Here is a 72,089-nt window from a genome sequence, read left to right as displayed (position 1 = left end):
GACCAAGTGACCTAGTTTTTGACCTCAGATGACCTATATTCAAATTCGACCTAGATTTCATTAAGGCAATCATCCTGACCAAATTTCATAAAAATCAATTGAAAAAAACAGTCTCTATCGCATACACAAAATGTTTCTTTAATTTGACCTAGTGACCTAGTTTTTGACCTCAGATAACCCATATTCAAACTCGACCTAGATTTCATCAAGGCAATCACTCTGACCAAATTTCATGAAGATCAATTAAAAAATACATTCTCTATTGCATACACAATGTTTTTCTTCGATTTGACCTAGTGACCTAGTTTTTGACCCCTGATGACCCATTTTCGAACTCGGCCTAGATTTTATCAAGGTCATCATTCTGGCTAAATTTCATGAAGATCAGTTGAAAAATACAGCCTCTATTGCATACACAAGGTTTTTCTTTGATTTGACCTAGTGACCTAGTTTTTGATCCCAGATGACCCATTTCGATCTTGGTCTAAATTTCACCAAGGTAATCATTCTGACCAAAATTCATGAAGATCAATTGAAAAATACAGCCTCTATCGCATACACAAGGTTTTTTGACCTAGTGACCTAGTTTTTGACCCCAGATGACCCATTTTCGAACTCGGCCTAGATTTTATCAAGGTAATCATTCTGGCTAAATTTCATGAAGATCAGTTGAAAAATACAGCCTCTATCGCATACACAAGGTTTTTCTTTGATTTGACCTAGTAAGCTAGTTTTTGACCCGAGATGACCCATTTTCGAACTCGGCCTAGATTTCATCAAGGCAATCATTCTGACCAATATTCATGAAGATCAATTGAAAAAATACAGCCTCTATCGCATACACAAGGTTTTTCTTTGATTTGACCTAGTGACCTAGTTTTTGACCCGAGATGACCCATTTTCGAACTCAGCCTAGATTTCATCAAGGTTATCATTCTGACCAATATTCATGAAGAATAATTGAAAGATACAGCCTCAATCACATACACAAGGTTTATCTTTGATTTGACCTAGTGACCTAGTTTTTGACCCGAGATGACCCATTTTCGAACTCGGCCTAGATTTCATCAAGGCAATCATTCTGACCAAAATTCATGAAGATCAATTGAAAAATACAGCCTCTATCGCATACACAAGGTTTTTTTTTGATTTGACCTAGTGACCTAGTTTTTGACCCTAGATGACCCATTTTCGAACTCGGCCTAGTTTGCATCAAGTTTATCATTCTGACCAATATTCATGAAGATTAATTGAAAAATACAGCCTCTATCGCATACACAAGGTTTTTCTTTGATTTGACCTAGTGACCTAGTTTTTGACCCGAGATGACCCATTTTCGAACTCGGTCTAGATTTCATCAAGTTTATCATTCTGACCAATATTCATGAAGATTAATTGAAAAATACAGCCTCTATCGCATACACAAGCTAAATGTTGACAGACGACAGACGACAGACGCCGGACATCGAGCGATCAGAAAAACTCACCTGAGCATTGCTCAGGTGAGCTAAACAAGAGGGCCAAGATGGCCCTAGGTCGCTCACCTAAGAAACACACCATAACAGTGTAAAGCATGTCTGACCTAGTGATTTCATGGAAACAAATATTCTGACCAATTTTCAATAAGATTGGACCAAAAAATTGGTCTCTTGCGATAAAACAAGCATTTTCTTAGATATGACCTAGTTTTTGACCCTAGATGACCCATGTTCAAACTCGACCTAGATTTTATCAAGGCAATCATTCTGACCAAAATTCATGAAGATCAATTGAAAAATACAGCCTCTATCACATACACAAGTTTTTTCTTTGATCTGACCAAGTGACCTAGTTTTTGACCTCAGATGACCCATATTCAAATTTGACCTACATTTCATCAAGGCAATCATCCTGACCAAATTTCATAAAAATCAATTGAAAAAAAACAGTCTCTATCGCATACACAAGATTTTTCTTTAATTTGACCTAGTGACCTAGTTTTTGATCTCAGATAACCAATATTCAAACTCGACCTAGATTTCATCAAGGCAATCACTCTGACCAGATTTCATGAAGATCAATTGAAAAATACATCCTCTATTGCATACACAATGTTTTTCTTCAATTTGACCTAGTGACCTAGTTTTTGACCCCAGATGACCCATTTTCGAACTCGGCCTAGATTTTTTCAAGGTAATCATTCTGGCTAAGTTTCATGAATATCAGTTGAAAAATACAGCCTCTATTGCATACACAAGGTTTTTCTTTGATTTGACCTAGTGACCTAGTTTTTGATCCCAGATGACCCATTTGCGAACTTGGTCTAAATTTCATCAAGGTAATCATTCTGACCAAAATTCATGAAGATCAATTGAAAAATACAGCCTCTATCGCATACACAAGGTTTTTCCTTGATCTGACCTAGTGACCTAGTTTTTGACCCAAGATGACCCATTTTCGAAATCTGCCTAGATTTCATCAAGGTTATCATTCTGACCAAAATTCATGAAGACCAATTGAAAAATACCGCCTCTATCACATACACAAGATTTTTCTTTGATTTGGTCTAGTGACCTAGTTTTTGACCCGAGATGACCCATTTTCGAACTCGGCCTAGATTTTATCAAGGCAATCATTCTGACTAATATTCATGAAGATCAATTGAAAAATACAGCCTCTAGCGCATACACAAGGTTTTTCTTTGATTTGACCTAGTGACCTAGTTTTTAACCCGAGATGACCCATTTTCGAAATCGGCCTAGATTTCATCAAGGTTATCATTCTCACCAAAATTCATTAAGAATAACTGAAAAATACAGCCTCTAGCGCATACACAAGGTTTTTCTTTGATTTGACCTAGTGACCTAGTTTTTGACCCGAGATGACCCATTTTCGAACTCGGCTTAGATTTCATCAAGGTTATCATTCTGACCAATATTCATGAAGATTAACTGAAAAATACAGCCTCTATCGCATACACAAGGTTTTTCTTTGATTTGACCTAGTGACCTAGTTTTTGACCCGAGATGACCCATTTTCGAACTCGGCCTAGATTTCATCAAGGCAATCATTCTGACAAATATTCATGAAGATCAATTGAAAAATACAGCCTCTATCGCATACACAAGGTTTTTCTTTGATTTCACCTAGTGACCTAGTTTTTGACCCGAGATGACCCATTTTCGAACTCGGCCTAGATTTCATCAAGGTTATCATTCTGACCAATATTCATGAAGATTAATTGAAAAATACAGCCTCTATCGCATACACAAGCTAAATGTTGACAGACGACAGACGACAGACGACGGACGACAGACGCCGGACATCAAGCGATCAGAAAAACTCACCTGAGCATTGCTCAGGTGAGCTAAAAAAGTGGTTATGCTACACATGAACACTTAAAACTTTACAATAAGGTAGTTCTGCATGTCTGATTAACTGGGAGTAATGGCGTAACGTCATTTATCCAGAAAACTTTAGAATAAAACCTGGACACGACAAATGGAAATGAATGATGAATGACAACCTGTGGGTAAATTTATTGAAACGGCAAAGTAAACTATGTTCTAAAAAAAAATATGATATTGAAACATTTGACAAAATTATGTCTTAATATCAGCTTGAAATGTGCAGATCTCTTTTTATGGGCAAATATCTCGAAAACAAGCACACAGACCTATACATTTTAAATCACCATACTAGAGGTCATATGTTTATTTATGACTGTGAGAAGTTTCATTAAAATCTACTTCTTAGAAATTTTCTTTTCCATAAATTGTTATCAAAATTGTTATTTTCCCATAAATTCTCAATATGAAAACCTGTGCAAGGTCCAAATTTCTCAAATCAGATTAATAGCAAAAAATCAAGCACATGACCCTACCTTTTTTATTTGCCGAACTTTTTAGTACATTATGAAGTTTTAAAAAAATCAGGGTTTAAAGAAATTCTACATTGTAGTAAAAACTTTGATCCAAATGTGCAGAAGTACCTTAATATACAGTTATACTATTATGACATTTTCACTCACCAGCCCCATTTAACATACACTATAAGGTGGGTGGGGGGGGGACTTTGAGGCTAAGTGGTTAAGGTCATGTCATCATTGTAACCTTTAGCCTGCTGGCAGCAAGTGATTCTGCCTTCGCAACCAGTGCAGACCAAGATCAACCTGCACATTTGTGCAGGCTGATCATGGTCAGCACTGTTCACTATTCAGTCAGTAAATTTTCAGTGAACACCCCTTTGAATAATAAGTGGTACTGCCCAAACTGAATGATGGACCAGTCCATTTTAGCAATTAAGCAAGGTAAAGGTTAAAAGCCATCTAGATGATGGCTTGCAGAAGGTTGGTGGTTCTACCAAGGTGGCTGCCTCTGCCTGACCTAGAGTATTTCCTTCACAACTAAAAGCTGAAAAAGTTGCAATATGTCCAGTCAACCCCTGCACTGTGCTGGTATGACTTATGATAAAAAAATTGAGACAACTTTTGGTTTAACATGGTTTGAGCTTACAAGTAATCTTGAAAATAACATAACTTACTTCTGTATTTTCACTGGAATCTGTGTTTCTTGATAACATACACCAGCCCTGAGGATGAACCTGAAATGTCAATAAAATTACAAAAATCAAATAGGAAATTGATCAACCTTGGAGATAAATCAAATATACTACAGGCAAAAGTTAAGAGATTTTTTCAACTTATTAAAATTCTATTTGAACATTACTTCAATTTCACTAACCTGAAGAGATGATATAATGTTAGCGTCATTTCCAGTAGGCCAGTCTGCAATGAACTGAACTCTATTTCTCTCCTGCTCAAACACATGGTTGTACATAAGTCCAATCCTTAATGGAGTCTGGCTGCGCTGCATCAAGCGGTACATATTCGGCTTGAACCCCTTAAGATCCTCACCTTTAATAATGTAAATAACAATTTGTAATTTGACACAATAAATCATAAAGGATCTTAGTCAATGTGATCTATTGAGTAGACTCAATGCAATTACTGAGCAACGCTGATTAAAAACACAAGGCCAACAGAAACACTTAGGAGAATAGAAGTCCAAGCAACATCCAAGCATTCAATAGTAAAACTATATGGGCAAGCAAATTAACCACCCATGTGACCATTTTAAGATAAATACATTAATTTTGTGTTAGCATGCACATGCATCATAATGGTAAACAGTCTTTTACTGCAAATCTTACCCAATGTGGAGAGATCCAGATTATGAACAACAATAATGTAGCCTTCATGTGTTGATATGATAAGCTTCGAGAAGTCTGGTGACAATTTGGACCGCATTAGACCACTAGTGTAGAACACTTTATTCGATGACTCCTCATTGCTGTACCTAGTGATAAAGCACTTTTTAAATACATCAATATACCTGTCATTCTGACAACAAGTTCATCTTTGAAATAAAGCTAACTTATTATATGACTCCTGATATAAATCGCATGTCCATAGTTCATAATATTGAGGTCTGTATTTCAACACTAAATTTTGCTGAGCTAAAGTCAAAACTTGGAGAAAACAATTATCAAAATCTGTTTCTGGTGTCATGTAGTAAATAAGGCTTGCTAGTCAACAGTCAAAACTATTGCCCTCCATCCTTCAGGCAACAGTTTTGACTACTGACTGGCAAGTCACTAGTGTATGATATGGATCATCTGCATAGAATTCTATAATCATGTTCTTCAAGTGAATATAGAATAAGACTTTAAAATAATGTACATTTGTATTTAATGAGATGCATGATACTGCCCAAACTGAATGATGGACTAGTCCATTTTAGAAATTTAGCAGGGCAAAGGTTAAGTTGACCCTTCTAATGAAACAAGAAATATTATAATAAAAAAAGTTTAATATCACAAGCAAGGGAAAATTACTACACACACAAATAATACTCCCACCTGTTGATATTCCATGTGTAGATGCAACCATCAAATCCTGATGTTAGTAAAATACCCTGCTTAGAGTCATACTCTATGTTTTTCACCCAGTTTGAGTGACCCCGAAATGTTTGCACATTGTGTTTCAGATATCGTGTATCCCATAATGCTACAGTTGTGTCATCTGAACATGTCGCAAATAAACGGTCATCTAAAAACCTGCAATGCAATAAGCAATGAAAATTGATTTTTAGGAAAGTTTCTTCTTCAAACATTTTTTATAAAGGTCCTGGGAAGCTCAACAGATTGGGCACAAGACTTTCAGGCAGGAGGCTGTACGTGCGAAACCTGGGTAAGGTGTATATTCTCTTCAATGACAGACTGAAGATAATATAACATCTAGGATCATTCGTTCTTCATCTCTAAATCAAGTGGGGAAGTTGTCAACCACTTGCAGAGAACACCTGGTAAGAAATAAGGAATCCAGAAGCACTAGTTAGTTAACTGTCCACCATATACAGTATATTATATACATTCTAAGCTATTAAAAACGGGCTTAAATCAGCAAAACAAACAACTTGATATATACAGGTCATTAACACTTTTATTTGAACAGCAGTTTACTATGTTCATTATCACCTGTTGTTGTTTGAAAAGGACCTAAGTGCAATGTAGCCATTTTCAAACACTGAAATATTCCCATATCTACTGCGAAACTATAAGATAGCTATCCAATCACAAAGACCAGAAATCGTCATGTGAGTAAATGATGTATTGTGACTGCTCTAAACTCACAATGGTTGAAAAAGACGTATATGCAATGAAAAAGTCAATGTACACAAATAAATGTTACTCAGTATATTAATTTTGTTTATTCTATGTATATTTCTGGGTCATTATACATATAAGTATATATTGTTTGCTTTATTTACCAATCAGAAGCTGGCACTTAAATAAATTGTTCTGTGTGGCTGATTCTCAAGTGTGTTAAAAATCATAATTATGTCAGAATTCCACAATATTTTATGATGCTGCATATTTTTGAAGGTAGTATTCATAAACATCAGAAATTAGATGTTTGTGATACCGGTAGTTTTTTCATGCTTGTATTGCAGATACAGCACTTCCTTGCTCATGTTACTTCTTGCAGTTTTAGATACACTGATTTCTATAAATGAGCCGTGCCATGAGAAAACCAACATAGTGGGTTTGCGACCAGCATGGATCCAGACCAGCCTGCGCAGATGCGCTGTCTGGTCAGGATCCATGCTGTTCGCTAACAGTTTCTCCAATTCCAATAGGCTTTAAAAGCGAACAGCATGGAGCCTGACCAGACTGTGCGGATGCGCAGGCTGGTCTGGATCCATGCTGGTCGCAAACCCTCTATGTTGGTTTTCTCATGGCACGGCTCAAATATTTCTTTTGTTTCCTGAAAAGTTAGTATTTTGAAGCTCTGTCATATTCAAATGACAGAGACAATATAAATTTTATGTTTCTTTCAGAAATGTATTTTTTTGAGTTATATGCAAATATACATCTTTTAAACTAATATTTTCTTTACTCTCTAACATTTTGTTTTTTCCCCTATAATTAGATCTTCCTTGTTAAAGGGCAGACAGGCAGAAAAATGAAAGGCACAAAAAGTTCAAAATTAATATGTTTTACATTTTCAAAGGTCACTTAATGGTTACAAAAAATATTTAAAACATGTTCACTTACTTAACACAGTTCACACAATCAGTGTGGGCATTGGTTTTGCTGGCCACCAATTTACCATTGAATGGATCAAACAATAACACACTCTTTCTCTCACATGCTGCACCAAGCAGAGATCTGCAACCAAAACAGAAATATGGATAATTTAGTTAACTAATACTCTTCAAAGATTTATATAAAGGTGGCATTTATCAAGGCTTTAAAAAAAAGTACATTTTTAAAGAAAAAAAATCAATAAATCCAACTTATAACTTACTTTCTTTTTAACTCTTACCCTGCTAAGTTTCTAAAATGGACTACCCTATCTTTCAATTTGGACATTACCATTTAATGATTTATAGTTCATAGGGGTAGTCACTGAAGGTTTACTGACTGAACAGCAAACAGTGCTGATCATGATCAGACTGGCTGATCTTGATCTGCACTGGTCGCATAAGGCAGATACAATTGCCGCTAGTATGCTAAGAGTTAAATATTGGGCAGCCTTTATCAGGTGGAGGAAGTTAATTACTGAATACACTAAATTAAAAAACATGCATTTTGACACCGAGAAATCAGTTATCAGCTGTTGACTGAGTTACACAGGATTGTATAAGCAATTTTGTCATTATCATACAGTCAAAAAGTCAAATCAAGATATCATATAAATACAATGTAATTGAGTCACTAACCTGACAGAATGTTTACAAATAAAATAAATAAACATCTGCACATATACAAACAAAGATAATGATAACATCACTGAACGACCCCTTTAAATGAGATCACATTTAAAGGTTTAGATTCATCAAAATCTAAAATTATTGACCTCTGACCTGCCAACATTTTGGTTTAACTGTCACACATTAAACCAGAGTCCACCTAAAAACCGGAATACACTTTCCACAAACAGAATACACAATGTTAAGTACAATGTTAATCAATAAATGATATCATGTGCACAAATGCAAACAAAGATACACTGTCTGTGTATTGTAACATGAACTGACCCCTTTTACGGTTTTAACTATTTCAAGGGCCATAACTCTGCAAATACTTATCCAAATGCACCTGACCACCACACTGGTGTTCACATAAAATGTCCTCTTTCACTGAAAAGCATGCAAAATACTTCTGAATCAGAATCTGCTTAGAAATGGACAAGTGGTAATTAAGACATCCAGCAACTATAAAAGGAGAGGTCAACGTTTGCACCCCAGCTCCTGGCCTAATATACTGTTACAGTAATTCAGATGAGAATTTCAAGCATATTATGAACACAATTCTGTCTACTAAAGTAAGAAAAGTTTTCCTCTGGGTTCAGGTGAAAATGCAAATCAGAAGCATAAAGATGGCTTGATTTGTGCAATCGAAGTGTCGTAATTCACATGTTGTGTTTTCTGATGACTGTTTTTTTTTACCTAGCACATGCATATTTAATCTTTAGGAATGAAATGAGCCAACAGTAACTTAATAAGACTGTAATGTCACAGATGGTGACAAAAAACAAGTTGATAGATCTATATACAGTGAGTGTGTAAATTAGTCTGTCTGGATGCTGCAAAGAGCTCATGATCATAATTAAGACATAATGTATACTTATGTGATACAAAATCACAAACAATGAAACTTAAATATACAAATAAAAAATCTTGTCCTTTCCCAATGAAATCATCAAATAAAACTGAATGTTGTTTTTAAAATAATGTGACTTATTAATGCCAAAATTTGTTAAATACACCAGTCTTTAATCAAAGTATTGTAACGAAAGGGAAAGTGGCCTGGACCAGTTATCTGAGGCAAGGTATAGCACATACTTCAACTTGGGCAAAGGGGGATAAATGTTCTGATGTACAGTCAATTCTAAGGCAAAACAGTATGATTTTAAAGAAATTTTCTGAGGGGAAGTAGCCTATCAATAGCCCCTACTGTAGAAAAGCCTTGTTAATTGGAGACTTCAATTCTGTATAGAAAAATAAAGCAAACTAGAAAATGCTTTTGTAAAAAAGCGCATGTCTCCCCCAATGCAAAGTCCTATAGGCAAGAAGTCAATAGGGGTCAGGAACGAAAGTCAAAGAGACACTGATGGTTGGCTGCAATAGGGATCATCTACTTTGCATGTCCAGTCATCCCGCTAAATTTCAACACTCTTGGCCTAGTGGTTCTCAAGTCACTGTTCAGGCTTCTGTGACCTTGACCTTTGATCAAGTGACCTCAAAATAAATAGGGGTCATCTACTCTGCATGTCCAATCATCCTATTAAGTTTCAACATTGTAGGTCAAGTGGTTCTCAAGTTATTTCCAAAAAATGATTTTACATGAACAGGGCACTGTGATTTTGACCTTTAATAGACTGACCCCAAAATCAACAGGGGTCATCTACTCTGCATGTTCAATCATCCTATGAAGTTTCAACATTCTGGGTCAAGTGGTTCTCAAGTTATTGATCGGAACTGGTTATCAATGTTCAGGCCCCTGTGACCTTGACCTTTAACTGAGTGACCCCAAAAACAATAGGGGTCATTTACTCTGCATGAACAATCATCCTATGAAGTTTCAACATTCTGGGTCGAGAGGTTCTCAAGTTATTGACTGGAAATTGTTTTCCATGTTCAGGCCCCTGTGGCCTTGACCTTTAACAGAGTGACCCTAAAATCATTAGGGGTCATCTACTCTGCATGACCAATCATCCTATGAAGTTTCATCATTCTGGGTCAAGTGGTTCTCAAGTTACTGACCGGAAATGGTTTTCAATGTTCAGGCCCCTGTGACCTTGACCTTTCACAGAGTGACCCCAAAATCGTTAGGGGTCATCTACTTTGCATGTACAATCATCAAATGAAGTTTCAACATTCTGGGTCAAGTGGTTCTCTAGTTATTGATCGGAAATGGTTTTCAATGTTCAGGCCCCTGTGACCTTGACCTTTGACAGAGTGACCCCAAAATCAATAGGGGTCATCTACTCTTCATGACCAATCATCCTATGAAGTTTCAACATTCTGGGTCAAGTGGTTCTCAAGTTACTGACCGGAAATGGTTATCAATGTTCAGGCCCCTGTGACCTTGACCTTTAATGGAGTGACCCCAAAATCGATAGGGTCATCTACTTTGCATGTACAATCATCCTATGAAGTTTCAACACTCTGGGTCAAGTGGTTCTCTAGTTATTGATCGGAAATGGGTTTCCATGTTCAGGCCCCTGTGACCTTGACCTTTGACAGAGTGACCCCAAAATCAATAGGGGTCATCTACTCTTCATGACCAATCATCCTATGAAGTTTCAACATTCTGGGTCAAGTGGTTCTCAAGTTACTGACCGGAAATGGTTTTCAATGTTCAGGCCCCTGTGACCTTGACCTTTAATGGAGTGACCCCAAAATCGATAGGGGTCATCTACTTTGCATGTACAATCATTCTATGAAGTTTCAACATTCTGGGTCAAGTGCTTCTCTAGTTATTGATCCGAAATGGTTTTCCATGTTCAGGCCCCTGTGACCTTGACCTTTGATGGAGTGACCCCAAAATCAATAGGGGTCATCTACTCTTTATGACCAATCACCCTACGAAGTTTCAACATTCTGGGTCACGTGGTTCTCTAGTTATTGATCGGAAATGGTTTTCAATGTTCGGGCCCCTGTGACCTTGACCTTTGACGGAGTGACCCCAAAAACAATAGGGGTCGTCTACTCTAGCAGCCCTACAACCCTATGAAGTTTGAAGGTTCTAGGTCAAATGGTTCTCCAGTTATTGCTCGGAAATGAAGTGTGACGTACGGACGGACAGGGCAAAAACAATATGTCTCCTGGGGGAGACATAATAACAATAATGCAAAACATGTCAAAATCAAATAGAAAACAGACATGATCACATCCTAATTAATGGCTTGTAAGATGAAAGACAATTACACAAAACCAAGATCTTTGCAGTTACATTTTCAATAAATGCAGTGCTTGCTCATTTTTTGCGATAAATCATAATCATCAGTCAGGGGTGTAACTGTTTTAAGTTATGTAACCTATGTCAGTTACTTTTTCAACATAATTCAAGCATTTTATAACCTGTATTAGTTATAAAATATAATTAACTCAGGTAAGTTATTAAAAACAAGAGCTGTCTCCATAGGATGACATATGCCCCCGATGGCACTTTGAATGAGTAGTTATGGCCGATGTTAGAGTTTAGGACCTTTGACCTACGGAGCTGGGTCTTGCGCGCGACACGTCGTCTTACTGTGCCACACATTCATGCGTAGTTATTTTAAAATCCATGCATGAATGACAAAGATATGGACCGGACACGCCCATCAATGCACTATCATGAAAAATGACCTTTAACGTCTAAGTGTGACCTTGACCTTTGAGCTACGGACCTGGGTCTTGCGCCCGACACGTCGTCTTACTGTGGTACACATTCATGCCAAGTTATTTGAAAATCCATCCATGGTTGACAAAGATATGGACCGGACACGCCCATCAATGCACTACCCTTTAACGTCTAAGTGTGACCTTGACCTTTGAGCTACGGACCTGGGTCTTGCGCGCGACACGTTGTCTTACTGTGGTACACATTCAGACTGACAGACGGACAGACGGTTCAAAAACTATATGCCTCCCTTCGGGGGCATAAAAAGTCGTTTTGCTGTTCTCACAAAGTGACCTTTAAAGTGAAATTAGTAGCAAACTGTGGTTAAACAAATTCTCTTTTAGTCTGATCATGACCTGATAAGCATAATGGGATGTTAAGTGTTTTATAGCTTTAAAACTTTTGCATAAAACTTTATCAGCCTTGCATAAAAAAAATTTACTGCATAGCTGGAAAAATAAAAGTTCAAGGATTCAGGAAATAATTGCATTTAAGTCTCATTTAAAATGAGGAATTGGCACAGGAGGGCTTTGTAAGATTTTTAATAATGATAACTGACACAAGTTATGAAGCAACAACTCAAATGGGTTAATTATAAACTGTGATAACTTGAAACAGTTACACCTCTGACTGATCATTGGAGAATGTGCCATTTGTGAGAATCACCATTACAAATGACTAATTTAGTAATGATTTAATCATTTATCGCAGAAAGTCGCAACATCATGAACATGTATCGAAAAGTTCTGGGATTGCACAGTACATGTATCTGTTTCTAAAAATAGCTCAAGAACATGATCTTTTTTCTGAAAATGTGTCAGGCAGCTGAGTAAATCAGTCTAGGACACTCGCCCTGTAAGCAAGGGGTCCCGGGTTTGAACGCTAGATTGACTGCACATTTTTCTCATCCAGTGACATTTTGCTTGCTTGGTCAGTGTTAAAACGCTTGCAATCTTATGACTTCAAGAATGAATTTCCAATTTGTAGGGGTGTATGTCATGGTATAGACTTTTACGAGTGAGGATGTGTCAGGCAGCTGGTTAGCTCAGTTGGTAACAAAAAGAGCACTTGCCTAGGCTGTAAGTGATTGAGGCGTCCCGGGTTCGAGCCCCTGACTGACTGCACATTTTTCTCACTTATGTAACACAAGTTTAGCATATTATATTGGATAACAGCTACTTTTAACTAGATAATAAGAACACGTCTCCAAGATACAGGGGCGTAGGGACGATTTGAGCATTGGGGCGGAGGAGGGGGGTCCCCTCCTATGAACGGGACCCGGGGTGGCCCCGGGAAAATTTTGCATATAGCTAGAGTAAATGGTGCAATCTGGCGACTTTTGGATTGCTCAGTATCTGTTGAAAATACTCGTTTTTTCGGAGTTTTCATCCCTATTTATAGTTTACTATGTTTAAACACTGTAATGGCAGTACAATGTTAGATAAGACAATGTCTTGCCAGGATAAAACCAGTAATGTCCTAAGTAGGGGATCGAGCACAAGACCCTGGCATAAAGGGGTAATTCAATCCTTATGGCATTTTAGTCATTAAATGGCATTATAAAGATAAAACGCAATTCACTGTTTTCTTTGAATCATTGAGGGTTGAATGAACGGAGTTCAGGGTTCTTTTTACCAAATGATCTATTTGGAAATGCAAAATTGCGAGGCTGATTGGCCTTTTATATTTTGATGTAGAAGCTGAAATACTTGTTGATTTAACTAGATCTGTAAACAGGGTTCCCACACTTTTACCTCTATGAAATTTAAGGACTTTTCCAGGACCTTGTTGCGATTTTCAAGGACCTCTGTACGACATAAAGGGTTGCACGTTCCCGTCAATTTTTCTAGATTCAATGTGAAAATATAAGAACAAGAGGGCCATGATGGCCCAATATTGCTTAAAAGTTTCTATTTAATAAATACAGGCTCTGCAAATTTTATCTTCTTTTTTTCATTTTGTTTCCTTACTGTTCTCAAGCTTTTGTTTCTCAAGGAAACTATGAATCGTTTAATTGTCTAGCATGTTGTGAAGACTTAATCAACTCCTTCATAATAACTACACCTCTGGTGCCACCTACAGTATTTATATAATCTTTGATACACTTCTAGCAAATAAATTATTTTCAGTCAAGTTGATGTTTGATCACTGAATTCAAGCGTGCCTCTAATCACGATTTTCACAATTAATTCTCGAAACGTATCGGAATTTCATAGGGCATCTTAAAAATCGACACAAAAATGACCGAAAGCCTGTTTAAAAATTCAAGCATAGCTACCTATATAGGCTCATCAACCACAAAAACATCGGTATTTTCGAAAAAGGAAATTGAAATGACATCCATGTCCGCCATTTTGAATCATGAATTACTTCCCTTAGCAAAATGGGATAATTCCCGGTATTTTCCCGTACCTTTACCGTTCTCCCACCAAATTCCCGGTATTTTCATGGCCGTAGGTCAATTTTTGAAATTCACGGACTTTTCCTGTTTTCCCGGATAGCGTGGGAACCCTGTGTAAAGTCTATGAGGACTTTTCTATATTTTTTATGTTGAATTTAATCATTATGATTAAATAAATTAAGGTATTGCCTATAATCCGAGTCTGCGGGGCGTGAAAATACAACGACCTAGGTCGTTGCGGATTATCGATTTTGTACAATACCCTGTCACCAAGGTGATCTAGCAAGGTGTCAGCGATATGACAAGATTCTGTGTACATATCAGTCGCCGATGCACTTCATGATAAATGGAAAACCGCTGTATTTATTTTCAATTATATTTTCTAGCCTTTTCAAAAATTTACGAGTTCGGCATTTCGCCGCTCCTCGAAATATTGGGGCGGCGGATGCCGCCTCTGCCGCCCCAGCTCCTACGCCCTTGAGATATTGTTAATTCATAACTTTATCATGACATTACAGAACATTAGGGGTTCTAATTGACCAATCAGAGAGCTGCATTTTTGAGTACCTGCCAGTTTCCACTTGTGTACTAAGAAGTATATTTACAATGAACATATAGTGACTTTAGAAATGAATATCACACTATTTAAGAAATCAAATAAAGTTTTTTCACTGCACATGCAAATTATGAATGTGTGACTTTTCTGGGACCTGCTCAAAGCATTTGGTGGTAACATATTTACCATTTTTAATGGCTTTAATGTTACAAGTACAGTAAAAACAACTTATTTACCCATCCTTAGAGAAATCAAAGTTGAAAATTCCACCATGATCTGTATCACTAACTGTTTTCCTGGGATCCCAGGTGTGATGTGCTTTGATGCTTGCAGACAAACTGGAATGAGACCTTGCTGTGTCACCTGATCTTCTTTTGCAACCTATTTCTCGGTCTCTCCTGGTAATAAACGTATTTCTTTTACACTCCGGCATAGCTATTGCAAATATGAAGCTATTGTTATGTCAATAAATTCATTTTCATGCAAATTATCCAAAATTTTGTTTTGTTTTGACGGGCAAGTGCTCGATAACCTTCTTTTAGGAGAGTCAATGTTCAAGGGCGGTAAGTACGATTATGACACGGCATCCGACTGATGTAGATCTAGCCAGTTTCAACCAGTAGAAAAGATAAACAATGATTAAATGATAAACATAGATGACATTTAAGGACACTGTCCTCCTGATTATTTCACTCAGTTCAAAAGAATGCGGTCAAATTTAATATGAATTAAGGCACCGCCTAGCATTGGGGATTTATCTTTTATATATCCGCTTAGAAAGAAATATTCAACGCTCAAGAAAGTGAAACTTTGCTCTAAACTGTAGTTTACATTTAGTGTCATCATACCTCTTACAGCGAATATCATACTTTGCAAAATTTACGGAAGCCATGCCGGTGACGTCATTCAGCGTTCTCGCACTAGCTTTTAGAATTTTGTTTTGTTTGTTTGCACTCCACGCAGAAACTTGACGGTCTTTACACTTCCTTACTGTTTTAAAAGTGTTTTTCAGTTGCAGGTACAGTTTTCATTACGAAAAAGAAGTAAAATTATCATGTTAGCGCGGTTTATAGCGCGGTTTACGAGTTTCTATGACTGATTCGGGGTGCTTGGATGTTCATAAAGACAACCAGTCAGCGGATTTTACATAAACCGGAACCGGAAAACATCGAAAAAATTGCCTCAGTATATGCAAACAGCAAAGACGAATATCTATATACGGACGTTACCGTCTCGGGGATTTTCATCCCCGGCGCTTTGCGCCGGTGATAAATCCCCTATTACTAAAAGGCGCAACCGCACTACAGTATCTGTTATTGTCGATACGGTTTTCAACTGGTACGAAATATTGCACTATGACCACAGGTGTTTGAAGCTCAATCAATAAAAAAGTATATGCAGGTTAGATCTCTCGAAGAGATCGTAGATCTGTACTATTTCATATTATATTAGGTGGGTGGGATATGATAATGCATATATTTATTGAAAGAGCTTCAAGCGCTTGTGCTAGATACAAGATACAAGATACAAATCTTATTTAAAGTCGGTGTTAGTATACAAACAACATTAGCTATGTATAGCTATTGACCGACATAAATAACAATAGTATATTTAATAACATAATAAAGGTGTACCCATTAAAAGAGTTGCAACATTAGCAAATCAAAGTTTATAAATAGTACATGAGTTATACACACAAATTGGTTAAACCTGAAATACATTTGTTATAACCCCATCACACCAAGCTCGTTTACAGTACGTTCTAAGAAATGTAGCCGAACGGGCTCAAACTGTGTGGCAACGGAGCAGACGTAGTAGCGACGTTCTACAGTCTGTCTAAGAACTATATGGACTGGCTCCGACGGAGCTGAACGGGAATGGTGCTCCAGAACTTTGAGCCTACTCAAAAATTTCTGCCGATCATTCCGTCCTACAGTTAGACGGACTGACAACGTACTTAAAACGAGATGGACGTACTAAGGACTGAACCGCCGTACTTCGATCGTACTAGAGACGTGGTATGACGTGGTGCGATCGGGGGTCAATTTAAGTACGTGTGCACACCGACCGGATCCGTTTGTAGCTCGTTTAACCCGTTCACAGAAAGACTTAACTCGACCGCATTACATCCTTAGTGAGTCGTTATTCCATCTGAATACGATCAAAATAAGATATTATGTTTGCAATACGTTTCAAAACAGTTCTAAGAGTTTACAATACGTTCTCAGTACGCTCCGCACGTTTTTAGTACGTTTAGTACGTTTATTCACAGTTCCTACAACGTCGATCCCGTCTGTAGTACAATTACACAAGTTAGGGTATAAATACATGCCGTTGTCGTACAGATTCAAGATTTGGGCACACGGTTTAGCCAAGTTTATGCCTTTTGGTTTCTGACTTTGTCCTCCTTCATCCTCAAACTTGGAGACAGAGTCGTCAGAAGGTGCAGGGAATATATATATCGACACTCATCCTCTCGGCTTTCACGTTCAGGGGCTGACTCAGGAGACTGTATCGGCATTGGTCTTTTACTGCTTTAACACTTTACACCCTATCTCTGTTTGGCTTCACTTTTCTTTGGAGTCATATTGATACTTGCCTATTGCTGTAGATTTTTTTGTCTTGAGAGGTTGAAGAGACAAACGAGAATGAGAACTGGGCGAAACGTGATGGCTTTTAATAGTCATCGGGCCAGAACGTGATTGCAATTTATGTTCTGAACGTACTAGGGAGAGATTAGGACGTAACCAGAACGAGTTAAACTGTCTGTGAACGAGTTGGTCGAGTTAACAACTAGTTAGAACGTATTTCGACGTACTCTGAACGAAGTAGGACTAGTTACAAACTTCTTTAATCTGACTACAGACGGACTTGGACTGCCTGTCTTTTTTTCGGACGGATTACACCAAACCGGAAGTGACTACTCAGTGTTACATGTGAAGTAGTCCAAAATGTAGTTCCATGCTATGGATGAAATCTGGTATAATGAGTGACATGAGGAGGTGACAGTTAAATTTTTGGCTTATGTTTATTGCTTATAGTATTGAGAATAGATCTAGACCATTTTCATTGTAAATTTCTTGGAATAAGTTTTATTCTTTGCGAAAAATGTCTACCTACGCGTAACTGCTAAACGGCTGTTTTCATGGGGGCATTTTTAGAGGGTGATGTTTCTCAGAACAAATTATTTTTCTTATATTCAACATAACATGTCAATATTTTTCTATTTTTGATAAGAAGACATGTTATACTAAATGACCATATATGGTTTTCATATCATTGAAATGCTCTAAAGTGCTGAAAATGAGGTCTGAATGTTTTGTTATTAATATGAAATAAATAAGGACTTGAATTGGTAGAGTGTAACCTTTATCTCATGCCGAGATGACGAACGGCAGGTATTTTCAGCAACAGCTGTTGAGATTTCCCCGAGCTGCAGTTTTACAGAGATGTTAGGGCTGCTGCGCTATACAACAAGATGAATCTTTCCGCAGATACAGTCGTGTAAAACCCGCCGGGGTTATGTGTGTTTCTCAAACGCAGGGTTTTGTTTTTGTTGATTGTTCTACAATTCTTTATTTGGTTTGAGTGATATTAAAGATGGGACAATACATCAGGAATTCTAGACATTTGCTTATATGTCACTCAAAAGTGTCAACATTTGTTTTTGTTTACTTTGTATAGTCAAACTCTCAAAGTGCTGGATTTTCATTTGATTTCTGACAGTAAAACCCAGCCTGCAGACTTAGCACCGAATATGATCACCTGAGATTAACAGGTTCAATAGAGTGCTGTGTGATCTGCATTTGTAATAGATACATGTTGTCCAGCACTTCAAGGGTTAAAAGGTCTAATGTCACGAGCAGAGAAAATTGTTAAGTGATATGGGATAAATAAGAGATTTCAGAATAATAAAAGCGCTGATAAATTTCTTACTTTTTATTGTATGCATCACACATTAAACATTCAATACTCCAAAGACAATGCTCGCTCGCTTCAATAAATGATTATTTGAATTTTTTTTTTTCGCTCGCTCGCCCAAAATATTTTTGAAAAAAAATCCCAAGAACAAGACATCAATTTGGTGCGGCCTAATTGACATACTTAATTTGCTTTAAAGGTACCCTTATACATTGTATACTTAGTACAAAATTCTAAATGTACGCAATCGTCTGAGATTTTTGTTTTTAGAAAAGGCTGTCTCAGTAAGTAATTTCAAAGAGCTATAAAAATAAAAATGTATTTTATACCCCTTTGGTAATTTTTTAAGTATGTGGACTGGGGGTTGTGAAGATGAAGATTTTTCCTTGTTGTGTGTTCCGCCATTTTATCCAAACCACCCATATGAAAATACTTTTTAAATAAATACCCATCGTTTACACACGAATCCAAAGAAGTATAAAATACATCATTTATTTTTTATAGCTCTTTGACGAATCTTATAACAGTGAACTATTAAAATGTTAAACTTGTACAGAACTTCATGCTGTACTGAATAAGATACTTTCTTGCCAAGGAGAAACAGTATTGAAGTGGAATGTCCTTATAATTCAAATGTTAGAAATGATTTACTTATATAAAGTTTTGTTGTAATTGAATTATACGGAGAGGTCATATTGGTACTGCATTGAAAATAGTTCCATACAAGAAGTGCAAAATTGGTACTTCATTATTACATCACTGGAAAATATGTTATAGCAGCACATTCACACTTATATCCAAATATTTCTGCTTTGTTTATTAATGACATGAATTATCAATGTTCTTCTGTAACTAAGGGATTGTCAGGGTTTCACGAGATTTGAATCACTCTCACATCGTTATATAAGGATAACGATGTAATACAAATAAACCGCGAATGGATTTTCGTCACTGATATACATCGGGTAAATTTGATTTTTAAATGTTCTAATTAAAACAAACATTTTGAATCTAGCGGTTTAGTACACTGGCTTATTCTTGTGGATTCAGTGTACGATCTGTTTCAAAATGCAGTTTTACTTATATGTTAACTACAACAATAATAACAACAACAAACCAAAAACAATACTACTTTCTTTTATTCAAGTGTTTGAATTTGTTTAGAATACTTTGGACGTTACGAAAAAGTTTAAATTAGTTCAAAATTTATTGTAATTCTTCTCAGGAAACGCAAAATATCTGAACCTGTGTAAAGTTTTGTTTTTCCCCCTAGGACTGATACACCAGTACCAACATAATACCTGTACCGACTTAGTTTTGGATTCTACCAATCGCGATAATCTGGTGTTTTCGCAAATGTATGAAGTTGTTTTTTTTTTGCTAAATACTAAGCTAGAATTATTGATAAATTATATTCTGATACAAAATAAGTATTTTGTTGAGAAACACAGTATTAGTATTTTATTTCCAGAAGTACGGCATTAGTATATATTTAGACCCATTTGATATGCAAATGAAATATAAATAAAGTTGAGTTGATATGTTCTGTTGTGTTTTATTGATATTTTATTAGTATTGTATCATCTCAATTGTATGATGTTTTTTGGCACTATTGCTATACCAACAGAAGGTTGTACAGAATTAATATTTAAGTTTTATTCGCCCCTTTTTATTCGACAGCACTTGCAAAATTTGTGGAATAAAACATGCCCCTAATAAAACAAGTGAAGCAAAATATGATTAGCTTACTACTGCTACATTCATTCAATTAGAAATTAGACATATTCAATGTGAATAGTTTTACAGCAATAAACGTACAGCTACAGTCTTGTGAAATTACATTTCGCTTATATTCCACTACCGTTCATAAACAGACTTAATCAAACCAAACCTGCAATATTTTCATTCTGTCGTCTTGGACAACCTGTTGAGTTTCCACTTATTTCTATTTTACGGCATTCAAATTTAAAATTCCATCCTTGTAAAAAGTAGCAACATGACTTAATTGACATTTCCAAAGAAATTCATATTAGTACTGGCAATACGAACTACGAACTACTTACTGGGTAAATATACATTTTATGGGGGCACATTCCAGGCACAATTTACATTTATAAACTGACGACAGGGAATACTCTGTAAAAACGCAAACTTACACTTAGTAACATTTTCATGATCACTGATTGTATAAACAATACAGAATTTCTTTAAAAGATCATTTTGACCATATTGAATTATTTGGTAATGAATGATAAAACTATTTACGCGGAACAAAATTTCTAAACCCACTTCTAACTCCAAAAATGATTCATTAATGGCGATGCATGCTTCCTTTGTTTAATGCTTCAGTGATTTATACTTCTGCTGACACTGCAAATGCGTCAATTTACTTGTAAGAGTTACCGCTCATTGTTGCAAATACGTCAATTTACTTGTAAGAGTTACCGCTCATTGATGATTGAGCCAATTAACTGGAACATCTTGAAATTACCCCCCCCCCCTTTCATATACAGGTATATAACTATTAAATATAATTTCAATTTAATCCCTTCCATATAAAGTACGTTTAAATTTTTAGTTGACGTATGTGGTAAAAACTGCTTGTGTAAATATATGTTGTTTTTTTATCAATACAATATCAGGACTGCAAGTACTTTAAAAATTAGTTAATATCAAATAATTACGTTAGAGTACTAGCATTTTCAAATTAGAAAAGTCGGAAGTTTCGGTGGATTTGTAATGTGTTAGTTAATTTACAGTCTGTAAACTGCTGAAAATGTGTTTTGTTGTATTTATTGTTTTGGGGTTGGATCGATTCTATAGCCTGTAATTCTGTTAATTTTCCAAATTATGCAATCCACTTCCTAACATATGTTATCGTCACTGTTATGTTACAAACTCTTAATACTTGGTTAGATATTTTGCCCACATTTTCTAAATTCAGACTAATATAGTGTTTCAATCACCGCTGAAATGAGTGCCGTATTTCAAATTAAACTGAAACTGATTAATTTGATTAATACAATGATATATTCAATGGCGTTGTACATTTAAATGTAACAAGCCTTAAGATATGAATGATGAAATGTAAAAACTCACACAAATTTAAAAACTAACACCTGCTGTTATCGCATTTAAAACAGTTATCAAAACATTCAAAATAATGCCATAAAGTCTCTGAAATAAAGTGTTTTTAGATTTTGTTTAAATGTATCAAGTGATTCACTTTTGCGTAATGCTAACGGCAGTTCATTCCACAGTGTTTTGGACCAATAGTGCAGAAACTTCTATTGAATGTTTTGCACATGTTGTGTTATAGACACACTGAACAATGAAACTTGAACGCGATCCTACAAAGTCTAGCCTCTTAATATGACCTTGACAATGAACTACGGCATGTGCAACTAAAATCGTCGTTGCGAATATATGTGACATGTACTATATTAAAATTCTTAAATATATATGACTGTTGATGACCTTGACTTTGATTAAACTTATCTGACATTTTTAAAGGGTTTGAAAATATAGAGCGGATACAAAAGTCGAGTGCTGCCAGACTGCCCTTTGGTCTCAACGTGCGAATAAGAAGTGGAACAGGTATGGCTGATATATGTCTATACTCGCTACCACCTTGCTCATTTATGTAAATATGCGTTCAAGTTATTTGAATGTCCTACTGTAATTTCCCAATAGTTTCACTATGATGGAGATCGACCTAACGTACAGCAGATGCGCAACACTTTTCTATATTGCTAGGATATTTCACAGCAGTTGTACACAAAACTTGGTATAAACAAGAAATAAATCTACCAACAGCTGCAAATGTTTGGATTTGGGAACCCTTTTTTTACAAATGACCTGTCTGCGTCTTGTTGTAGATCAGAATAAAACAATTGCCGTTTTTGTGTTTGTTTTGGTTTGGTCAATAAAAGGATTTATCAACCTGTAAAAAATGATACTAACACCAGGCTATAAGTTCTCAGTCAATATTCGCTTTTCACACTGTAAAAAATCCTCATATCGTTACCTAAAGGGTTGGAATTGTATATTATCTTTTAAGATAAATGAAAGGGTTACCAGCTCATAAAGTGCTGTTTTATTGTATTTAACGCCACACAGATACGTTTACAGGTCATATTATGGCGATTTTCCTGCTTTTAGTAGTGGGTGAAGACGCTCAGTGTGCCCCTTCATGCATTGCAGGCACCTGGGTAAAACCATGGCGTCATCAAATGTAAGAATTTTACATCCCAAGCGAGGTTTCGAATCCATAGAGGTGAGAGCAAATTATTAGAAGTTAGGAACCTTAGTCATTGAAGCTCGTTGAAGTAAAATACACTATACCTTTCTAAATGACAAATGTGTATTTCGACCGTCAGACCGTTGTTGTTAAAATCAGTTCTTCCTTGTTCTCCTTTCTTTGCTATTTGGTATACCGATCTGGTTGCCTTTCCCACTTCTGTATATTTGCTGTGACAATTTTTGAATCTTTGATGTGAATGAATATTAAAAATAAATATGATCAATTTGTCATACAGAAAATCAGTCAGTTTAGATTGCACAAAGAAATGTTTACTTGTGTGTTGAATGTTCATAACCTTTTAAAAAATATACTGACTAAATCCTATTTAGTGGACAACTGTTTGTTCTGAACTGTAATACTTTTGTAATATAGTAATTACAGTGTGAACTATTTCTGTTATACAATCATTAAAGAGTGTAATGCTTTTATAATGTTCTAGTAGTCATTACAATGTGTAATATTTTTGTTAAATATAGCCATTAAAGTATGTGATACTTTTGTTATGTAATAATAACATTGTGTAATACTTCTGTTATATACCATTACAGTGTGTAATACTTTTGTAATGTTGTCATTAGAGTGTGTAATATTTCTGTAACGAAGTCATTACGTGTAATCAAACATATATTTTGATAATGTGTATAGGAGACTTTGTTAAAATATCTGATTAATTACACGTAATGTTGTTATATACATATATGGATTTTTTTCCTGTTTCAGTCAAGTAAAAATAGATTAAAAAATATATATAACTATTAACAATGAAAATTAGCAGAATTAGATAACAAACAGATTCGTCATAAAAGTGAAAAACAGTCATTAAGAAATTAAACCCAGTAAGCGTCCTTGTATTTCTCATAAAAAACTGCACTTTTACTATAAAGTGTTTGATTTATCTCCTCTTCCTCATACGAAGGTAACGTTATAAATATATTGTGTTATATAATGTCAAACTCATTACATATAACGCAAGAAGTGATTGGTCGCTGTGGAAAACATATTTCTTTATTTACCATGCAAGTTTTCATTTTGTTATTTGGAAATGTTATTTATTTATTTGGGTTTTACGGCGCACCAACACAGTATAGGCTATATGGCACCAAACAGGACTACAAATTTTGGTTTCACATCTCATTTACATCGAAATAAAAAGATGAGGTATGGAATCAAAATTTGCATACCTGCTGGAATCACAGAGTTACAGCAAAACCAAGTGTTAAGACCCTATTAGTCGCCTCTTACGATCATGCAAGGGTAATGCAGTGGTTCCAATTCTTTTCATACACAGATCGTCCCAGAACCACATGGGGCTTGGAAATGTTAAGTTTAATTTATCGGATATACTTATTTCTTCAGTACTGAGGAAGGTATATTATGTGTGTTACAAAATGTCTGTCACCATAAAAATACTAAACAAAATTGCAGGAAAAAATAATTACATGTTCCTAGCATCGTATTAACATATTACTTACACACTCTCATTAAAAGTCAGTGCATATATTATTTGATCCTACTGTTTATTACCAAGGGGAACTTTAGTATGTAAACTATACGAAAATGTGCATTAATTAAACCTGTCAGGTGAAAACTTAACAGTGACCTGGTTGTACTTTCAACTTCCTCATCACTTTACTGAGATCTATCAACTTTTTAATCTAGCAAATAAACATAGGTAAACTGATAACACTAATCAATCTATCCAGATATTACCATTAGAGGTGTAATATACTACATTATTGATAGCCGATGAGTCTTTTAAAAGTTACATATATATTGGAAGGTTTTCAAACGTGCAATTGAGAACTTTTAATATATAAATTAAGAATAAAAAAGAACCTGGTTGTACCTTCAACTTCCCCATCACTTTACCGAGATCTATTAACTTTTTAATCTAGCAAATAAACATAGGTAAACTGATAACTCTTAATCAATCTATCTAGATATTACAATTAGAGGTGTATATACTACATTATTGATAGCCGATGAATCTTTTAAAAGTTACATATATATTGGAAGGTTTTCAAACGTGCAATTGAGAACTTTTAATATATATATATTAAGAATAAAAAAGAACCCATAACGGAAACAAAATATCGTAAAATTATATGACTTCAGACGTCCGCTTAGATTTTCTTAAATTCTAATAGAAAAGTCACAAACTAGTTTCACCGTGAATGGCTCATCAGTGTGTCTAAATATATAGTAATAAATGGAAGTCAGTATATAAGTCAGTAGAATCATTGCACAGGAATAAAATATAAAACAGTTCATTTGCCAGGAAATAACAGCAGTTGACTTCTGAGTTTATCACTAGATTTGCAAAAAAAAAAAAAAAAAAAAAAAAAAATTAAAAAAAGCGCTCGAATTTTACAAAGACGAATATTGCTCTTTTTTTTATTTACCATTTACCTTATATATAAGGTGACGTTTATCTATATGGTGCGTTATTAATCAAACATCTTTTATTAATTCTTTTCATGAGAAAGCAGGAAGTTTAAATGTTCATTATGGAAAACAGATCTTTAAATGGTTCACCTGGTCCGTTACATGTGTTTTTGGTTTTAATGTGGAAGTATTACATTACAATATTTAATTTTGTAAGTGAAATTAAGACGTTTGAACTATCGGACATAATTATTTCTACGTTACTAAGGTACGTACAGTTTATGCGTTACAATACAATTTTGTTATCACAAAAATAGTAAACTAAATTATACCTAGTATGATATTAACTGATAATCTACAAAGACATTTCAGTTTAATTTGTAATGCAGTCCTTCTGTTTATTTACCAAGGGAGCTAGAGAATGTAAACTATCTGATACGTGCATTACACCTATATCAGGTGATAGATTAATTGATATAAAATCTACAAATAAGTAGACATGCTTGCATTTTCAATTTCTTCTATATTTTATTGATACGTAATTCGTTTGAGTATCAATATGATTATTCTCTTACGCGAGACTATCTCTTAGGCGAGTCTAAATAGATATCTGAGCAAAGAGGTGAAAACAATTTATCTATCAATCTAGATTGCACGGTCAGAAGTAAATAAACTTGTATCTGCCATAAAATCCTCTTTAATAGCACATTCTGAAAAAAATCAAAATATCTGTTGAGATGAGCCTAGAGAGAAAAGACGTTTCTGGGAAAATATCAGCCTTATTATGAAGAAAGAAAAAAACATTATTACAGATTACTTGATCTCAACAGACTTTGTAAGTCTATTTCACACCTGAAATTAATTGATTACTTGAGGATTCGTTTACATTTGTACAAACTCAACTCAAATTAAAATTTTATCAATATCTCATGTTTGCACACAATGATAAAGTCATAAGATGACAATATCAAAATAAATACAAATTAAGCCACTCTAAAATAAGAAATACACGAGACTGAAATTACATTAAAATGAAATCATACAGGTAAGAAAAATATTTCTATTTATCAAAATACTAGTATATTCTTCACTATTACCAAAAAATGAATGATATTCCTAAACTAGCCACAATGTGTTAAAGTATAAAATTTCTATACTTAAACAAGTTATAGTTAGCCGAAAATACTATTCTTTGATATCATATTTAAAAGGGACAACCGGCAATAGTTATAGAAAAATGTGCTTAAATTACAAAAAAAGAAACGCACGCACACACGCACACCAGGTTTTCCAACAATCAAAAGTTTTCATTACTCATTATATTGTTACATAGTAAGAAAATTTGAAAGCAATTTAACTATATCCTTAATACTAATACAAAGTCCTTAATACCCTTTACATTTCTAGATGAAAAAATGAAGTGCATTATACCTGTCAGATGACTGATTAATTGTTATAAAAACAGTTCGTATTTCTCAAGTTTAGTTTTTAATCCTATTGATAAAATATCATGGTCCCCGTTTTACTTCCTCGTCGCTACTACTACTGTAACAATGTGACATTAATTTATCATCAAGACAGTCATCATACAGATAAAAAGAAAACAACTTACCAATCAATGCATATCGCATTTTTAAAATTGTGTAACACTTGTTGAATTTTTTAACAATCTAATATTTCAAAATTTTCAAAATTGAAGTCGAATAAAATGTTAAAATATATAAACAAATAAAAGAGTGTTGGCTCCGAATTCAAACTGAAATGCGTATAATGTGCTATGAAAGTTTATTCCCTAAACTCTTTTGAGGTTTGTACCTTCGGAAATGCCTATTAAAACCAATAACAGAAGAAACAAAGCATTGTGATGGTGAGTACAAAAAGATATAGGTCACTAATTGGAATAAAATATAGACTTACTGAGTTTAACCCCTGTACCCACAGTATTCCCTGTTTTAAGAACGTGTCAGAACATTTTAATATCTGTTTTCAAATTACTGTTATGCCCTGATATACGCAGCAATAGTGGTAACACCACATTGACCATTCAAAAAGGTGTTAAAACTGATGAAATAAATCAGTATTTTAGAAATCTGTGACACAGGTCCTTAATCCTTATCATGCTGGAAACGAGTGATACTGCCTTTGCGATCAGTATAGATCATGACCAGCCTGCACATCCGTGCAGTCTGATCACGATCTGCACTGTTCGCCATTCAGTCAGTATCTTTTTGAAAACCGCCCATTTTAACAGTTAATAGCACTGTCCAAATTAAAAGACGGAAATTTCATTATAGAAATTTAGCAGGGTAAGCGTTTAAACAGCAGTGACAATTTAAAATGCAGTGAAACATTTGGGTAAAGGTGCTATCCCTGTTCAAAATCTGTAATTGATAAGACATTTTTCTCCCCATAGTGACCTTTATCTTTTTATGGTTATAAGCCGTATAATCAATTTTGTTTTAATATTGCATATTCTTCAGGGAATTAGCGAAATGTTAGAGTGAAATATATCAGGTATTTTCACAGTTAAAATATCAAATATATTTTTTTTACTGGAAAGAAATTAAAGAAATGCGTAAATTTAGTCAAAACATGAAATAAAAAGAAAATTTGTTTGTTTTACATGTAAGATCGAAATATATTTCACTTGTAAACACCATGATTTACATTTTCACTCGTGGCTGAGCCACTCGTAAAAATTGTGCATGTGGTGTTCACTCGGTAAAATATATTTTGATAAACAGATGTCCTTTATTTATCTGTTTAAATACAGTTATATACATATATGATAGAGAGAATTTATACGAACTAAATCACAACCACAATATACCAGACCAATTACGGCAAATCGCCTAGAAGCACAAACGAGCGCGCACATGCCACAGCACGTTCACTAAACCAAATAAGATTAGTTTCGATGCCTTATTTACACAGCCGAGTTTCACTACACATTCGCACTGGTTCAACATTTGCATAAAACCCCAAATATCTGTTTTCATGTCTCACAATCAGCAGTGACATTTTAGTCTTTTTAACTGATTGTGGCCAGAGAAACTATATTTTCCCTCTCTGAAAGCTAGCTTGATCTCGAGGATAAACTGAACATATAGAGATAGTTTGCGTTAAGGCATTTAATTAAATTTAGAACAGTTGACTTTCCCATACGTGAGGTCCGCTAGGATACAAGTTAATATTATGAATTATTATAATTATGATAGAGAGAATTTATACGAACTAAATCACCACCACAAGCGCCTGGCAGTACAATCGAGCGCGCACATGCCACAGCAAGTTCAATAAGTTAAACCCAAAATAAGATTAGTTTCGACGCTGCTTTATATACACAGCCGAACTGTACTACACATTCGTACTGGTTCAACATTTGCATAAAAAACCAAATATCTGTTTTCATGTCTCACAAATCAGCAGTGACATTTTAGTCTTTTTAACTGATTGGGACCAGAGAAGCTATATTTTCTCTCTCTGAAAGTTAACTGGATCGCGAGGATACACTGAATATATAGAGATAGTTTACATTAAGGGATATAATTACATCCAGAACAGCTGGCTTTCCCATACGTGATCTTATTTAGAGTGATAAGTTCACATGCACCATATGAATAGAGATGCCTTGTTATAAGGAAGGAAATATAAAAAATTGAAAACCTGATTTCGTCTTCATGAAATTAAAGCTGTTGTTGGGTATATAAACATATATAACAAAAAGATACAGATTCATGAGCCGTTATACTTCACCTTGATAAATATATAACACAATCATAGATTTAATCCATATTATATAGACATAATTATATGGCTGACTTTTTTATCTGTTCCTGTGTAATGCAGTCATTAAGCAAACATTTGTGATAATAATGCATTGGCCGAAATTCACTTAATCCCATTCCCTATATATCATAAAATAAAATTACAATTTTCAAAGTGCTGTCACATATAGCTAGCCTCATTTTAAATTACAAAGCCTTACCCCACTTTAAAATATAATACAAAAATTAATAATATGACTAGAATAATAGAGATTATGTACCGCCTAAACAATTTTTTTAATTTCGAAGTTACATCAGAATTAACATTCTGCGACATAGCATTACTACCTTTTCTGAACTAAAGTTTCACTTCTCCAAATACAACATTTCCTCTCATTATTCCTATCAAAATGTCAAAACGATTTGTGAAAAGATTGGAATCATCTAAAGCAACCAGGCAACGTATTTAAGTCTTTTCATGAGAGGTAAACACCCTAGAACCGGCTTAAACGGAATTCTATAATTGTAGAAATGAATAACCTCTATGATCCTAAAGGACCAGAAAATATAACAACACTGTGTCCAATGACGGGGAGACTTTTTATAGAACTTAAAAGACCCCTGTTGTGATAGCTGATACAATTTGTAAAAAAAAAAAAACACTTTTGAGTGAGTTTGTTCATAAAAGGTAATAGTTGCGACATCCATCACGCCCCTTAGCACCGGCTTTAGCGCAATAGTAAAAATGAATGTTCTCCATGATCCATAAGGACCAGAAAATATTACAATATTGAGTCCGAGTACGGGCAAACATTCATACATCATTAAATGAAAAATGAAAAAAAAGGCTCTTACACAAACTCCAGTGTTTATTTCAGTGCCAACACTTCAGTTCCTTTAATGTAGTTAGACCTTTAACGGATTCGTTTTAATCATTCTGCTGATAAAAATCGGCTTTGTAAGTTGTACAAAAATAAGAAAAATAAGGCAAGAAATTAATAAAAGTAAAAACTTACAATTAAATGCAGTTAGGTAAGAAAAACATTTGTGAAATGTTAAAAAACGTCATTAAGATATTAAACACTGTGAGAAACATTAAACCCGACAACATCTTTAATTTCATAAAGAAGAATTCAGGTGTTCAGGTTTTCTTAATTGACATATATTTTCTTCCGCATACAATTATCTCTATTCATATGGTGCATGCTATACTTACCACTCTGAAAAAAAATCATGAAAAGAAGGAAGTTGCTCATTTTGGAAAACCGATCTTTTTAAATACTAAATTCGTTCACATCTATATGTTTTCCATTTTTTTATGTGACGCTATTTTACCATAACTGTTTGAAATGAAATCAGATGTCAGGACTGAAATATTTTGATTTGTCGGATTTACTTATCTCTTTAGGTAAGTAGTGCAGTATATGCGTTACAGTAACGTTTAGTTACCATAGTATTACGAATATTAAACTTAATTGTAGAATATTTTAAATAAATGTACATAGTTAAATGCATATTAGCAATAAACAATACTTAAATTATTTCTAAGCTATTGTTTGGACCGTTACTATTCATTTCGTATAAGACAGGCATGCCAAATTATTAGGCTAGAAGTTATTGCGCAGCTCGATTACAAAAATACGGATTGTTTAATCAGTATCATATTGACATTTGAATTTTTATTTAATATTATAGACATGTTTTGGATTCCCAATATTAAGATACTATCAATTGAAAGAATGTAATGCAAGTATATAAAAGCGCTTATCTAGTAGTGTTTGTCATAAAATAAGTCAGCCATATCATAAAGGTTGAAATGTTTACAATACATCCCTAAATGCATTAATTTCTTTTTAACAATTACTTTCGCTTTTAAATTGCATGCCTCCTAATTTATGCCATTTGTAAATATTCATAAGAAGGCTTTTGTAGTTAGTAATTGCAATATAAATAAGACATAAGCAATTCTGTGCATTTAAGGAACTTTTTATATGTAATAAGCTTTTTTTGGTACAGGAAGACACCAGTTGCCTTTCAGTTATTGTCTCAGGCATGAAAAAGCTACTAGGTAGAACAACCGACCTTAAGTTACAACCAAACATTGCATTTTCTGCTTTGCAAGCAGAAAGGTTAAGAACAAGAACTTAAATAATCAAATGTATACTTTTTCTGTATGAATCTTATCACCATTTCAAACAGAATGAAAATCATATGACTTGAGAATACTTCAAGCGATTAAATTGTCAATCAAAGATAACAAATATGAGCTCAATCTAATTCAAAATTCCCCATATCGTTGTAATGACGAATACTCTTTAAATAAAGCGAGGTGGTTTTCAATGTAAAGTGAATCGTCATATAAACGTATGTTTGAGTAACTAGGTTTCTCGTTCAAAACTTCCGTTTTTGATTTAATACGTATGTCTTAAAACCTGACAAGTTTATTAACCATCTTTTCCAGATATACCTTTTTATATTCTATAAGTAATGTATCCAATCAGAAAGATACTTTTAAAACCATTTGCCTAATACGTACCCATGATATTATGACAAAACAGACCAGGTTTATTTGAACATGGTGCCGCATTTTGAGGTATTATAACCTAAAACTTGCCCCTGTCGATGCGAGTTCGAGCCATGCTCGGGGCGTCGACTCCTTATGTCAGGAAGCCATCCAGCTGGCGTGTGGGAAGTCGATGATTCTACCCATGTGCCTGCACGTGATGAAATAATTCACGGTGGAGCACTTTGGTTCTTATTCCACAGAAAAGCTGGAAAGTCACCATATGACCTATAATTGTGTCGGTGTGACGTTAAACTCAACAAAAACTATAAATATTATAACCCAAAATACATTTTTATTAGACTTGTAAAGGATTTTCTTATAGAACTTATTGAAAGTCCGTCCGCAATTTCGTGTCCGGTCCATAACTCTGTCAACCATGAAGGGATTTTAATACAAGACCTTTATCACGCACACGGACATGGGAATGTAAATGTAAACGTACTCTGTACTTCGATCAAATTTGGTGGGGGGGGGGGGTTCTCAAACATGTTTTTGGAACTTGTGAGAATATGTTTGGTTATAACTTAAAGCGCATTTAAAAAAAAATAAATAAAAAATATGTAGAGATTAAGGTTTAATCCAGTAAAGTTGCATGTTGTGTAAGCTTACAGAAAACTGTCAATGAAAAGTAGCACAAGGAACTGAGGGTCGGTGTAGAATTGTATCGTGTGTGTGTGTGTGGGTGGAGGGGGGGGGGGGGGGGGGGGGGGGGCTTGAGGGGGGGGAGAGGGGTTAAAGGTGTGGATGTTTTGGAGAATGAAATTCTATTTATTTTGCTGTCATGTTTTGGTGGTCTAGGTGTAAGTGTCACTGGGTTGGAGGAAAATGGATACTTAGAAACAAAATGAACTGTAACACGCGTACGGCCTGTAAACACTGGCTCCATCTGCGTTTGGTAGCAAATAAGGTGAGTGGAAGAAAAAGCTAATGATACTTCCGAGGTGGCACTAAGTTGTAAAGAAATGCTACTTTTTGTAACAATTTGTAAACGTATTTCTATTAAACGGGCAATACAAAGTTATAGTCATAAATGACTGTAACTTACATATATGTAGAGCGATTTGCATAGATTTACTGTCTTAAGTAGCACTTTTGACTTAACAAGTTTTGAGAGTAGCGAAAAAGAGCCGGTTCAAAAACGAAAGTTGAAAAAGTTTGGGAAGCATAATTTACTACAAAATAAATTAGGTAGTTTACTAATTGTTTTGACTTGTCTTTATGCATTTTTGAGATACAAGATGAAGCCAGTGCCGCTTGTGTAGGCGTTAAAGAGTTGTAGCCTAGGACCGTAGTTAAGCAGGTATTGAGAAGCTTGACATAAATATTTAGCCAACATTATTACAAAATATGAGGTTTGATAACTATAGGGGCTGTTGATAGTGAAGTTTAGAATGTAGCCAACTTTAACAAAATCGAATCCAACGTTGGTGATAACTATACAACCCTCTCTATTCGCTTGAATTGTTTGAACCACTTTACTCTAAATAAGAATGAGATATAACGATAACACTTTGTTTATAGGTAGTATATAAGATGGAAAGCCCTGGATATATTGGCAGCTGCAGCTAATTTTAACTTGTTTGTTACTGAAAATAGGGACAAAGGTTTCCGGGTTTTTTGGGTTTTTTTTTATTTGGAATGACATATTTTCACATTTTCACAGAACGTGCTTACAAAAACTCTAGCTTAAGATTGCATTTCAGCCTGCTTGAATTGGGGTCAATATAATTGTACCTAAACAAAGAAACAGCTACCGACAAATGAATTTAGTTCTGATTGAGAAACATTGTAACCAAACTTGGTTATTGCTAACGTGTATCAAGACTTACTTTAAGAATGTATTTTCGGTCGCTAGGATGAAAAAAATCAATTGTTTAAAATTTGTTTATACTGAACATGGTATTTTTTCGTAAGATGTAAATATATGTGTTCGTCTGTGTTATGTATTCCAGAGAATAACGCTTCCAAGAATTATAAAGATATGCTGTGTCTTGATAAGATGAAACTTTTAAATTTGATGTCTTAAAAAATAAAACGAATCCCTGCGGTTATGTGTTTCAATTTTTATGTTTTGAGAAATCCCCCAGATTTTGACCATAGTACATAGTACCTCTACATTGTCCGTGTCCGTTGTAAAGGTCTACTACTTGGCATAAATGTTCCCCACGATGAGACAAACCCGGACCCCTAGCTTAAAGATCAAGGTCACAATTGGAGGTCAAATCTCAACAGGGCTTTTTTCCTGTCCGGTCCATATCTCTGCCATCCATGAAGGGGTTTTAATATTACTTGGCACAAATGTACCTCATAATATTTTAATTAAGATGATGTGTCATGCAGACCTTTCAGACCCCTAGCTCAAAGGTCAAGGTCACACTTGACAGTCAAATATTAACATGGCATGAACAGGGTCTGTTTCGTGCCCGGTCCATAACTCTGTCATTCATTAAGGGATTTTAACATCACTTGGCACAAATGTTCTCCATGCGCAACTCCCGAACTCCTTGCTCAGTGGTCAAGGTCACAATCGGAGGTCAAATGTCAACAGGATTTTTTTTCCTTTCCGGTCCATAACTCTGCCATCCATGAAGGGATTTTAATATTACCTGGACCCCTAGCTCAAAGGTCAATGTCACAATTGAAGGTCAAAGGTCAATGGGTTTTTTCCTGTCCGGTTCAGAACTCTGTCATCCATCAAGGGATTACAATATTACTTCGCACTGGAGGTCAAAGGTCAATGGGACTTTTTTCCACTCCGGTCTAAAACTTTGTCATGCAAAACAGGATTTAAATATTAGTTTGCACAAATATTCCCCTGGATGAGACAACGTATCATGCGCAGAACCCGGGCCCTTAGCTGCAAGGTCAATGTCACACTTGGAAGTCATAGGCCAAAATGGCCTTTTTCCAGTCCAGTCTGTAACTCAACAATCCTTAAAGGGATTTTAATATTACTTAGCACAAATGTTCACCACCATAAGATGGAGTGTCATGCCTAAGAACCAGTCCCTAAGTCTAAGGTCAAGGTCACACTTAGAAGCCAATGGTCAGATACAAGAATGACTTTGTCCGGAGCATTTCTTCTTCATGCATGGAGTTGATGTAACTTGGCATAAATTTTCACCACCATGAGACGGATTGTAATGCGCAAGAACCAGGTCCCTAGGTCTAAGGTCAAGGTCATACTTAGAGGTTAAATTTCAAATTCAAAAATGACTTTGTCCGGAGCATTTCTTCTTCATGCTTGGAGGGATTTTGATGTAACTTGGTACAAATGTTCACCACCATGAGACACCCTTGTTTTTAGAATTATGTCCCTTTGTTTTACTATAAATAGATTATATTGTATCTTTTTTATTACTGGCCGTAGGGAAATATCGAGACCACTTTTCTATGGTACAACATGCATGTTAAATCCAATTTTAGGTATATTTTAACGTATCTCTACCTGGTAAAGAGTTTCCTGTGGACTTACTTTATATAGAATTATTTTTTAGGATTAATTTCCCTTTGTTGTTACTTATATGATAACTTTTTTTACAACTGGCCAAAAACGCCATATGAAAACAAATGTAGGTTTTTAAATATACAAATTTCAATCCAAGTATTTTGTCATAACATATTGTATATATAGTAAATGAGCCGCGCCATGAGAAAACCAACATTGTGCGTTTGCGACCAGCATGGATCCAGACCAACCTGCGCATCCGCGCAGTCTGGTCAGAATCCATGCTGTTCGCTTTCAAAACCTATTGCAATTAGAGAAACCATTAGCGAACAGCATGGATCCTGACCAGACTGCGCGGATGCGCAGGTGGTCTATCCGCGCAGTCTGGTCTGGCTCCGTGCTGGTCGCAAACGCACTATGTTGGTTTTCTCATGGTGCGGCTCAAATATTGTTTATACAACATTGACAGATATCAGTTCATTATGGTATACTGCAGTAGAGAAAATTAGGTGCCTTCCAGTAGGGGACTTTGTATTGCATGGCAATTGTCTTAGTTGTTAAGATACGAAAAGGGGAGGTTATAATATTTTTACAAACTTGCATTTATAACAACGAATTTGGGCTAAATATGTAAATGGAAATCGTGGTTAAAGATCATTTTTTATATTCTTAATATTCCTTAGGCAAAATGTGCTTTCATAAAATTAACATTTGTCCTAAAATAACATCTTGGTTGGGCAGCCTGGGTAGGAAATTTAAACAAGAGGGTCATGATGACTCTGGACCGCTCACCTGAGTAATATGAGCTACATGTTTCAAATGTAAACTGATGCTAAAATATTAAGAAAGTAGGTCAGTAGGTCGCATTCATGGTCACTGAAAGTCAGTGTTAAGATCGGTGTGCAAAACTGTATATGTCATCCAAATGTCAAGGCTGTATATCAAAAAACAAGAAAGTAGGTCAGTAGGTCAAGGTCACAGTCAAGTTACCCTTAATTACTGGGGGTCATCAGGTAATTATAAGAAATAATAATGATCAGATAATTTTTGAAGTATTTTTTTCCTATATAACTCATATAGGCGAGGCCTTTTTTTTCTCCCCAGGGGCATAATTTGAATAATTTTGGTAGAGGACCACTAGGCAATGCAACATACCAAATATCAAAAAGCCTAGGCCTTGCAGCTTCAGACAAGAAGATTTTTAAAGTTTTTTCCTATATAAGTCTATGTAAAACTTGGGACCCCCGGGGCGGGGCCTCTTTTCACCTCAGGGTAATAATTTGAACAATATTGATAGATGACCATAAGGCAATGCTATATATCAAATATCAAAGGCCTAGGTCTTGTGGATTAAGACAAGAATTCTTTTAAAGTGTTTTCCTATATAGGTTTATGTAAAACTTGGGACCCCTGGGGTGGGGCCTCTTTTCACCCCAGGGGCATAATTTGACAAGTCTTTATAGAGGACCATTAGATTATGTCACATGCCGAATATCGAGGCTCAACACCTTGCGGTTTTGGACAAGAATATTATTAAGATTTTCCTTTCGGTTGCCATGGCAACCAGAGTTCTGTGTAGAATTCAATTCTTTGAATAATTTTGAAAGGGGGCCACCCAAGAATCATTCCTGTGAAGTTTAGTGTAAATCTGCCCAGTGGTTTTGAAGAAGAAGATTTTTTTAGAAATTGTTGACGGACGGACGACGGACGACTGACGATGGACATTGAGCGGTCATAAAAGCTCACCATGAGCCTTTGACTCAGGTGAGCTATTAAGAAATGCATAAAAAGTAAAAATGTAACAGTTAAGATTAACCATTCAGTGAAAATAAATAAGTGTAAATGTTTCGAACATTTTATACTTTACAGAAATACTGATCAGTCACTTTTGAGAGTATCATCCAGACAGTGAGTTATTACCTTAATACATGCTTCATTGTTAACTACTGCGCAAATTTTCGGCAAAAGTTATTTAGTACAGAATGTTTCGACCCCACATCACACCATCTCTTTCTAAAATAGAAAAAATGGAAAACCAACACGTCATAAACGAAAATGTTGCAGGCTCGGTTTGACTGAGCCTGTTCATGGCTCAATGTTTGGCAATCACATCCCACCATTTTCTTTTAGAGAATGTTTGGCTACCACTTTAAACATAATTCTTTCTATAGAATGCTTGGCAATTTGGCAGGCAGATCAATCGATTCCCTTTGAATGTAAGAGGTAATGGTTATCACATGTATCAAACCTTTACTTAAATAAAAATTAAAATTTCCAACCAATATTTTACTTTATTAGACTTCTGAGGTGTTACTACGGATCAATGATTTCACCATTGTTAAATTTGTAAAATCCAAATGATATTTCTTTACAAAATCGTCTGATAAATTTAACCATTTGCATACATAAATTCACTAATATGTGTGCCACAGGTTTTGATAAATTCATACCAATGCTAAATGTCTAGATTGAAAGTTCATAAGTGTAAAAGAATCCTACTAAGACTTGTTTGAATGAACCACCTTTGTAAAACAAGTAGATTTTTAAACAAACATTCAAACTTTAATATATTAAGCAATACTTCATTTTGAATTACTGTAGAAATGTTACTTTATAAAAACTGCAGTCAAAAGTAAATATTTGATGTAAACGTTTTCATTTTTTTGTATGAACTGATAAATGTTTTTATAAATAAATAGAACATAGCAAACAAAATATCTCTATTACCTTCCGCTTTTGAACGTTTATAATCGGTCGATATCTTGTTACACATGCACTGTAAATGCGTATTACATAAAATGTCTAGACTATATTAAGAAATATAATTATGTCAGAATAAAAAACTCGTGAAGATAGAAAACCTTCCAGCGTTTTAGTCTTTAAAAGATTATGGGTATCAATGGACGATTTTTTAGAAACACAGAACACAACCAAGCAAGTTAACAGCAGGCTGGGTTTGAGTGCGTCTGTTCATGAGGGGTAATGATATGTGCAACACCCTTCACGCCCTATGACGAATTCTTTTAAGATGATAAATGGACTCCATGATGATAAAGGACCTGTAACATAATTGGCTTTATTACAAAGGACAGGCGTGGTAATTCCAATTAACAGGCTTCTATCTTTTATTTCATGTGCAGGAATATATTTAAGTGTTTTCATCAGCATACACGTGGTGTCAATATGTCCCAACGAAAGAGGAGTCATTTGCATTACTTCAAAAATACAATTGAATAGGAAGTTTCATAAAAAAATTAAGGTATTTCATTATCAAGGCAAATGCTGTGTACAAAGTTCATTGCGCGTACGAAGAATGAGTTTGTGGACGGACTGGACTCGGTGGCATATTGCCTGACTTTTGATCCAATGCTCCAAACATGATAAATCACATAAAATGCACCTCACATAAAATTGTTTAAAATTACTTGGTACCTACTTAACAATACATATCAACCATTAAAGGACGAACTACCTTGTTTCATGTCCATATGTCTCATTCCGTGAATCAAATATTATTTTCCTTATCAAGGCTGCCTAGCTACTAGTATACCCTGACGTCGACATTTTAGCAAACCAGCCCTCATAATGAATAGGAACTTGTTACTAACCAGCTATAATTTCAACCTCAAGTTCGTTAGTATTTAAAGCAAAATGAACAGTAACTACACACAATATCTACTTAAACACGAAATAAGCATGTGTGTGACTGACTTTTGCTACATAGACTACGCAAACTGTTCTTTTTTGTATTTCAGGAAACCATAAATATGTGATGTAGACGGCATTCACTCTAAAGCATGGTACAATCATGGCTTACACAATTTCAACGAATATAGGTAAACAAATCAAATTTATTTTTTATCAGTTTACGATGTTGATAATTATATGAATAGATAACACTTTAATTTACAGGCAAATTGTCAGTTTTTACAATATATTTTTCCCTTATAAAATCTTGGTAATGCCAGTAATATTGCTTATCGTTTTAAAAGAGCCCGGAAGGTTGTTATCAAATAAAACACAAACAAACTCATATAAAGATTCACGGATATCAATATTGTTGTCAGTTACATTGTTGTGTGTATTCCTTAGGTACGAGAGATCTGCAAAATCTAACGATATATTTACATAATGGAACATTGGAACTTTTCGTTGAGAAAAACCGTTTTTTCCTACCTAAAACTAAATGTGAGTTTATCTTTCATCATTATATCAATAATGAACTGCCACAAACAAAACGACTGCAAAGAATTGCTGTTATTTTGTGATTCAAACTAATCGTACTCTTTATGATGACTGTAAGGTTATAATGAACTGCCACAAACAAAACGACTGCAAAGAATTGCTGTTATTTTGTGATTCAAACGAATCGTACTCTTTATTATGACTGTAAAGTTATAATGAACTGCCACAAACAAAACGACTGCAAAGAATTGCTGTTATTTTGTGATTCAAACTAATCGTTCTCTTTATGATGACTGTAACGTTATAATGAACTGCCACAAATAAAACGACTGCAAAGAATATAAGAGATATTAAACGAAATATTTAGATACTAAAGAAGTATGGAAATTATTACAAAATTTTGAGAAAGTTATATGCCAGACGATAAACATATACTAAAAGGCCTATTGTCTTTATTACATAACACAATCGATAAAAGTTCCAAGAATTGCGTGATCATTTTCCTGCTTTTATAACAGGGGATCCGAAATATGTAGTCATTTGCAAACCAAATGTCGGTAAACGTACATGGAACATGTGTTGCTACAAAGGCGCGCATGCAGATAAAGCGGATATAAACTACTCGATGTTAGACTTTGAAAGGTAAATATTGTCACCATCAGATGCAATAGCATATATTTTAAAGAATAAGTTTAGATTGCATAGTATTTGATGGTACTTACTCGTTATTATAAAACAATTCCAAAACCGAATGCCGCCTTTGCTTTAGCATAGAAAATTCTTTAGTTGTGGCAATATGATTGGTATATTTCGTTTTAATAAATTTAAATGTATTTCATTAAAAATAAATGATATCTGATTAGTCATTTCTTTTGTTTGAAACTGCAGTGTAAAAGAGTATGATAATGTAGATGAGCATATATTTGGTTTTACTTTGAAATTCGAGGAGCCAACGAAGACACCACTACAGTTCAGATGCGATACCAAGGAATCCCGAAATGTATGAAACTCAATGTATTTTGTAAAAATACTTAAGTAGTTACATGTTGTACATTTTAATCAAATTTTGTTGTAGAACACACTGTAAGCGTGTTCTTTTTCCGAGTCAAAGATCAGCATTAAATAAGTTCCGTTGTGGCGTAGATAAATAGAGACTGTGAAGTGTTGAACAGCGTAAATGTCCATTTTGTAATAGCATAGTAACAGAAAATCATGTACTGATAAAATGTAGTTTGTATGATGATATACGTTTACAGCTAACATAAAAAGCAATAGATGTCGAACCAGATTTTCTTAAACCATTTTCAGATACGGATAAATTGAAAATATTTCTCAGTGATTCCATATTACAATGTAGTTAGGTTAAGTGTTACAACATTTTTTACAGAAGAACATTTTATTTATGTAAATAATGTCCATATGATTTATCATTTTAACATGTATGACATTTTGTATATTACGAGAGCTCACCAATGTGACATCTGGTTGTCTTGGATTTCTTTTTAATGGATTAACATACCGTAACGCTCCTTACCATCATTACATTTCAAAATATGTATCATCATCTCTGTTTTGAATGAGCTTTAATGTCCATTTTTGGTTGTAAGTGATACTTAGCTGAACCGTAAGCAACAACGTTTTAACTTTGTAATTACATGTAAGTGGTAGATATAGTGTGACAAAGTATAAATCTCTTATACCTTTATGTATTTAATAACTGTTGTTTTTGTTAGAGTACTTAGAGCTGGCTGCAAAATTGGCTGAATCGTTTAGATAATTCTACAATCAAACTGCTTTGGTACCTAACCTTTAATTCTTGATCGAGACACAAACCCCAACTTCAATATGGCGACCAGCATTCAAGATGGCCGCCACAAGGCTACCAAGCTTTATAATGATTACATCATTTTTATATTGAGTATGTTAGAATATGGAATGTTAGGTAATTTCTTGTTTTAAAATTCATTAATATTGCAAACATGTTCGACTGCATACCTTTTAAGGTCTGTGCAGGAATTAATTACATGTACACATGTATCAACTCTCGATAAAATATGGCCTTTTGATCGGGATCATTGAATTCAACTCATTTAGATATGAAGACTGAATACTGCTTAAGCCGGTGCTAGGGGGAGTGGGCAGTGTTGCATTTTCCATTACTGCTCATGAACGGACTCAATCAAACCGAGTCTGCAATTTTTACCGTTGCCTTGTTCTCGGTGTTTCCGAGGGATCTACTTTTCAGATTTTATTTTATAAATTGCCATTTTTTCTCTTATCGACATATTGAATTGACTTTTTCCAAAAGATTTAACTACCAAGAATGACCAAAACTGTAATTTAATATCAATTAATTACTATTGATTTTAACTGTAATGTAGCTATCATTTGAGAAATATTATAGAATAATATTAAGGCCAGCCGAGTGGGGTTGAATCGACCTCCTGTCAGACTCGGAACGCGCTTTATTATTTCACATTACATATAGAAATATTTTAGATACAAAATCTATGAATATATCTACAAAAACATTATCAAATGTACAAATGTATAAATAGCATAATTATATTTGTTTACTATTGGTTTAGTTTGAGGAAAGGTTCTGTACGCAACTCATTAACATATGTTACGTTACCATTTCGCTACACTATTCTATTGGAGTGTTTCTGTTTTTAACAGCACTTTTAAATACGTTTCCTTTAAATTTGGAAAATATTTAACTACTGAATATATACATGTATTTGTGATTAAATTAACAGTAAGGCTTAAAAGTTGCCAGCGAACACAAGCAGTTTTAATTGCTACAAAACTATGGACAAGAGTTGATCCAGAATTAATAGACTTTTCTTCATTGAATTTTATTTTAGTAATATACCATTCTGAAAATTGTACAGTATATACTTCAACATATTATGTATTCCCTGCTTGTAAAATGAATTTAACAGTTCCATCAAATTACTTTTTCTTGATGTCATAGTAACAAGTAAATGCTGAGGTAGGGCAACCCGGAATATTTGTAGTTCCTTTCGAATTATAATACACATTTATTAAATATCTGCTAGGGTACGTTCGCGTTCGGTAAGTTAGTGCTCTGAATATGTAACTCATATTGAATTTCAACATTATACGCTTGTCTTCATAGAAATTATAAAACAATACTTAATTATGTACCTTGCTTATCAAGAATTTAGAAAATAAGACGTCCAAAATATTAAAATACTTTATTTTGAATTCGAGACAGAAATTATAACGTCACTTGCCCCGTGTTTTTAACCCTAACTCATTTCTAATTTTAGCATGTCTGAATATTTTAGAAGTGAGGTTTTATTTATTTTTTCTTGTTTTTGAGTTATAATAGAATACTGTGTAATTCTGGATCACCCCTCGCTTTGTCAAAATATCAGTCAAACACATATTAGTTAAGTCTTTTTATCGTAATTGTATTTATGCAGTCATTCATATATTTACTTGATGAAATTTAATACAGAAGATAATATATCAATTATATTGAAACATAAAAAGTCTATAAAGATCCTTTGCAAGTATAGAACGCAACAAATAAAGATATCTATATATCTATCTTTATTATATACCTATTTAAATTCTGTCGAGAATGCTGCTTGTATTTCACTGCTTGAAAAAATTCCGTATTGTACCTTTTGTATTGTATGTTGTCAGACTATTTTCATTTAATATTCATGACATGACACAGTTCTGTAAATAGCGAACACAAAAGCTTCAAATTTTTTAACATCGACAAACAATAAAGATTTCGATTTCGAAGATAACAAAACAAGAAACAAAAAGACGGAGGTATATAATAAAAGGGTCATTACAACAGTAGCTGGATCTGGGATTTCGTATTCGGCCGTCGAGGATTTTGTAAGGACGGATCACACTCTGCGCTTGCAGATCCGATCTGGCAAAAAAACCACTCGAGCCTTATATCGGCTTGTATTTCACAAGTAAATATGAACAGGCAGAAAAAACATTCCGTATTGTATCTTTTAAATTCCGTACTGTACCTTTTGTATTGTATGCTGCCAGACTACTTTCATTAATGATTAATTATATACATGACCTGACACAGTTCTTTACATAGCGCACATAAAAACTTAACTTAATTCCTTTTTAATATTGATAAACATCGAAGATTTCGTTCAATAACAAAACAACAAACAAAAAGATAGAAGTATATAATAAAAGGGTCATTATAACAGTAGCTCGATCTGGGATATTGTATTCGGCTCTCGGCTCAAGTTCGGATCAAACTCGGCGCTTGCGCGCCTCGTGAGATCCGATCTGGCAGAAATCCACTCGAGCCGAATACAATATCCCAGATCAAGTTACTGTTATAATAACACTATTATATATATGTTGCTATATAAACAACTTTTTATATAAAATTCAAAATAAATTACAAAGAGAGGTCTCATAGGCTTTTTGAAAAGTATGTCCTTTCTTTGTCGAAAGTCAAAACTGTAGCAAAAAGCTTGGAATATTTACTTGGAGATGATAAATATATGTATAACGTAATATAAAACGCCACACAACGACGTTGTAAAATTTATAATAACCATGCAATTGTTACAAAGTATGAGGAATTAACATTTTCATTATGATTCATATGCGTGTTTAATAAAATCACCATTATCTTAAAACATTCATTTTGAGTTGGAGAACACAAAAAATTATTAATATGTTAAATTATAGTAAGTGGTCAAAATCTTAAAATGTTGCTGTAAAATGATACATATTTTTAGTCCGATAATTTAAACAGGCAATGAATAAAAACAGTACGAAAGGCCTTTAGAGCATATGATGCAACCAAGCAGACTGTTAGCAGTCCCGGTTTAATCAAGTCTGTTCATGAGATGGACTGATGCGTGTAGTACCCTTACGTCCACAATCATTTGCTTAAGCGGAACTCTAGTAAACTTTATGTGTTACTGCCTAATATCAGAATTACAGAAATATTGCTGTTGATAAAAAGTGTAAATTTACATCGAGTTACACATTTCGAATTTCAGGAATATATATCACATCATTTTAAGAGCAAAGTTATCTATTTTTAAAAAGCCAGAATGCAGCTCGCTTGGTTCTTTATGTGCGATGAGAGATAAAAAAAGGAAGCCACATTTTCCTTTCCATCACATGGAACATTTTTTCTTCATTTGATTCTTTCTGTGCCATCGAACACTTTTTTTCATAATGATTGCAGTGGGTTATGGAAGCAAATTTCTGTTTTGAAGAGTCAGTTTTCAATGTCAGCTAATTGCCTTTTATGTTTCATTGTGTTTCGTTGCTTGAACTTTGTTATAAAATGAGAAGTTAGAAGCCATGCACTTTCTGTTTTGAAATATTGTTTTAAGTTTTACCTAGATTTCATAGTAAGATTCAATCGTTATACCGTCTCACACAGGCAAGCTGGCATAAAATATCAATAAAACACATCGATGTTCAATAAATGTAAAACCTGAGAGGAAAAGTTTGGCAACAATCTTGAACTTGGAATTTGTCATTTGACATTTTACATTGTATTAATGTTTTCTAAGCTGACATAATGGGGAAATTTAATTAAAAAAGCGTTCAGCAAAGGATGAAGAATGAACAAAATACCATAGACTTTTTAAAAATCTAAATTTTTCGCAAAATAGTGCCATCTTGAGTTATGTCGGCCATCTTGAATACAGGCTTTCAAAAACTAGAAATAGATATTTTGATATCAAAATCCATTTTGCTCTATTTCCAATATAAAATTTTACTTGGATAATCGTTTTTATAAAGTCTTAGAAAATTGGCAGACACCTTGGCGGACATTTCAAATTTCAGCCGCCATGTTGATCTCGATCAAATATTAAGGGTTAAGTTTTAAACAGTCAAGATGCAAAGAGATTTGCTTTTATATTTATTTGATTGGCTTTATTTGATATCACTTTACTTTGGCTATGCTAAATTATAATGTAGATCTACTTGACATGTATTAAATGTACAAATATGAGACTATAATAAAGACTAATATGAATATATAAAGATATATGATATCCAATACGTAATGTGTTGATATGCTGCAATTTAAGTTCTTGATAATGTTATTTTGAAATATTGCTGTGACATTTAAATTTGTTTTTGTCTTCCTCGCATTAATACAAATCAAAAAGTATTTTTTTTGATAAAAAACTAAAACAATACTGATAATTTATCACAGCATGTAGCTTCAGTCTTTTATTTTGCAGAAATGGATTGAACACATACGTACAGCGATCCAAGATGCACACAAAGATAGCGGATATTCAAGCGGTTTGTTTGTTTGCCTTTTTAGACACCTTCACGTTTTGTAAAGGTGATTGACATTGATTGGAAATGTAAAAAATTCGAAAAATGAAAACTTTCATGGTAAGCTTAGAAGACTTTTTAAGTATGAAGTGAAAAGTTTCATTTATTTGAACTATCCTGCTTCTGAAGGAAATCTTATGCATAATATCTATAAAGAATTAGCTAAGAGCCTTTAGTTGATAAGATATGAGTGTTTCGTTAACGATCATCTAAAGAAAATACCGTTTGTTAATTATGATAAGTACTTTACTAGAATCTGTCAACAAATAGATATATTTTCAAACAAGTGAAAACTCACGAGGTTTAACAGACTAAGAGGGGCATAGCTTCAACATATGCAAATGTTTGTCTCCAAATAAACATCAGAATTTTAGAAACATGTGAACGTCATAGCGAATCCAGTTAAGCCATGGCTTTTAAAACATTGTTGTTTGTTTGTTTGCAATCAGTCTGGAACGTTCGGGAATTCGTAATTTGCTGAACCTAATAACCTATGATAACAGTTATCATATTAACAAAATCTAGAATCTTAAAAGTAAAACAACAACTGTTACAAAACAATGGCAAATCTTAATGTTTTCAATTTACTTTTATTTACACCAATGAAATGTACAGACACAGACAGACAAAGCAAGAAGTATGAAACCATAGATGATGTCGACAATGATATTTCCGACAAACTACATATTACTGGTAGGATTTTAGTCAAGTCATCTACTCTCCAGATGCCAACACTCGAGTAGAATAATGAATCATATGGTGGTGGGGTTGTCTATTGGTAACACGCTTGACTGTCAAACCGAGATACGGGATTCGAAATTCCAGTTCAGGCACTGGACATTTCTGAAATGCTCTTAAGTGTGTCCGAACCAACTAAGAGGCCAGAACCAATTCCTTCCAAGAAAAACGGCTTTGCGTGTCGGTGCTCTACACAGAACTTGTTAAAAACAAAATGTCTATTCACGAAGAGCTAGAATAGCCTTTTCCTAACAGTTCTCTGTTCTGGGGATATTGACTCGCTCTGTTCCTCTAGTCAGACCGTTCTGTATCAGAACTAGCAGGATAAACTAGCGTCATTGCGTGGCTGCCTTTGTATGCGTTTAATGTAAATGTGAATATAAACCACATTAAATTTTTACGTGTTTATAATAGGGATGGGAACGAATATTCGAATATTCGAAAACTGGTCGAATATTCGAATATGAAAATCAAATTCGAATATTCGTAAATTATTGTATTTTTTGTTTTCAAAATAAGTATTATTGATTTTGGGCAATATAAGCATGCTAATTCTACAAAATAAAACTGTTTGTTCTGTCGTGTTTGTAATCGCGTATCAAAAGATGTCCGATTAACAAGAAAATAGCAATGCATAATTGGCAGGGGCCACCGCTACAGATTAACAGTTTGCAACAGCTGTAAATGTGTCAGATGCATGTCAAAAGATGTCCAATTAACAAGAAAAATGCCATGCATAATTAGCTGGGGTCATCGTTACGGATTAACAGTTTGCAAAAGGCGTACATGTGATACCTTTTTATATTTTGTTCATTTTTATTGGCGCCTGTTTTATGTAACAAGTTTTAGATTTTTTTTTTTCGAAAACAATACCAAACTTGTAGATATTGTCGATCTTTTTACAATATTTTGTAGGACATTTCAGACCGTCCGCAGAATCGGTTTTCATTCGCAGTCGGCCGTATTCGAAATAAATTTTGAAAAAGTTTATAATAAAATCAAGAAATAACATATGATAGATGTATTAGATCATGTTGAAGGAGGTTAAAGTCTGCCTTACTTGCTTTTTACACGCCGATTGAAAATTTTCAAAATGGCGGCGGAAATACAACAGCGCGACTAGTGCTTAAATGGGACGACCTGCTATTTTTAAATGAATTAGTTAAATATGTTCATGATTATCCTGACAGAATCATGAAATAAAACGCTAGCGTCGGCGGGTTTAACCGAAACAAAGATTTTTTAAGCCTTATTACGTACGATGATTCACGCTTTAAACAAAGGAATACATTGTGTATTGCCAATCACTAAATAAGAATTTAAAGCTTTCATTTAAACAAACCGAATATCCGGATATATTCGAATATGGCAAACCGAATATTCGAATATTGATTTCAGTATTCGTTCTCATCCCTAGTTTATAATGAACAAGGTACTATAATAAGGCATCATATGTTAAATAATCTCTTGCAATGCAAAGAAGAAAAACTAAACCGGCTTTTAAAAGGTTGTGTCATAGTGCTTATTAAATCTATACATCTGAACCCCTTATGAGCCATCCTTGAGCAAGGGACGATGTTGAAACAGTAATTTGCAAATATTGTAGAATATCAAATTGAGTGCTTGTTAAATTTGTATGAATAAGTAGAAGAACATGTGGAGGCGGTAAAACGTAACTTACTGTTTCTCTACATTAGCATTTTGTGTTTAAGTAATGTTTGTTTAGTAAACTTAGTGTACACATAATAACAACACATTTTTTACTTAAAATGTCTCCAACATGTGTATTTAAATTGTCGACCACGGTGACACCTGATAATTCCTCTTGATAGTTAAAATCTGTAGCTCTAGATCATTGGGCTATATGACTATTTCATCCTCAAATTTAACACTGTTGTGGTTTCACTGAGTTACGATGTTTGACAAATTTACTGCAGCAATAAATTGAACAGTGTGCTATTTTGAAAGTTTGATTACTGTCCTCTTCTCTATTGTCAAGAAATAGGAACGGGCGGGCTGAACAAAACGGGAGAGCTGGACAAAACGGGCGAGCTAAACAAAACGGAAGAGTTGAACAAAACGGACGTGCAGGAAAATACTTCTCAAATAACGGCTGCTACTGACAGTAAAGGCGGCACCGATGACTGTAATAAACACAGCTATGAAACCGTGCAGGCAGAAAACAAAACTTTTAAGAGTAAGTTGTTTATTAAATGTTTTCTTTTCAAGTGGATATACTTTCTAGTATACAATATTGAAAAACCAATGTTTCAGCTAGAGCCACATGACTAAGATAGACAAGAAGAGTTTGTGTGAGGTAAATGAAAACCTCAAATATCTTAAAATCAAGTGCAAAAGCAACGTCAATAATAATGAAGCAATACAATTAAACACCAGTGTCTCGCACAACATAGGAACAAGCATGTAAGAATATTCTATTTGAAATAAATTACGATTAACAGGTTTTAAAACTCTATGTCTTTTTCCACGACATACAGTTTTAGCTCCAAATTAATTTGGGATTTTTATGTAACTGTAAATTGCGTTTCATAACAGAAAGTTAATGTTTATTTTTCCTAAAAACCAAAATTCTGACAATGTCATAGCTATATAATTAAATATTACCGATGCAATAGTGATGTCTTTATGTGTGTCATGACTAAGTGTATTTCATAGTAAAAATATCTCATATTTATTACTAAACAATTTATATGAACTAGGAAAAACGACTCTACACTAGACCTAGATTATTTTCGTGTGACTAATTATCGAGGACGAAACGGGTTTGAAAGGAATATTCGCGTGTTTGAACAATAAAATTATAAAACATGCTTAGTTTATGTTGCTGTCTCGTTTTCGATCTGTGTATCTTAACAATGTCAGATTTTAGAAGCAATGCAAGTTGCGAAGAAAAACATGGAGCAGTTATGGATGATAAACAAAGGAACTTTGATGCACATGTAGAGGAAGCGTGTTTACATCCGGTCCAGGAAACAGACAGTACGTATGACAATTTCATGTTCTTTTTCTCTGTTGAGTTCAAGTTCACATCGACATAATATGTAAGGTCACATGGATTAATTAAAGCATTAATGGTATAGGAAACCCAATGTGCATCTCAAGGCACAATAAGGAAACGATATATTCCAAAATAAATGTTGGTTTCTTATACCGCTGCTAGAAAAGTATTGCAAAGATCCATTAAATATTTCATTATCGTCTGCATTAGAATCCAGAAAGGGCTCCAGGAAAGGGTAACACTTCCGGATATTAGAAAATTTTGAATACGACATTACATTCTTAGAAATGTAAAGCATGTTCCCTACCATGGTCATTTTTTTGCTGATTTAATTTAATCTTTGTTTCTATTTGTCCGCCAAATACAGTTTTTGACAGATTGCCATCAAAACAAAGATATTCAACAGTTCTTGGAAAATGGTGTATAAAGGTTGTCCGGAAGTGTGACCCCTTCACGTAGTCCTTTTCCTGAATTCAAGGTATACATAAGTAAATTGACAATCGTTTTGTGGAAAAATATACATGTTTTACATGCTGTTCAATTTTCGGTTGTTTCATTTCAAATGTCTTGTAAAATATGTATTCTAACGGATAATTGTTGTTTCAGGAGAGACAAGGAAAGACGGACTTTCAACAAAATCTTACCAGACACGTAAGCCAAAGACACAGTGTCATGCAAAAAAATATTCTCCCTACCAAGGAGCAAAATCTTCAGATCCCGTCATTGAAACTGGCCATATTTATGAAAATATAGTTAACGGTAAGTCTAAACTTTGCGATATATATGTATTGTTTCGAATATATTTAATATGATTATTATAAAATACATCAAAATAAGTAGTGCCAGCAGGCGTGAGGCGTGTTGCATCAAAGCGAGCCTGTTCTCATTTTGCTTTGTTGCATTTTGTGCTTCCTAAAGATCTTCTAACATACTTTATGATTTAAAATGTAATTGATAATATAACAACTGCAAAGAATTATTCGTGCTTACACATTTTTGTTTAAAACTTAAACGAACAAAAATTATTTTAACAAACAAACATTGTTATAATCTCACGTCAGTAAACATGTTTTTGAGGAGGCACATAAGGCAGATAAAGTTGTGTTACTAGACCATTATGAATGCTTGCTGATAATAACATTACATGACTATTTCAAAATATAGTTACTTTGTATTTACCAAATCTACCATTCTCTTGTTTTCATATTTAGTATTCTGTCCTAACTGGTCGTTTTGATATTTAAGTCCATTTATTAAATAGCATGTCAAGAATGGTTGCACTGAACAAGGAATTACAAGAAAAAATCGTATTGCCCAGGTCAGTTAAGACAAATGTGCACGCTTTGGTACAAAATCTTTTGGCTGAACCGACCAAATCAGGAACCTTTTTAGCAAACCTAAATGTTTCAAGGAAACTTTTGTCATTACTCAACATCTATTGTCCGTCCGCCGCCCGTCACCTTTCTTTAAGCGACATCTTCGATGGAATTGATATTACTTGTCCTGAGTGTTCCATAAAGCTGCACATAGAGGCCACCATAATTTCACAGAAATATTCTTTAATTGACCTTGTACATAAACTATAGTGTTCAAATTATTCCACTTCTCTTGTATATTGTGGGAACTTTACAAAATGTTCTTTGTCAGAACTGGCTGGCCAATTTTCGAAATAATTTCGCACACATATGGAAGAAGTATTCCGAGGTCAGTAATTTTAGAAACTGTCTTCATTAATATTAGACTGAAGTGCCTGTCAGTTAAAAGCAATTCATTTAATAGAAAAATGATATCTTACGCAACATTCATGTTCGACAAACTTGCAGTGATTCTTGGCTCCGGATTTCAATTTATTCGACTTTTCATGGTTTTCCGATTCATATAGTATGTTCTTCACTAAATACCGTCTAAAAAGAAATGTATTTACATATGCGGGTGCATTTCTTTGATTTCGTGCATATACATTTATTGCAAAAGTCCTTGCCATTCTCGTGGCGTATTTAGATGGATGTTTCTATCAACATTTTGCACGAAACAAACTAAAATATATGAAAAGAGTGTTTAGGGCATAAAACGAAATGAGCAATATAAGAATTATTTATTTGTCTTGTATAACATTTAAAATGGATCATTTCTCGCAACCTTCTAAATTTCAAAATATATGAAATACATATCAGAACACTGCCTCCGATCGCAACATTATTTTTTCAAAGCTTGCAACTAGACTCCTTCATAATTTATTTTCGAAAAAAATATATAATTGGCTAGGTCATTTTAGTCACAGGTGCTCTTCCCAATTTGACTAAATGTTTAAAATTCTAAAAGATATAGTAGTAATAGAGAGAATTTCTGATAATGCAGTTTCAAAGGATATGTTCGATGAAAGATGACTTGATATTTTAAAGTTTTATTTTTAAAGCTTTGAAATCGGCATATTTTGTGTAATTTAAACATGTCCAACAAATCTGACAGCTTTCTTTCTTGATAAATATTTCATAGGACTCTTCTTTAAATTATCGTTGGTATTTTACAATCAGTGTATCAGAATCCTTTCATCAAATGCATGTTTTTAGTAAACACCGGTAATTTGTTAAACTAATGAACAAATGATATCTTTGAAATAATATATTCTCCGACGGTCCCTATATATTTCATTTTAAGAAGGTCTATATAAATCTTAATTTCTCATTTCTGGCAATCGAACATAGCTTTTAATTAACATCATATCATACATTTTCTTTTCTCGCTGCTTCCTCAGGAAAAATACTGGGTAACCAGTTAAACGCGCTATACTTTTCTTTTTATACAACTGCTATTTTCCACTTTCAAAAGATACCCCATGTTGCTCTTCTGGTAGAATATGCGATAACAAATCAGAAGTGTGCTATTTTTATAGTATATATATATATATATATATATATATATATATATATATATATATATATATATATATATAAAAACCTATATATCGAACTATACAGGCGGACTTTACGCCATTATTGTATTGATTTATGCTACCATTGAAAAAGTCTTTTAAGAACGCTTGGGTTTATAATTAAAGTTTTGAAGGTGTTTTAACATATACTCTTTCTCTCTCTCCCCCCCCCTCTCTCTCTGTATATATATATATCAGGTATAACATGTACAGTGGCATTTTCTTTCTGCTCTGTCGCCAGTAATTTACTCAAAGTTTATCAGGTATCATTTAGTCTTTGAATTAAGAAAATTTAAACGGTCCAATGTTTTTTGTTTATATTGTTCGTTTTTTTCGTTATGTAAACTAGTATCAACTTCTTATCCTAGATTTATATGAAAGAGACGCGTATTTCAGATTTTAAACTTAATTTTCACGTGGAAATTACATTCCGCGACATTTTCTTTGTTTAATCACCGTTTTATGGAAAAATAGTATTAACGTAAGAAATAAAATTCATCTCAAAATCAGTAATGATCTGTATAGGAAATATGGAACGAATAACAAGTTTATTTCAAGTTTTTTGACAATGATGGAGAACTCAAAAGTGTACTGTTTTGTATCTATTTACCAGCGTCATGTGAGATAAAATATGACAAAATGATATCTAAGTTAACTTTTCTAACATATATTGTATGTATTTTAAGAAATAATACCGCGAATGCGGCTATTGCGCAATTTGTATAATAATAATAATATCTTTAATGTTAAAGTCATCACTTTAAAATAACCGATTTATTCCCTTCTTTCAACGCTCAGGGGAAAAGGGAAGACCGGGACGAATAGGAATTGGTGTAACTAATGACAAACTTATTTGTGAACTTAAATTGAAGATTAGAGACAGAACCAAGGACGCCTCAACTCCCAAAGGTGAGCTAAAGTTTACCGTAGTCTTCAATCGATAGATTTCGTAAATATAGAGAAGTATATATCTTATAACGGTGATTTAATGTTTTTACGGAAGCGCATTATTGCCAGGTGTGTGTATTTTATCAATTCGACATTTTTAGATACTTGTAACTTTCAAGATGCGTAACTCGAAAATTCGACTTTATAACTTATGTAACACGAAATTCTGACTTTGTATCTAGACATTGAGACTGATATTTACGAAATATCGACTAAGGTTTTTCGAATTTTGACTTACTATCTTGAAACTTTGACACTAAATCGAGACGGTAATCTACGAAACTCAATCCTTTAGCTTATAAACGCGAAATTTTGACTTACTTACACACGAAATTTGGACTTATAGTATTTTGCCTTCTTATCCGCAAAATGTATATGTCTGTTCGCCGATCAGAAGATCAATAATGTAAATATAATATAAATGAATTTGCCATGGCTACGTACTTCTCCTTCTAACCGGGTTTTGGAAGTCATTTTATAGAATTGGAGAATGCAGATATGGATACATCTACCTATGCTTTTGGTAGAGCTTTTAAAAACTTCAGCAGGGATAAAAACGTTTCAGTATTTGCATATATTTAATATTGCCATATATGGCATACTCTGAAGGTACTCAAGATCTCAAACTAAAGCCAGAGTATATACTTATATATCTATGTATTTGTATCGGTATATGTCTGTAGGGCCTCGGTTCAAACCAGGTCGAAAGTCTTCCAGATATGACCAACATATTGAAGTTGGACCTTCTATGACCTCACCTCACCTCCAGACTATATACATTCGCATGGGGAATGAATATATTTCTTTGCGAAAGTGGCAAGGAAAGGGTCTATCAAAATGGTTAAAACAATGATATTTTCTAAGTGCGGATATTCCCCGGTCAACTTTATGAATTTGTATGGCTACCCAAGGGTCAACACTTAATTTTGGCCAGAACCTATACATCAACATCCATGTGATAGTGCCGAGTTTAATAAATAGAAACCCCGGGTTAATGAGCCGAAATTTCGAGTTCTGACGTCAAACTTTCGGGAAATATTTAAGACAAAATGTCGAGTTACTGTAGTCGCAATTTCGAGATACTTAGTCGAAATTTCGAATACGAGGTAGTAAGTCGAAATTTGAGTTAGTAAGCAGAAATTTCTCTCGAAATAATTTCAAGTTAAGAAAAGTCTTAGTTGCGTTCTATGCGTCCGAGGAATCTTCTTACAGATTTATTCAACTATCACAAAGACAGTCTGTTGGGTCCGCCCGCTTAGCTCAATAGGGAGAGCGGTTTGTTCTCCGTGACGATTTGATAAAAGAAATTGTGTCTGATATCATTCGTCCTCCACCTCTGATTCAAGTGGGTAAATTGGCAGTTACTTGCGGAGAACAGGTTTGTACTGGTACAGAATCCAGGAACACTGGTTAGGTTAAGTGCCTGCCATTACACAACTGATATACTGTTAAAAAACGGCGTTAAACCCAAAACAAACAAACATACAAACAAACCAACAGTCTGTTAGTCTTGTTTGGCGGCTGGCGGCTGTAAAATCGCTCCATACTTAGACACATACTTGTACAAACTGTTGTTATAATTTCATTTGCTTTGGAATCACTTGTCAGGTAAACAGGCAATTATGATAGAGTGCCGCTTAGGTGGGTATACGAGGTGGTGAACTTACCTCTCATTAACACGCTACATCACACATAGTTTTCTGTTGCTCTTTTGCGTTCAGTGCGTAAAAAGAATATTATGATAGATTCATTGATAAACATTTGAAAGCCAAAATTGAATCATTTTATGTACATTTTATGTTTGTTTTAGGATTTGCTTTGATAAAATCTGAGATATCTGTGGAAAGAGGATCTACGTCATCATCGGAATCCGAATCTCTGCCGGACTCTCCGATTCAAGATCAAGCTTCTCATTATTCACTATCAGCTACAAAAGGCGATAATACGGTTTTAAAGTTACCCGTCGCTTCTCCAACTGATTTATCTATAAGAGAGGACGAAGTTTCATCTTCATTTATAAGTGTAAAGAGTTGTTCAGAATCATTTACATCTGTGAGAGGAGGGACAACTGATTCAGAAACGGTACGATCGCCCGAAAGAGAAGGAAATGTCCGTTCAAAGACCGCTCATTCAGACTCATTTGCATGTGTGAGGGAAGGTCATGAATGTTCTTCCTTAACAAGAGCGAAAACATTTGCATCTCCGCATTCACATTCAACATCAGAGCGCTCAACAAATAATAAATGTTTGCATGAAAAGCAAATGCATTCAATATCTGGAGATACTACATCTTTTGCATCTGTAAGAGGAGATGTTACATGCTGCTCTTGTTCTTCTACATTAGTAAGGTCTAAATCAACAGCAGTTAAATCCGTCAACAATGGGTGCACGAGAGGAAAACAGAAGCGTTCGAAATCAACTGATTCGGCTTCATTAACATCAGTTAGAAATTGTCCTGTGTCTTCTACATGTGATATACCAGGGAGAACAGAAGAGGATTTGAACATCTCACTTCTTAAATCCGAGGCATATGAAGCTTCGAACGGAGAAAATGAAGAGGTTATATATGAAAATACTAAAACTTACATGACCGCTACAAATCGCAATTACTGTCGACAAGAAAGTGAAATTAGCAGAAGTAGTAACAGCAGCAACTTACATAGTACAAGCAGTTCAAGTAGTTTTAGTAGTAGAGATAGTAATGCATCATTGAAGACTTACGAGAGTCCCGATGAGGGTGCTCATTACGAAAATATAAAGGTTAGTTATAATAATTGTCTCTACGATACTTTACATCCAAAAGCAGAAAAGTTAAAATGAAATAATGATACCAAACATATTACACATTCTGATTATAGCTTGATATACAGCTGCTTACTGGTAATACTGGAACGCAGTAATATAAATTAGCTAAAGCTAAACATAGTTTCTCTTTTGCGTTAGAATAGATTTATTGTCATTTTAAAATGGTTTTGATTATATGCATGTGGTATTAATTGCCTGAAATATGTTACTTTCCAATTTCTATACAGTTACCAAAGTTTTGTGTCATTTTGTCTTACAGTCTTTTCAGAAAAAGGAATATTATTGTTCAAAGAAGCCGAATGTAAAACGGTAAGAACTCTTTCGAGGTATTGCTAACATATTTTGTTTCAAAACTGAAAGATCATTTTAGAAAATCATTCAAATATTATTATGTCAATACATTCACACATTAATAGATATTTGCAACAAATATTGTATAACTGTAGCTTGCAAATGGTAATCAGTGAAATTTGTTCTATTTATGTGTTAAAAGGGACAATTATTTAACCATTTTCTTAGACAATTCTCACTAATATCATATTTTCTAACATCTTTTACGTACAATAGATTCTAAGATAAACCGATAAAACCTATATTTTCCAGAATGCTGAAGAACAAATCGGCTGGAACATTTCTTGTCTGCCCTGGAGAAAACGGCCTGGTAGGTTTAAGTTGCAACATCAAACACATACTTATAAACGTACAAACGGGCAGTCGTTTTGACTCCGTTAACCAAACTGTTGGATAAAATTATCATTTATTTAGAGATCATAAGTATGTTACAAATGATAGAATGTAGGATCTTCCGAACTTTTTTTTTTTATCCCGCTCATCTCGACGAAACTATGAATATTGGTTGAAAAAAAGGAAAAAGACCAAAGCGTCCAAATACAGTGGGGGCTTATTTTTAAAAACTTGATTCGTGTGCAATAAGCAAACAAGGAAACCTATTGCATGTAGTTCAAAGAGATTCTTTGTATATGGAAGTTGTTTGCTTTTGAAGGTATGCCGTAGCACATACATGTACTGTACCATTTGTTTCGACAGGAATTAGAATTACAGCATTGAAAGTTAAATTTAAATCAATATCAGGCTAGATCTATGACAAATGTAGAAAACGATCTAAATCAAAACCAGTAGTCCAACAAAAAATGGGTATAGTCGTTTTTAATGATAGGGACCAGGAGTTTCTTACTGTATGTGTCAATTTCCCTGGCTTTGAAGTGCATCAAATTAAGTCATAGTCACATATCTTCAACTTTTATGTCGGACAATAGCAAAATAAAAGCGCCGCTTACCAGCTTTTAAAAGCTATCCTTGTAAACAAACTAAATACATATTTTTAAGATTAAAAAAATACTTTTTAAGATTAAAAACACGAAGTAGGACATTTAAAGCTACATTTCAGTTTTAGATTGAAGATAATTTATTTAATTTATCACGCTGGAGTCTCGTTTATGGCATAATGGTTCAACGAAACAGTAATATAGACACTATATATCACGTTTCCTTCAACTTAAAAAACAAAATGAACTTTTAATGGTTATAAATTCTATCGACACATTTTAGGACACATATAGATATTTAATGTTAACATCTTTTTTAAGATATCGGATAACTAATTAATACAAATTTTTGAAATTGCTTTGTAACATGTTATATCTATAAAATAAAATGTTATTTTCAAAAGTCAAATACTAAACACTTCTTTTGTTGAGCTCAGACAATATTCACTCGCTTTATATCAATTTAGTTTATCTGTGCAACTAAATTTTATTTTGTGTTCCTTTACTAGGAAATGTGTGTGATGACACCGGACGATGTAAAATATTTTCGCATTCATGAGCAGGTAGGTATGGGTGGTCGTCAAACAAAAACAGTTTAATGACAAGTGTAATATAATGTTAGCTGCTATAGATTTTACGGAATCCTGTTAGTGCCATGTGAAATGTCGTCCGTCGCCCCTCAAAGGCGGCGCACGACATTGCGATACCACATCGCGACAATGCGATACGATGCGCGACAATGCGATAGGACACACGATAATGCGATAAGACGCGCGACAATGCGATATGACATTCATCAAAATGACGCAATGACGCTTCGCAAAGTCGTGCGTGGAGTTGGCAATTTGGCACGATATATCGCGATGTCGCGTCGCATTGTCGTCCGTCGTATCGCATTGTCGCGCGTCGTATCGCATTGTCGTGATATCGTATCGCAATGTCGCGATGTCGTATCGCATTTTTGCGCGTCATATCCTGTATTTTAGCGATGCGCGATGCGCGACAATGCGATACGACGCGCGACAATGCGATACGACAACGACATTCTAAAAGACATTGTCGCGATGTCGTGTCGCATTGTCGTGTGTCGCCTATGCGCTAATAGCACGACGCGCGACATCGCGATACGAAACACGACAATGCGATACGACATCGCGACATATCGTGCCAAAATTGCCAACCCGACGCACGACATTGCGAAGCGACATCGCGACATTTTGACGAATTCATATCGCATTGTCGCGCGTCGTATCGCATTGTCGCCTTTGAGGGGCGACGGGCGACCTTTCACATGACACTAACAGGATTCCGTAAGATTTAGATACATTTTCACACTGTCTTCCCTTTATGCCCTTACATGTATTGACAGGAGTTATACCCACTGCACCATTAAGAAAGGCCATAAAACTGAAACATTCTGTGACAATTGGAGATTAGTGCATTAGATGCTTTAAAACTTGTGAGTATAACTTCACCACTAGCTGACTGTAAAAATGTTAAAGAGCTGATGATGAGTAAGACATTTATTCTCTTAGTGACCTTTAGAAGTTACAAAAAAGTGTATGATCAGTTTTGTTTCATGTGTTTAGAATGTGCAAGGACTTTCTAAAAGAAAAAAACAGGTTTATATGCTTCCTGAATATATTGAAAAGCGACACACCTTTGACGATATTAGCAAGTCAGATTTGTAAATAGTTATACGCCACATTAAATCAATGCAAACGTCACACGTGTTTATAATTTATTTTCATTATATATTTATAATAAACCGTTCAATACATTCAGTTTTCTGATACAATATTTTGTACATATCAACCTGCGTATTAGTAAACATGAAGAGTATCATAGACAAGCTATGTACAATTAAAATGCAAAAGATAGATTTGTACCCGGCTATTTAGAAACAACAACGTATAATGAACAATATTGTAGCATGGTTTTACTTTTCAGATTATATTTAGATTGTACTTAACAAAATAGTCCTTATCAAACTCTACTTTTGTTTTCCTACATATTTCAGGAGGAAAAAATGTCACTGTTTAAATCTTTTTCAAATCCGGACTTTGTACTACCGAACTTGGATACTTTACTCCGCTACTACCATATCAACTGTTTACCTTTAAACGAATATAAAGTAACACTTGAGAGAGGATATAAAGCTAAAGAGAAGGATAGTGGGTAGCTAGTGATGTACTAGAAGAATTCAAAGAAACTTATGTCCAGTTCAATGCAGTTGTTGTAACACACATGCAGAACGTGTACACTATTTACATTAAATTAAATGTACATCTGTCTTATGTTATAAAATCTCATATAGAGCTTGATGTTTATGTATCATTTTGCGCAATGAAAGCGGTCATTGCAAACATTTGTATCACAGAGTCTTTCAAAAAATGTTTATTCAGTTTAAAGGCACTATTCATGTCAGTGATGTTCAGTGAACCATTTTGTGAACATTTGAGCAATAAATAGTGGTTATAGATAAACAGAAGCAAAATACCAGTTAATAATGTGCTAAACACAAAGCTTGAAGCGGAAGCGCCAAACACAAAACTAAAAGCAGATTATCATTGAATGATGTGTCAAACACAAAGCTTGAAGTTAAATATCAGAAATGATGTGTCAAACACAAAGCATGAAGTAAAGAGAATAATGTGTCAAACGCAAAGTTTGAAGTAAAATATCAGAGAATTATGTGTCAAACACAAAGCTTGAAGCAAAATATCAGAGAATGATGTGTCAAACACAAAGCTTGAAGCTAAATATAAAAGAATGATGTGTTAAACACTAATCTTGAAGCTAAATATCAGAGAATAATGTGTCAAACACTTAAGCTGGAGGTACCTATGCACAGGGTGTTAGGCACAAAGCTTGACACAGAAAATGTCAAACGGAACGCTTGAAGGCGACAAACCACAGCCTAATCATATAATTTTGCCAAAAAGCGTTTTAGAAAGTTGTAAAATATGTTAGGTCAATGCTTTCTTTTAAACATTTGAATATGCACAAAACTGAAATATGGTTGGTTGCAAATTCTGGTTGCTAGATTCATTTCATAAGATAAATTGTTATGTTTGCACTCAATTTATCTATTATTTGTATGGCATTTAAATGCAGTCATTAAAAATCAACTAGTCGTACGCCTTATGATTTTATAAATGAATAAAATATAGACTGGAGTAAATTGTGCTTTTATGAGGCAAGATATTGTTTTGAACTTATACCAGCCTGACAGCCATCGTATCATAAATATGCGTCAACTATATATCAAAACAACGGAACGAAATGTCTTCTTCCTTTTAGAAGAAATGGGAATAGCAGACCTCAAGCGATAGATATTTTCCACAAATACCTAGGAATGAAAGCACTTTAGACTGTCAACAAGAAATATGCGACGAATCTTAACGCACATTTTATACTTCGAGGTTAACGTTTCTTTTAAACTAAAATAGCAATGGCAGATCTATTCTAAAATATGTATAGGTAATGAAGCAGATACATATTTGATATTGCAAGATATTTTTTAAACGCCACCTGCTTTTATTGATTACATACACAGTCTATAGTTCACAAAAATACCTTGATAGTCTTATTAAATCTGATTTGCCTATAGTTTTGCTTTCTTTGATGCTAAATGAGGTTTGTATAGAAACGCAATTATATCAAAATAGAAAGAGTAGAAAACCTCAGGTCGCCCAACACGACATAAATGAAAAGTTTGCAGACTTGGTTTGAAAGTCGCAGTTTAGTGTCGCAGTCTATATAGGCCAAACGGTCTGCACACTTAATGTCAACCAGAAAGTAAATCTAGCTTTGCCGTTCTTGTCCCCACATTAATTATATGTCAGTGGTATGACATAATCATATGTAAATCTAAGGAAATTAACACATGATTATCTATAGCTTTCCTTTTGTTCTGCGGTGTTCTCTATTTGTTATACGGCATATAAATAAACAGTATCTCATTGGTCAAGTACATGATAGGCGAAGCAAGATGTTAGACTAAGTTTGGGTTTCTAACATATTTCATGGTCAAGAAATAGGCTCATTGATATTATATCATTCGTGAATATTTTGTACTGGCTTTGCCAACACTAATGTACGCGTACTGGTATCAGTAGCGAACAAATATTATCATCATCTTCATCATCATCATCATCATCATCAACATAATCGTTCACTATCAGCAACAGCATCACCACAAACATCATTTTATTTTTCCATCTTTGATCATTTTTTATCATGGTCGTTTATTATCATTTGTCGTTCTGTCAAAATGTACCGTCACAATCCATTCATTATCACTGTTTATCATCTTCGTCAATCATGATCACCGTTTGCCATCAACATTAATCATCATCTTTCATCATCATCATTATTTACTGCCATGCATCATCATTCATAATCATCATTCTTCATTTTCATTGACAACTATTATCTATCATCATTATTTTCATAATCACTCATAATCTTCGTTTATCATTCATTATCATTAAAATCATCGTCAGTATCGTTCCTTATTTTTTCATCATTCTTCGTCATCATAATTCAAAATCTTGCATCACCATAATTCATCATTATTACTTATCATCATCAATACTCATCATCATTATTGTTAGGATGGACCGAGGGCCAAATGCTAAATAAGAAAAACAATAAAAGTTTACTATATTTATTTTTACACTCAACCTGGTGTAAAAATATGTCAATAATTATTTATACAACAACAATACATGTATTTAACTGTAACCATTCATTGAATTATACCTGTATCTTATGAGTATTCATGCTAAATATATCTTCTTGTTCCAACTTTATTTTATTCTATCTTCTACCATTCAGATCAATCTTCAGTCATCAACTGATGGTCATTTAAAATTCGGGCTATTTATATGAATGTTTTTGTTTACACAGTGATGTCATCTAAAATCAGGTTTTCCCGTAAAAACTGGATCGCCCTTTAGAATTCTGGGAAACAAAATGGCGGACATCCATAACGTTGTTGCAGGAGCAACTCACAGGTGCCCGTCCAGTCTCGGTGCCCATATGGGTGCCGCCCCCTCCAAAAAAAAACAAAAAAAAAACAGTAAACAATCCTATTCTACCTAGTATACAACCTTAAATAACTTACATTTAAATTCTAAGACGCCAACAACGGAATAGGTTTTCTACTTTCGTTTTGAAACAAAATGGCCGATCATCACTGTTATTTTGCAAGTGTCTAGACAATTTGGCTTGTTTGAATTTAAATGTAAGTTATTTAAAGATGTTTACTAGGCAGAACAAGATTGTTTACTATTTTATAAATACATGATGTGTAAATTGAAGCAAGGTAGCTTCAGCTGTTACTGAACTGGACATTTTGGTTGTTTCACAGCGTGTCCTAGTAAACCTCCATAGCGTTACGGCAACACAAGCACCTTTTCCATATAAGAGTATATATAGGGAACAAAAAAAAAAAAAAAAAATAAAAAAAAATTTGTTTTTCGTTTTAGGCTTAAAACAGTGTTTTTAAAATATATATTTATATATATTTTTGGAGGGGGCGGCACCCATACTGTATGGGCACCAAGACTGGACGGGCACCTGTGGAGCAACTTTATATAATTAATACAAGATTATACATAAATGCTTCAAATAGTTATTAAGGGTATTACTTAATAAGGTACATTTCTTAATGTTATTATCAATAATGGTTACTAAATATTTTCCGAGAAGTATTATTATTGATTCTAACACGATCCGATTCATTTTCCTATTAAAAAAGAAGGCAAAAAACAGTGAATTATCATACAACAAATCACTGTTCTGACGTCACAATTATTACGTCATGGCGTCAAACGACATAGCGGCGCGCTGGAAAAGAAACCGATTGAAAACGGGCAAATATTTAATGAATGTCGTCAAGGATGTACTTAAAAATCCTTGGTAACGTGTTAGAATCGAAATAATATATCTCATTTAGTGATTTGTTCTTGAATAAATCATTGTTTGCCATTCAGATGCGCCCTCGTGATATAATTCCTTCGCATCTGAAATCCAAACAATGATTTATTCAACGACAAATCACTGGATGAGATATATTATTTCTTAATTAAAAGGACATTGCATAAAGTACGTGGGGAACAGCACATCATTATCATTCATAATAATTATCTTTTTTCATCATAATTCACCACTGTATTCATTTCCGTCAAAATCTAAATTCATCATTGTCATTCATCTCCATCATTAATACGCGTCATTCATCAGCACTCATGGACATAATTATCATTTACTATCGTCACCATCATCATTTGTGTCATCACCATCAATGTCGTTATCATTATTATAATAATTACTGATTATAAATTGAAAATGCAATTGGGGTAATAAAGAGATTAGCAATTTTATATGTTTATATGAAATATATGCAATAAAAACAGTACTTTTAGAAGATCATTTGGAAATGTAGAAAGCAGCCAAGACTCTGTTCGTGAGACAAAAACTCTTACTTTCCTAGCACCTTACTTTTATAAGAAATTGGACTCTATTACACAAGTATTGAATGGATTCCGTGATCCGAAAGGCATATAAAATTTGCCCTGCTCCATTTTAAGGTAAAGAACAATTTATTATCAGTGACAAATGAAAATGGCGCTTGTTAACAAAATACTGACACTGATGGCAAGTGAACTTTTTATAAGTAGGGAAATTAAACAGTCGACTTTAAGTGCTGGCAAAGCTAGGAACTTATTTAGGAACTTATAGCTCTTACATGTATAATCAGCCTTTTTTCCATTTAGAACCTATATCAAAATAATCTGCAGCAGAAGCGTGTTCTGTTTAGAGATGTTTTTTTCCCACAATTATTTCTAGCGAACAGATATTTCTATAATTTTGCGTATAAATAGATTAATTTACCACAAGTTAAGAGAGAAAAGTACGGTGCTCCTAAAGTGACATGTTACACATTTTTTTCCACTTAGGTAATGTGAGACTTTTTTTTATTTCGTTTAAACGAAATCATTTAAACGAAATAACTCGTTTAAACGAAATCATTTCGTTTTAACGAAATAACTATTTCGTTTAAACGAAATCATTTCGTTTAAACGAAATAAGTTTACGAAATAACTTTCCAGAATTATCGAAATAACTATTTCGTTTAAACGAAATCATTTCGTTTGAACGAAATAACTATTTCGTTTAAACGAAATAACATTTCGTTTAAACGAAATCATTTCGTTTTAACGAAATAACTAATTCGTTTAAACGAAATCATTTCGTTTTTACGAAATGTTATTTCGATAAAACGAAATCATTTCGTTTAAACGAAATAACATTTCGTAAAAACGAAATTATTTCGTTTAAACGAAATAGTTATTTCGTTAAAACGAAATCATTTCGTTTAAACGAAATAAAAAAAGTCTCACATTACCTAAGTGGAAAAAAGTGTGTAACATGTCACTTTAGGGGCACCGTAGAAACGAAATACAATAGGTACCCGTGTTTTTCAATAATCAAAGTTTATTAGGATCACCAAACTAGTATTTTTGTCTGTAGAAACAATACATACATGTCATAATAAAACAAGTGCAAGCAGTTATTTACTTCAAAATTTAGTTTGATGTTACCTTTTTTACATCACAATTAATAAAACCACTATAAGTACGCATAAAAGTCAATATATTGATAAATCTATATCATCACAGAAAAAGTCGTCTTGAGAGATGTCGAAAATTTCTGAAACCGAGAAAAGTCCCAAGTATTTCCTAAAGATATGAAAAATCTAATGGACAGAATTTTACCAAATTTTGGATTATGTAAGCTAGAACAAAGACAAAATATATTAAACCAAAAACTAATATAAACCTTGCTTGCTTTCAAGGAAAAAACAAACAAAAAAATGTACGGCCCACCCACAAAAGTAATTTTTCATAGCCCTACTAATCTCAAAATTATGAATATTTTTTTTCTACATTAAACAACAAATTACACAATGTTATAGAGGGATTTGCACTTGTGCAATACTTAGCAACCGTTAATAAAATTTTGCACATGCGCACTCTACGTAGGGCAAAAAGACATGGCCGCACAATATAAACTATGTTAAAGTTTTATTGCATCTTTATCTATTCGATCAATATGAGTCTATTATAATAAAGTTCCACTGCAGGACAAAGGAAAATATAGGTAAATCCTTGCACATCCACAACAGCGTTGCTTAAAATGTGATACTTTAACTAAGGCGCATTATAACTAATAGCTGGAACGACTGATAGTTAGGGATTCGTAATGAACAGGCAAAAAACTATTTTTCAGAAATATTGATCTTTCATCTCGACCAATTTAAGTTAAAGAAATATGTGAAATTGATATTTTCCATCAATTCGAAAAGCTTATGTTTGTATGGACATTTCTTAACATGATCTGACAGAACTTACAACCTGTCACAATTAAATTACATGATGATTTCATTAAAAGTCTTAAAAATTAATCAAAAGTTTTATCAAAAGAAGTTGAAGTTTGGATTTCAGAAAGTCACAAAATCGTTCTCAGTCATATTATCAGCTGGTCTGGATCCATGCTGGTCGCAAAGCTACTATGTTGGTTTTCCCATGGCACGGCTCAATTATACTATAAAACTTGACATTTTCACACTTTTTGTCATATTTGTAAGTCTGTTTTTCGTTCTTTTGCAAGACTTTCAAAAATAGGAATCACAATAATATTGTACAAGACAAATCCTTTACTTTGACACTTTGAACTTTCGTCCTTTTTTCTGACTAGAAGTGTCCTTAGAAAAAGGATTTGTGTTATTTCAATTAAGAAGGCAAAGCAAAATTATTCATATAACTGGTAAAGCCTGCATTGAATTCCAACCAGTAAAAGCCTGTATTGAAATCAGCTATGTTTATAAACATGACAATGGAATGTTAATCCCTTCTCCCCATCTATCAAATTTTAAAGGTATTTAACCTACGTTTTGTCTATCCACTTTTCAATATTATTCCTTTTCTAATCTTTGAAACACATAACAAAATTTAACCCTAAGACTGGAGGTTTCAACTTTACCTATTAGCATTCACAAGTTCTTGAACAAATTCTTGAAAATCAAATGAAAATATGTTTTGTAGTTCTTATGCTGTCTGAAAAAATCAACTTTTATAAAGACTCTGTATTGTATATATGCATAACCTATTCAACATAAATCACTGAATAAGTATTTTTATATGGATAATACTGTTATCCTTACATTGTTTTTATAAGGCAAATTAATAAGAGCAGACAAACTATGGTCAAACACCTTTAATCAGTAACCTTGAAGGTTACACAGGTAATTTAGAAAGGTGAGAAATGCAAGGTTATTTATAACTTTGGAAATACCACTATGAAACTGACATGAAAGTGTTTATTTATAACTGGGCTTTACTGTATTTGTGTGGACCATGGATTGTCTGCCCCTTGTCAAGCTTTGATAGCTTAGTTATGCAAATAATGTGTTTCTTACTCTTGAATTAGTGTATCATGACACTAAATAGATACAAACTGAATGATTGCGTAAAGGCATGTTATGCACATGTATAAAGTTATTTAATCTTACAATGAAAGATATGAAATATTATTACTCCCTTGCATTACATGAAAATTAAATGCAAAATATGCACATGTACAATAAAATGTATATATCTGGGTAGGATGTTCAAATGTGCTTTGACGATATAGAACAATATATGACTTTCATAAGTAATGTTTACTATCATAAATTCTACACTGTGCAAGAATGTTTTAATGAAAAAATAATTGTATAAAATGTATCTTGCTTTGAAAAGTCTCCTTGCACTTTTACACATATATTGTCATGAAGATAAACTTTTTCTTTCTTCAGTCTAATGCATTTATCAATGAATTATTCTCCTTTTGTTGTTTTCTTTTTCGCTTTTAAGATTTTTATACTACATGTATCTCAACATTAAATTTTTTCATGCAAGTTTTCATGCTAGAAATGGATAATAAAATCCTTTCTCAATATTACGTTGAGCACTGAAATCTCTCTTTTCACATTGAATTTAAAAAGTTAAGACACAATGCAATGATGTATATGTATCATTTTTCTATCATAATGTACAAACATATATGTTTTCTATAAACAAAACATAAAAAACAATTTGTCATTTTCTGCAACAATATCTCTTTTTGAGGTACATTTTTCAATACTTCCTAAGTTAGAACTTTTTGGAAAGAAAAATTATGATGTATATGTATCATTTTTCTATCATAATGTACAAGCATATATGTTTTCTATAAACAAAACATAAAAAAACAATTTGTCATTTTCTGTAACAATATCTCTTTTTGAGGTACATTTTTCAATACTTCCTAAGTTAGAACTTTTTGGAAAGAAAAATTACTGCAACCCATAAAACCTTTTCAATAACTCTACTATCATATCAAGTCTATAATGACAATTCTCTGTCTTTATAACTATTGTGGATCGTTTCCAAACTCCCCAAACACCCCCTTACAATGGAATCAGTAGTATGCTCTCTAAATGTTAGAGGTCTAATGAATAATCAAAAACGGAACCAAGTTTTTCAATGGTTAAGAGATAAAAAATATAGAATATGTCTTTTACAAGAGACTCACCTTATCAAAACTGATAGTGAAAAATGGTCAAAGGAATGGAACAACAAAGCAATATTTAGTGGGAATTCAACAAATAAAGAAGGTGTAGCTATTCTTTTTAATATAAAGGACAGTTATAATATATCTAATGTCACAGAAATTATCCAAGGAAGAATCATTGCTGTTGATATTGAAATTAACAATAATGAATTCACAATAATTAATGTATATGGTCCGAATAATGATGATTCCACAGTTTTTACCAAACTTGAGCAATTCATCATGGAAAACAATGATAAAAAATTTCATAATTGCCGGTGACTTTAACACTGTTTTAGATACGAAAAAAGATAAACAAAATGGTCGACAAGATACCCACAAAAAATGTAGACAAAAGTTGAATGAAATGATAAGTCAAGCTAATTTAATCGACACTTGGCGCCAATATAATAAAAACAAATTTGAATTTACATGGCGTTCCAACAATAATCCTCCAATCATGAGTAGGTTAGACTATTTTTTAATATCTGAAAATCTTCAAAATCTAGTTTCCAATAGTGATATCAAGCCTGGCTTTAAAACAGATCATTCAATTATAAGTATTAAAATAAATCTTTCAAAATTGAACAGAGGACCTGGGTACTTTAAATTGAATAACAGTTTACTTCTAGAAAACGAATATCAGATGATTATTAAGAACTCAATAATAGAAACAGCAGAAAACAATAATGGAGCCAACCCAAATATCTTATGGGAATTAATCAAAGGAAACATAAGAAATGAAACTATTAAATATTCATCATATAAGAAAAAAGAAAATAAAAAAATAGAAGAGAAACTTATAAAAGATATCGAGAAATTAAGAAATAGTATGAAAGATACGAATAATATAACTGAAATACACCGACAAGAATTATTATCAAAAGAAAAAGAACTTAACCAAATTTACGAAAACAAGATAAACGGAATTTTATTAAGAGCAAATGCCATAAGAATTGAAGGAAATGAAAAGAATTCCAAATATTTTTCAAATCTAGAAAAAAGAAACGCAGAAAAAAAAAATGTAATTTTAAACGAAGAAGTTAATTTTTATAAACGTTTATATAGTAAACTGGATCAAGAGCCCACTGAAATTAATTTTTTGATGATCAAGGAATTAAATTATCAAACAATGAATCTAGTTTATGTGATGGACTACTCTCTAAGTATGAATATTCAAGAGCACTTTTAGAAATGAAGAATAATAAAAGCCCGGGATTTGAGGGCTTGACAACAGAGTTTTATAAAGTTTTCTGGCAAGATTTAAAAATGTATTATATGAACTAAATTAATTTTTCTTTTGACAGCGGATCGCTTACACAACTACAAAAAACAAGGAATTATTTCAATATTACCGAAATCTGGAAAAGATTTAACTTCATTATCAAATTGGCGTCCAATAAGTTTACTTAATGTTGACTACAAAATTGCAACTAAAGCTATATCAAATAGAATCAAGAAAATACTTCCATCTATTATTAACCCTGAACAAACTGGATTTATGAAAGGAACATACATAGGGGAAAATATTAGACTAATTTATGAAATAATTGAACACTTAGAAAAAAATGAACTTCCTGGTATTCTATTTTTTTGCCGACTATGGAAAGGCGTTCGATAGCCTTAATCACGACTTTATATTTCAGTGTTTACTAACCCATGAATTGAACCTGAAACCAAAATTAATAGACTTCAAAAATTGTTTAAAACAATGAAAGCATCGCAAACTAACTTTGATGGGAAAAATCACTGTTATTAAAACTTTTGCATTACCAAAACTTGTATATCCTTTCTCTGTTTTACCAAATCCTTCTGAATCTGTTATCAAAGTTATAAATAAAACAATAGCCAACTTTATATGGGACAATAAACTTGATAAAATTAAAAGAAATGTACTAATACAAGATTATGAAAAAGGAGGTTTAAAATTAACTGATATAGGAAGTTTCATTTATGCCATAAAAGCAAGCTGGGTTAAAAGACTAACATCAATGGAAAACAAAGGGCAGTGGAAATTGTTCTATAATAATATTTTAGATAAGTTAAGCAATTCAATTTTATTTGAATGCAATCTTAGTAAAAATGATATTGAACATATATGTAATAACAATGTCTTCTTTAAAGACATATTGATTTCATGGTTCACAATAAATAAATACTACAATAAAGAAAAGAATATTGATAGCACACATCTCATATGGAATAACTCTGACATAAAAATATCAGGCAAGACACTTTTTTGGAGAAACTGGTTTGAACATGGAATAAAATACATTGAACACCTTTTTGATTTTAGAACTGGTAAATATTACAAATTCAATGAATTTAAAATCATATATGGTCTAAACGATAAAGATTTCTTGAAATACAAGTCTTTAATAAGTGCTATTCCAAGAGCATATAGAATGAAGGTTGACCAAAATCTGTTAACAAATATTCGAACTCAGACACTTCTAGAAAAGATCATAAAAATCACAAATGTAAATAAATTCCTTTATAAAAAAAGCTTAATAACATAAAAACTGAGCCTGTTACAGCAGATACTAAATGGAATAACCAATTTAAAACTAACAGCCTAGAATGGAAAAAAAAAAAAAAAAAAATTCAATCTACCTAACCACAATAGAATCACTGAGAAACTTACTTGCAATCTTTCAACATCAAACCTTTGTGATTTTTGCAATATGAATGTAGAAACCAAAGAACACCTCTTTTAGGAATATCAGTATGTACAGAATTTTTGGACAAATTTAAGCAATTTCCTACAGGCAAAGAATATTACCTATACATTCAACTTCATTGATGTATGTTTTGGCATATTAAACGAAACACCTAATTATGATATACAAGTAATTAACTTTATAATCATTCTAGGTAAATACTTCATTTTCAGAATGAAGCTGCGAAATGTCACTCCACAAATTGAAATATTCCAAAAGTATCTTAAGATGAAAATTAATGTTGAAAAAGAAATAGCTTTGATGAATAACAAGCTTACAAAACATACTATAAAATGGGCTAAATTTATAGAGCATACCAATCCTATACCGTAATGTATTTATCAATTTATCAAGAAACCTTATACTCCTATCACAGTATGGAAACGATCAACAATTCTTCTTTATTCTTATTGTTTTTTTTTCTATTCAGTTTTCTTCTCTTGTTTCTTTCATTAAATCTAAGGAGCATTACAGAATTAAATGAGAAAGAAATTAGCTTAACCTTTTTTTCCAACAGGACATAACTCTTATCACACTCCATCTCCTATCTTTTCAAATTCCTTACTCTATTCTCTCCCTTTTGTTAAAAAAAAACCCTTATGCAGACAGGTATACATAGATTTACATTTTAGATCTATATTGCTGACAAACTGCTTAATTGATATATTGTACAACTGAAACGACATATTGAACTGCAAGTTTGTTAAATTATGTGTAATTGTATGTATATGTGTATATATTTGTGGAAATAAAATTTATAAAAAAAATCTCTATCCCTAGATCTTATCGATTATTGGTTATCAGTGAAAATCCAATCATTACGATCGTATAAACAACGTATCATCATATTATCATATCATCATATTATCATTAAAGCATCATCATCATCATCATCGTTATCATCATCATCATCATATCATTATAATATTGTCATTATCATCATACCACTACTATCGTCATTATCACCATCATAATAACATTATCATACTATCAACATATCATCATCTACGAAACATGCCACCACTAAATATCATGCTGATGAAACTGAAATAGGAGTGTAGTCCCCCGTAAATTCCCCCTTTTATTGGTATTTTAATCATCGTTTTCATTATTGCCAGCATTTTGATTGTCTCCAATCACAGTAAAGTATGTCTTGGTTACATAATAAATGTCCAATTGTTAATAATCATACATG

At 33.6% G+C, this 72,089-nt stretch overlaps 2 protein-coding genes across 3 annotated transcripts in view; one reads left to right on the top strand and one right to left on the bottom strand.

Annotated features, from left to right (window-relative positions):
* The window catches only part of LOC123546136 (DDB1- and CUL4-associated factor 10 homolog), a 21,983-nt gene extending 6,042 nt beyond the window's left edge, over positions 1 to 15,941 (bottom strand). Inside the window, exons 1-6 of the mRNA XM_053551248.1 lie at positions 15,128 to 15,941; positions 7,597 to 7,710; positions 5,899 to 6,096; positions 5,191 to 5,336; positions 4,722 to 4,894; positions 4,522 to 4,581 (exon numbers count right to left, since the gene is read on the bottom strand). Of these exons, the coding sequence (XP_053407223.1) occupies positions 4,522 to 4,581; positions 4,722 to 4,894; positions 5,191 to 5,336; positions 5,899 to 6,096; positions 7,597 to 7,710; positions 15,128 to 15,324 (888 nt within the window). The 5' untranslated portion in view covers positions 15,325 to 15,941. The remainder of the gene's footprint in view (positions 1 to 4,521; positions 4,582 to 4,721; positions 4,895 to 5,190; positions 5,337 to 5,898; positions 6,097 to 7,596; positions 7,711 to 15,127) is intronic.
* A 9,553-nt stretch (positions 15,942 to 25,494) lies between these two features.
* On the top strand, positions 25,495 to 60,666 carry LOC123546950 (uncharacterized). Of its 2 annotated transcripts, none has more exons than XM_053551247.1 (16): positions 25,495 to 25,768; positions 39,037 to 39,117; positions 39,374 to 39,469; positions 39,985 to 40,108; positions 40,355 to 40,466; positions 45,703 to 45,766; positions 46,418 to 46,495; positions 48,540 to 48,737; positions 49,424 to 49,540; positions 50,166 to 50,318; positions 53,290 to 53,400; positions 55,250 to 56,199; positions 56,504 to 56,553; positions 56,848 to 56,905; positions 58,040 to 58,093; positions 59,551 to 60,666. In XM_053551247.1, exons 2-16 carry the CDS (start codon positions 39,090 to 39,092, stop codon positions 59,710 to 59,712), a joined length of 2,355 nt encoding a protein of 784 aa, XP_053407222.1. In that variant the 5' UTR covers positions 25,495 to 25,768; positions 39,037 to 39,089; the 3' UTR covers positions 59,713 to 60,666. The 2 variants fall into 2 exon arrangements, with proteins under 2 accessions (XP_053407222.1, XP_053407221.1); XM_053551246.1 differs by lacking the exon at positions 25,495 to 25,768 and adding an exon at positions 30,459 to 30,675.
* The last annotated feature ends 11,423 nt before the right edge of the window (positions 60,667 to 72,089 follow it).

This window comes from Mercenaria mercenaria, chromosome 9 (genome assembly GCF_021730395.1).
Source record: "Mercenaria mercenaria strain notata chromosome 9, MADL_Memer_1, whole genome shotgun sequence".
Classification (NCBI taxonomy): Eukaryota; Metazoa; Mollusca; class Bivalvia; order Venerida; family Veneridae; genus Mercenaria; species Mercenaria mercenaria.
This window is presented reverse-complemented; position numbering and strand designations above follow the sequence as displayed.

What these genes read in the sequence shown, in the direction of transcription:
- LOC123546950 (XM_053551247.1), top strand. Translation starts at nt 39,090, where the DNA reads ATGGCTTACACAATTTCAACGAATATAG. An exon ending in AGATAGCGGATATTCAAGCG is followed by an intron (nt 45,767 to 46,417) that starts GTTTGTTTGTTT and finishes TGAAATGTACAG; the next exon opens with ACACAGACAGACAAAGCAAG. An exon ending in AAGAAGCCGAATGTAAAACG is followed by an intron (nt 56,554 to 56,847) that starts GTAAGAACTCTT and finishes TATATTTTCCAG; the next exon opens with AATGCTGAAGAACAAATCGG.